The 63,336-nt window shown below is 47.3% G+C and overlaps 1 protein-coding gene and 1 long non-coding RNA gene across 6 annotated transcripts; one reads left to right on the plus strand and one right to left on the minus strand.

Annotated features, from left to right (window-relative positions):
* Positions 1 to 1,562: 1,562 nt before the first annotated feature.
* Positions 1,563 to 32,277, minus strand: LOC309636188. 5 transcript variants are annotated; one of them, XR_014249274.1, is made up of 4 exons: positions 32,070 to 32,208; positions 24,061 to 25,401; positions 4,068 to 4,123; positions 1,563 to 3,745 (listed from the first exon to the last, which is right to left on the minus strand). It is a non-coding gene; the product is annotated as an uncharacterized lncRNA (long non-coding RNA). The 5 variants fall into 5 exon arrangements; XR_014249275.1 differs by lacking the exon at positions 32,070 to 32,208 and adding an exon at positions 26,547 to 32,062 and having other exon boundaries at positions 25,260 to 25,401; XR_014249276.1 differs by lacking the exon at positions 1,563 to 3,745 and having other exon boundaries at positions 3,761 to 4,123; positions 25,260 to 25,401.
* A 76-nt stretch (positions 32,278 to 32,353) lies between these two features.
* DUSP5 (dual specificity phosphatase 5) lies at positions 32,354 to 48,140 on the plus strand. The gene is made up of 4 exons (XM_082408422.1): positions 32,354 to 32,922; positions 37,898 to 38,046; positions 41,077 to 41,296; positions 44,075 to 48,140. Exons 1-4 carry the CDS (start codon positions 32,544 to 32,546, stop codon positions 44,479 to 44,481), a joined length of 1,155 nt encoding a protein of 384 aa, XP_082264548.1. The 5' UTR covers positions 32,354 to 32,543; the 3' UTR covers positions 44,482 to 48,140.
* The last annotated feature ends 15,196 nt before the right edge of the window (positions 48,141 to 63,336 follow it).

Consider the following 63,336-nt stretch of genomic DNA (forward strand, 5'->3'; position numbering starts at 1 on the left):
GAAGCTGTGACTAGTTCTAGCCAATGAAATATGAGTGGAATGGACGTCTGTCACTTCCAAACTTAGGCAGTGAACAGGCCAAGCATGATTCTCCAGTCTGTCCTTTTCCCTGACATGAAAGGGTGGAGATGTACAGATGGCACCTCCAACCACCTAGATCCCTAAGTCACTGTGTGGAGCAGGGTCCCCCACTGCCCCACATGGGACATGCAGCATGGGAAGAAATAAACTTGTATTGTGTTAACGGCAGAAATTTGGGGGATTGTCTATCACCATGCATCTCCTAGTCAATCAGTAGTGGAATCAAGGCTCAACCCAGCTCTGTCTTTACCATGAATTCTAAGGCTCAAATTATCTGGGTATGAATCTTACCTAGTAATGGCCACCAAAATCCTCAGAACAAATCGAGCCACTTCTCTCCTTCCCCTGCATGCTGCAAATCTGGAGGGGACATCTCATGGAGCCCCTGGGTATCTTAAAGCCCTCATTAGTAACACTACTCTGTCCATTTGGTTCTGGTGGAACCCAGGACACAGCCTGGGCAGTGAGAACGCTGAATTTTCCTAGCCCCAGTGACTGTGCACATGACTCTGGTTGGCGCAGACAGGGCAAATCCCAGGGCTTGTGTAGGATTTACCAGGGCAAGGAGCACTCTCTCTCCTGTTCATCCTTAGGGGGTGTAGGCCTGAGCCGATGGCCATTTTGCCACCCCGTGGGACCTAAGAGTGAAACCAAGCCCCATGGTGAGTGCTGAGCTGAAAGACAAGACCCGATGGTGCCATCTGAACCACTGGATTCAGCTGGGTCTGATTCCAGCTCTACTCAAAAACGTCTGTTGTTGACCAAAGCAGTTCAAATGGAAATTTTCTGTCACTTGCAACCAAAAGGTTCTGAGTGGGATGTCACTGCCCCATCTGCTTCTGCCATGCTGCAGAGCACTGTGTGATCTCGATGGAGGAGAAGAGAAGCCTGGGGACCCAGGAGCAGGGGTCAAGGAGACATCTGGAAGAGACGGTGGGCTTGGGCAGAGCAGGGCTGAGGCGCTGGCAGGATGCCTGGATAGAGGTGCCTGGCAGGTACGGAAGAAAGTGTGGACAACAGTCTGAAGGGTGCTAGAGCCTCTGATCCAGATACGGAAGGTCACGGCTGAGGGTGCGGGAGGATGTGAGACCATGGGACGGGGGAAGGGAGGGGACTGGGGGTCAGAAAGGGACCAGAGAAGAGAATGGAGTCCAGACCTTAGGGAGTGGGAACCTCAGTTCAATGAGAGAAAGAGTTAAGTAGAAGGTGTTTGTGGCCTGGGGAAAGCTCCTGAGCTACTCTCTCCCTCAGTCTCTTTCTCTGTTAAATGGGTTCACAGTCTTCCTGTGTTGTGCTGTGATGAGGCTGGAGGATGCAGGGCAAGCCCATCTCTGAGCGCCAGAGCTCAGCCAAGCTGAGCTGGTATTAATTAAATGGGAGAAGAGAGGTAGAGGACCCAGCGTGGATGTGAAAGGAGAGGTGTTTCCAGAAGTGGTGGCTTCCTTCCTGGTGTTCCCCGAACACGGCTCTCACAGCCCAGAGCCCCTCAGGTGGAGGCAGGACCTGTTCTCTTTGTATCCCAGAGACCAGCTGGCACGGGGTTGGCACAGAGCAGGCGCTGGGGGAGTGCTGGTAGAGGAATGGAAGAAGGACTATCTGCCCTGCTGACTTCTACAGAGGAGGAGGAGAGGCCCAAGAAGAGGCCGTGCAATTTGTCTCCTAAGAAGTCACTGGTGGCTGTTGGGCATCACATGGTTGACTGAGGATCTGCAGCTGTTCCCTGTGTCCCTGTCCCTCCAAAAGTCACTGCCCACCACCAGCAAGTGAAAGGAACTGGGGGACAGGGGGGTATCGGGCTGCACCTCTCACTGAGTTTCCCAAGGGCAGACCAGGCTCCCTTTCTCAGGCCCAGACTTGTCACCAGCTGGCAGGTAGCCAAGGCTGCCGCCCCCTCAATTTGGTAGGGGCTCTTATCTCAGACTGCTGGAGGAATTTGACACCTTTGACCCCCTTTCATCCTTCCTGGGGCAGTCTGGCAGGCAGAGATGTTCCAAACAGCAGCTGGGCTCATCCCCAGAAGGGCCACCCATATATAGGTGATGGTGGCACCAAGGGCACTTCCCCAAGGCAAGCCCCCAGGGAACCTGCATCTTGATGATATCTGCTGAGGCCCGAGGAGTGATGCGGGAGGGTTAATCTGATGTGGGCTGGGGCAGAGACCCTAGAAGAACCCTCTGCTCCTGAATCCCTACTTTGCACAACTTCACTGGCCCTTCGGCCCTGCATTCCACCCTTGGGGTTGTTGTGAGTCCTCCTTTAAGATGAAAATACCCGCAGGCTGGGACACAATCACTGTAGGGAATAAAAACAAACCCCTCCGCTGTGGCCCTGTGGACACAGGGAGAACACGGACTTGCCGGAAGGGATGATGAAGAAAGGGAAGGAGTGGAAAAGGACCTCAGCAAACCTTTCCCTCCTTCACAACGTTGCCTCCTCGCAGAGGGGTGGGGCTGAGCTCCCTCTCGCCTTTCTTCCCTTCCAGACTCTTTGCCAGCTGCTGGGTCCAGTGACAGGGACACCCGGTTTGTTCAATCAAGTCCCTTGAGGTGAGCGTGAGGTGAGACCCGCAGAGCCTGGAAGAGAGTAAGGGTCCCTCCCCTACCTTTCACCCCTCCCACCCTCTCCCTTGTAGCCCACCCTGTCTCAGTGAAGAGGAGAGGCACATCTGAGGGACAGGGCTCAGAGGACAGCGGGGGACTTGGGAAAAGCCGCCCTCGCCTCGCCTCTGGATCCTCAGTCCCTGGGTGGGGCGGGATGATCCTCGGGGTCTCTTCCAGCTGAGACCATCACAGTCTTCAGTGATGGTCCCACCTCATCCTCCTGACCCATAAGAGGAGAAGATTTTCCCCTTCTCCCTGCTCCCAAGTGATTCCCAGGGGTACTGGAGGGGGGACAAGCCTTTGTTCCAGATTGGGGCCCCTCTCTGGATCCAGGTGAAGCCTGAAAGGCACAATTAATGCCCTTTACCTAGAGCAGTGGCTCAAAGTATAGCAGGAGGTGATTCTGATGCCACTAGTTTGAGAACCACTGACCCAGGGAAGACTTAGGCTAGAGTTTGTGGGGGGACTGGGTGTGGAGTGGAGACAAGGGAGAGGACATCCCAGTGGCCTGGCTGGCAGCAGCAGGTGGGCTTCTCCACGGGAAGGAGCTGGGCCAGCTCCAGGGTCAGGGGTCTGGCCCTCCCTCTGGGCTGGGGATGCTTATGGTGGGCAGGCCAGGGGGAGAGCTGGCCCATCGTTTTCATAAGCTGTTCAGAGGAACGTGAAACCCCACGATACTGGAGTCTTTCTCTGAAAAGCTTTTAATTTATTTAATACACAATTAATATTTGAATACATTCTCACCAGAAAAAGTCAGACCATGCCAAAACACAGGGCACAACCAAGAAAGGTCCTCCCCTGACGCCCCACAGTGCTAGACCCCTCCCCAGAAGCAGCCACTGTGATCTGTTTGGGGTTTGTCCTTCGAGAACTCTCTGTACACGTGTGTGTACCCACAGAAGTACACAGCTGGGGAGTTTTTACATAAACGGGATAACGATGGGTATATTACACTTCACTTCCCACCCCTCACCTCCCCCACCGCGCCCCCATTTAACAGCTCAGCTCAGCAGTCCATCACAGGCTCTGGGACTCTTCTCAGCAGCGTCTCTGGTGTGGTGGCTCTTGGGGCAAGAGAAAGAAACATGTTCACATCACATAAGAGCATCTTCCTTTTCCTGGGCTCTCCACATGCCCCAGCCCAGTCATGCCCACCCTACCCTGACACACACACTCTGACAGGGGTCTGAATTGAGGAAACCTTCCCCAGCTCTTGACCTGTGTGGCAACCCCTGAACTCCCAAGCACTAGGGTGCCGAGGATCTGGGGTCTCCTTTGGCTCCAGGGCAGGCATTCCTTGGCCCCCAGAAGGCCCTCCCTGGAACGAGAGCGGGGACGGGCACTGGAAGGCGGTGTCACCACTGGAAGAGTTGTGTGCGTTTGTACCTTTATCCTGAGTGGGAGTCCAAAGTCTTCCCTCAGTCCCAAAGGCTGCCAAAACCCTAAAAGATTAAAACCACAGTTGTAAATTGATTACTTCTTAATGGGAAAGAGCATAGTAGTCAAAATAATTCAGTTCTTTCTAGAGCACTTTCTAATGTACAGTCGCAGGCTCCAGAGTCCTGCTTGGGAATATGGTGGCCTCACCCTCTCCCCAAGCTTAGGGCTGGGGACAGGGAAGAGGGAGGAAAGGAGGGAGAGAGAGGAAAAGTTAAAGACAAGATGAGGACTGAAGCAAGTGAGCAACCCAAGTGTCCCCCCAAAATCCATGTCCTCAGAATGTAACCTTATTAGATAGGGTTTTTGTAGCTATTTACTCTTCATGACTGTAGTTTTGTAGTAATTAAGTTAAGATGAGGTCATACTGGAGTGTGTGGGCCCTTAATTCAACATGACTGGTGTCCTCATACAAAGAGAACAGACACAGAGGTCCCAGAGGGGACAAACGCCACGTGACAATGGAGGCAGGGGTTGGAGTGATGCATCTGCAAGCTAGGGACCCACAGGACTGCTGGCAAGCACCGGAAGCTAGGAAAGAGGCAGGAGACAGCCTCAGGAACCAACCCTGCCAACACCTTGATTTGGGAATTCTAGCCTCCAGAACTGTGAGAGAATGCATTTCTGTTGTTTAAGGCACCCAGTTTGCGGTACTTTATTATGGCAGTCCTAGGACCCGAACACACCAAGATAAGATGACAAAAAGCGCAGCTCAACAACGGGTTCTGGGGAGACCCTGAAGCCCGCCCCCCCCCCCACCAGAGTCCCCGGCTGTCAGTAACTGAAAGGGCCAGACCGCTCCGGGTCAAAGAGTCTGCACCATGTCCTACCCTAGCTGGGGCTGTGCTCTCTCAGGTGTGCAGGCAGCTCTCAGCCTGGAGAGATTTCCCCTAGTAAACAGCAAAACCAAACACATGTTCCCCTCCAGGCCCCGCGTCACCTGCCACTTGGCAGTAAGAGACGTCAGCCCAGCCCCTGGCTGGCAGCGCTGACAGGCGCCCATCTGCTCCGGAAGTGCCCGGCCTGGGTAAACACAGCCGGGCTCTGCCTCTCACTGCCGGACCAGCCGGGCCAGGCGGGCCGTGCAGGAGCCCTGGGCCTCAGGCCCCCTCAGGGTTGCTTTCTACCTCAGGCTGGCCACGGCCAGCTGCCCCTACTGGAATGGCATCCCTGGAAACTGGGAGGGAAGACACAAGAAAGGAAGAATGGCGGCTCAGCGCAGGACGTAGCCCCCTCCCAGGTCACTTCCTTGAACCCCTCCCTGCTGGGCCCAGGGTCACTGCCCCCGCCCACTTGCCCTCCCCTCCTCGCTCACGCCCACGTAAAGCCATCTGCCACCCTCGCCCCCCGGCAGGCACCACAGCCTGTGACTCAGCGCCCAGCCCTGAGGCTGCTCTGTGGGTGGCCGTGCCGGAACCTTGGTGGGGAGGGAGGTGCTGGGAAGGGGGCCCGGGGTTGGTGGGGAGGGGGGAAAGACACGTGCAAACCCCAGGTGGCCTTTCCCTGAGCACCAAACCCTGACCACACTGCCTTCATCCGGTTCTTAAAGCAGATGACTCTCCAGCAGAGGTGTTGCCTAAAATGTAATAGTCTCGTTAAAATGCACCTAATTCAGTTCCTTTTTTTCCTCCCAGTTCCACCAGCTGTTCTTCAGGTCCTGACCCTGGGCCCAACTGGGACCTATTTCTCTAGTGTATTCCACCCTCACCTCCTGCGCCACCCCCAGCCCCTTGCAGCTCTTGGAACAGCATATTCACCCCATGCGCCCTTGGGTGGATACATTCCCGCGAAGGGATTAGAGATTTCCTGTTACCTCCCTGCAGACTTGAGCAAGGAGCTTGACCCCAGTGCTCATCCCAAAGGAAGAGCGGTAATGGTGAGACTGTAGGTGTCATTCTGAGGAAGGAGTAAGTGAGGGTGGAGAATGTCACCCCTACCAGCGGCAGGACAAGGGGCTGGTCCTCGCCCTGCGCACCTTGGGAAGGTGGCTCCAGGTCTGCTTCTGAGTCAGGAGCTCTTTACGTGTGTGTTCTTTTCCCTCAAAGGGGCTTGGCTCCGGAGGAAAAACCTGGAGGCTGGGCCTGCCCCACAGCTGGAAGATTGGGATTTGCGGCCCAGCCCCAGTCCGGGGTTGAGGATAGGGGTGGAGGATCCAGCTCCGGAAGACCTGAGTTCCCAGCCCGCAAGAGCCTGCTTGGGGCATCTGTCTCCACTCACTCCTGCTGAGCCTCCTTCCAGAGGGTCCAGCCTCCTCCAAGGCTCTCGTAAGCTGCGTGGAGATTTAGCCACCTCGCCCCAAAGCTGAACGGAGCCCTCGGGATTTGGCCCTCGTTCCCTCCCTTACCTGGCGGCCCCCTGGAGTCTGTCTGGGGATTCTCTTACAGAACCAAGCAATGGTGCCCTGTCTTCTTTTCCCAGCCCTGTTCCCTCCCAAACAAGCTACAGCCTCCTTTCATTTCGTAGTGGTTGTTTTACTGCTGGTAACCACAAGGAAACGGATCGGGCCTAGCAAAAGTAAAGAATCCTGGAAAGCTCCAAGAAACCTCAAACTTGTAGCAGGAAGAGTATGAATGTGTTTAAATTCTAGCTCTGCAGCCACGTGTAAACTTGAGCAAGATACCTACCCTCTCTGTGCCTCGGTTGCTTCAACTCCAAGTGGGGGATAACATGAGTATCTGCCCCAAAGGGCAGCTGTGAAGGTTTAATGAGGCAGAGAATTTTGAAAATACACAATCTGAGATAGTTAGTCTGGTTCCTTCCAAAGTGTACACAGTCTGCTAATAGTAAAAATTAATCATAGTCACATTCATTATTCATTTAGCACTTTTCTGTGTCGACGCAATGAGTGTCAGACACTGTCTGAGGATTTGCCTCCCATAAGTCTGTGTTCTTTCACCCCAGTCTTTCTTCCCACACTTTTTCAAGAGGCAGTTCAATGCCTCCAGAGGTGCACCTCCCTCTCCCTGGGCACTGGGATATTTTCCAGGCTAATCATCTCTAGAGGAGAGTCTCCCAGGCACATATGCTGCTTCCCAGAGCAGGAAGGTGGGCAGAAAACGGCCCCAGCTGGAAAATCAGAGTTTGCATTTCCACACAACTTCTTCAGAATAATAGACTTGTAGAAAAAAACCAAAAAGGTCCACTTAGAGAGCAGCAAGCTATTTTGCCCGGGGTTCTCCCAACCTGCCCCATTTCACAGCTGCAGAAGTTGTGATATTTCCCAAGGCCACACAGCAAGTAAGCAGCAGAGATTCCACCAACACTGAGCACCTACAACATGGTAGGTACTGTATTCCCCACGGTAGGTTCTGTATCCGTCCACATCGTAAACACCCATGGCATCCACGCCGTGCTCCCAGCTCTGGTCAGAGCGCTGGAGAGGTAGGAACCAGGAATGGCATAGACATTCTATGGAGAGGAATCAGACCCCACACAAGTCCAAAAAGTCACTGCTGAGACTGATAAATGCTATGAAGAAAATAAATCTGGGTACCAGATGGAGTGGTGGGTGGATTTAGGGGAGGGGGAGAGCCCTCTTTACCTACTGTAGTCAGGAAGACCTCTGAAAAGTGACATTGAGCAGAGACTGAAAGATGAGACACAGGTATGTGAAGAGCTGGAGGAAGAGGTCTCCAGCTAGAAAGATGGCAAATGCAAAGGCCCTGGGGCAGGAGTATGTTTGGGCTCTTCCAGGAACAGGAAGGAGGCCAGTGTGGCTGGAGCAGCAAGAGTGATGGGCAGTGGAGGAGGCCAGGAGGAGAGGGAGGCAAGGGGCCTCATTGCCATTGGAAATGAGCCTGAATTATTCTAATGGCAACGGGAAGCCATAGGAGGTTTTCTAAGCAGGGCAATGACCGTTATGATGTGTCGTGTACAAAGATCACTCAGGTGGCTGTGTGAAGAATGGATGGAAGGGGGGCAAGGAGCTGTGAGGAAGCTTTGGTGGCCTGGACCACCGGGCCAGCTGTGGGGATGGAGGGAAGAGGAAGGCAGATAAACACCTGATACTAACACATGTGAAGCACTGAGCACTGGCCTGGCATGCATCAGGGATACTCAACATAGAGTTGGGGGCCCAAGAAGAAGGGGTGCTGGTGGCTAGATGTGTGGCCAGGGTTAGGAGACGGGGGTGGGGGCAATGACAAGGAGTTGAGGGCCTGCCTTTCCTGGGCTTAAGGCCACAGGAGGCCAGCAGCCCTGGGTGGGACCCTGAAGGGACAAACTCTGGGGATCCCACATCCTCCTTTCAGTTCCCTAATGTGTATGATGCCTTTCTCTTCTTAAAAGGCCATTGTCAGAGGCACTATTTGTGACATATCAGTGTTCCAGAAATAAAAACCTGGAAGCAATTAGAATAAAAAACAGCTTACTATATTCATTTTTGTATTTCAAAATTTTGTTTAACTTGTATATACACGTGATAAAAATTTCAGAGTACAAGAGCATATAGCAAGAGATAACTCTCCCTCCACCCCATCCTCATCCCTAGAACATATTCTGTTATCTATTCTTTTTAATTTTTCCAGAAATATTCTCAGCATATACACACATATATATTACACATTAAACATGGAAATAGCATAGTATAGTGTTTTGTATCTTTTTTTCACCAAGCCATATTTCTTAAAGATCATTTCATATTAGTCCATGAATCACTATTTCATTCTTTTTAGTGGCTGCATGTTACACCATTACAGAGCTGTATCATATAGGAAAGTAGGTATTTAGATGATTTCCAGGTTTGGCTAATATAAGCAGTGTAGCAACAAACATCTTCATATGGAGGTCTTCGGCATTTCCATTGGATAAATTCCTAGAAACGGAATTTCTAGCTCAAAGGACAATTACATATTTTTCTGTTTGGATAAGTATTGACAAATTGCTGTTTAGAGCAGTTGGACTAACTCACTCCCCACTCTCACCCCCAGCTGACCCTGACAGCATCCCTTTCACAATGTCAATACAAGTCATTGTCCAAATGTTTCATTTTTGCTGATCTCACCACACCTGACAACTTGCATGTGTTAAGTGTAAGCCCACCTTCATTGGTGTGGTGGGTGTTATCACCCTCATTCTGCAGTTCGGAGAGCTTAGTTCACTCACCCCAGGACAAAGCCAGTGTCCCAGCACTGCTGTGAACCACAGAGATGACAGAAAGCACGGCTGGGAACAGAATAGGCAAGGCCAGGAGTGGGGAAGCTGAGGCCAGGCAAGGGTGTGGTTGCCTAAGCAGACACTCAGGCTCCGGCAATCAAGATGGGGAAAGGGGACATACAGGTCAGAAGCCAAGAGAACAGTCAATGGTCAGGTCTATAAACCCGCTCCACCAGGACCAGGGACACAGTGCTGCCTCTTCTGCGCTCATGCCTGGGCCAGCCTGAGCCCCGGATGTGGGCGTCAATGAGCCATATTAGGGCTAAGGGAAATAGGTCAGTCACTTGCTGGAGGAGTAGCAAATTTAGGAGCAGAGATGAGAGTGGATGTTGACATCTGGGACTAAAGCCCCAAGTTTCCTTTCTTCCTACCATAAACAGCTTGGCAGTCGCAAAGCAGGAAGATGCAGTCTCCATTAAAATTGAGAGAGAAAAGTCCCTGTCAATAAACCACAGTTGCCAAATGAACCTAAGTTTAGCATCACACTCTAAGCCTGTTTGGGAGCCTCTTGACTTTTCTAATGGGCTCCACTTCCGTGAACTCAAGGTAATGGAATCAGCTTCAGAGAAAACAATGTTCTAAATAAAGAAATGCAATCAGAGCTGCTGACCTCCAACAGAAGACTCTTCTCATAGGCCTTGGACTTGAAGTAAGGAATGTGTGCTTTGAGAGGGCGTATGTGTATGTGTGTGTAAAGATTATGAATTTCAGGCGTGACTGAAACCACAAAGTCCTAACATGTTACTAAGGCTGGCCTATTAAACAAACAAACAAAAACTTAAAAAAAATATTTAGAGTAAGGAGGGCAGGGAAACCTGACTGTTTTGAAACTGACATTAGGTCCCATCCAGGTATAGGGAGTATTATTCAGAGACAGGATGCCCAAAGGAGTGGGTTTCCAAAGACCCCCTCCCAGACTCATGGCACAAGCCTGGGCAGCAATTTGAAAACATGGAATGTTCCAAGGTGGGCAAGGCAAGACTCCCAAAGCAGGCTTATCCTAGAAGCTTGCGTCCATAAGGAGAGCGCTTGCTGAGCTATGAAGGTCAGAATCAGGCAACCATGAAGGCCTTCAAGGGGGTCCTAGGGTGTCAGCCCAGAGAAGCCCAGAGTGTGGTCTGTGGCTGGCAATGACTGTCTGAGATACTGGAGTTTCCAGTTGTTCATCCTTCTGAGTGAAGATGGTCTCTACTCCTACTCCAATTTTCTGGAAATTTCCATGGTCTTCCATACTGCCTATCCATCCATCCCATCCATTCCACTGTCTCAAGCAGTCCGTAAAAAAACCATTTTTTGAGGCTATGACAAATCAAAGACCATGCTAGGCACCACGTGGGATACAGAGTAGGGCACAAATTGTGGTGGAATGTTGGCAGTGGGGACTCTTACACAAGGTCATGGGGAGTGTAGGTAGGTGTAATCACTTTGGAAAACAATTTGGCACAATTTGCAAAGTTGAACTTGCACACCAATAACCTAGCAATTAATTCCTCTCCTAGCTATATACCCCTCAAACTCTTGCAGCTGTGTGAAAGACATGTATAAGGATGTTCAAAGAAGCATTGTTCAAAATAGTAAAATTATGAAAAACCCAGATGTCTATTACCAGGAGAAGGAACACTTTGTGAATTATGGTCTGTTCCACAATGTACTATTATGCAGCAGTGAAAATGAATGAACTATAGTTATATGCAATAAGATGAATGCATCTTAGAGACAAATGATGAGTTTCTATTTTTTTTGTTGTTGTTGTTGTGGGGCTTTTTTTATTATTTTATCACTAACAATTTTTCCAGCTTTATTGAAATATAATTGACATATAACATTTTGTAAGTTTAAGGCGTACAACATGGTGATTTAATACACATATATTTTGCAAAATGATTATCAAGATAAAGTTAGTTAACACATACATCACCTCACATAACTACAATTGTGTATTGGCGGGTAAGAAAATTTAAGATCTACTCTCTTAGCAACTTTCAAGTGTATAACACAGTATTGTAACTGTAGCCTCTACACTATATATTAGATTCCCCAGTGTACCACCGTTTATCCATTTACCTACTGGAAAATATCTTGGTCGCTTGTAAGTTTTGGCAGTTATAGAGTATCTGTAAACCTTCATGTGCAGATTTTTGTGTGGACATAAATTTTCAATTCATTTGAGTAAATACCAGTTAGTAGGACTGGTGAGTTACTCAGTATGCCTAGTTTTCTAAGAAACTGCTGAATTGTCTCTCAAAGTGGCAGTACCATTTTTGCATTTCCTCTCTTTGAATGAGAGTTCCTGGGGCTCCACACTCTCCCCAAGACTTTGTGTCGTCTGTGTTTTGGATTTTGGCTATTCTAATAGGTGTGTAGTTGTAGCTCATTGTTTTAATTTGCAGTTCCCTAATGACATATAATGAGGTATCTGTTCAGATCTTTTGCTCATTTTTAATTTTTCAGGTTACTTTCTTATTGTTGAGTTTTAACTGTTCTTTGTGTATTTTTAAAAACAGTCCTTTATTGGGTATTTCTTTGCAAATATTTTCTCTCAGTCTGTGGCTTGTCTTCTCTCTCTTTTGTAGAGCAATTTTAATTTTTAATGAAGATCAGCTTATCAATTATTTCTTTCATGCATCGTGCCTTTGTTGTTGTAAAATGATGAGTTTTTTTTTAATGATGAGTTTTTAAAAAGCGAGTTTCAAATTAACACAACTTTGTAAATCAACTATACTTCAATAAAATAAATTTTTTTTAAAAAGAATTTTAAAAGCAAGTTTCAGAAGACTACATATACTGTATCATTTTATTCTAAAGCTTAAAAACAAGCAAAGCTACATAACATTTTCTAAGAAAATCAAACAAATGTATCTTAAAATTTTTTTAGAGCCAGGAATACTGACCATAAAATTTCAGATAGTTGTTACTCCTGGGGGCAGACAGGTTATGGGACAGGGGAGGACCCCACCTGTAGGGTCAATGATCTAGTTCTTGGGCCACATAGGAGGTATCAAGTGTTTGTTTTGCTATTATATTTTATTCATTGCATATGTTCTTTGATCAGAAATACATAGTAAACATTTTCACGGCAATAACTCCTGGTCTGAAGGAAACTGCCATTTATACGAGAAAATAGAAACACAGACCCCAAAAAAGGCATTTCGTATGTCATAGTACAAGAAAGAACCTTATGAATTACCATACTTGTTTGGACTCTTATTGCAAGTGACTGAAACCAAATTCAAACTATTTCAAGCAAAAGTAAGTCGTAAGTAAATAATAAGTAAGTAAGCAAGTCTGGCTTGTTAACTGAGGTGAGGCCAGGACCAGGAACCCTAAAAACTCGAATAACAAGCGACTCACTTCCTCACTCTCTCTGCTTCTCTCTGTGTGTTGGCCTCATTTTCTCCCACTTTGGATGGGTAGCTTGAGGACCTTCCTTCTGGTGAGGGAAGGAGAATAAGGGATGCAGATACTGCCAGCCTGGCTTGCATCATGCACCAAGTCAGTTTGGCAAACCCAAAGGAAGGAGGGATGGGTTTTTCTCCCTATGTTCCATTCACAAAATCCCAGGCAAGGATTCCAATTGGCCTGGTTTGGGTCACAGGTCCATCCCTGGGCCAATCACAGTGGCCAGAAGAAAGGGTATTATGTGATTGGAGGCCTCATCAAATCTCAAGGAGCAGAGGAGGGGCGGGCTACTCAGAGAAAAGGAAGTCCTATCGTCAGAGGGAGCAACGGAAAGGATGACAGGACAGACAAACATGACAGATGTCCACTCCCAAGGCTCAGGCAGCAAAGGGAATAAGAGTCGGGGAGTGGGGAACACAGTGAGGCGCTTTGGAAGAGAAGGTCCTAACGTGCAGGCTGAAGAAAGGGCAGAACTTGAGGCCTTAGGGAGGAAGGGAGGCTCCTGCCAGACCCTGGAGGCTGGAGGCTGACTGTGTAAGGCAGGAATGGCTCTGGGTGATCCTGGGGGAGCCATTTTAATTGTTCTGTGGACTGGTCGGCTCCAGGGTGTAAAAACAAACCTTGATGGGAGGGATTCCCTGGGAATGGAAAAAAGGTAAGCAAAAGGCAGAACACAGGATGTTGCGGAAGCCCAGAGGACGCCCACACACAGGGGTCGGGCTGAGTCAAGCGGACGGACGTCTGGGGCCGTGGAGGGGGCAGGTTGGAGGCAGCTGGGAACAGAGCACCGCTCAGGGCCAGGAGCTCTTCCCTCTAGAAGGAGTTGCCTAGAAGGATGGTTTCCAGCCCGGCCGATCTGGTTCACCACCCCTAGACCGCAGCCCTCAGGAATCCCACGCCAATTGCACCAGAGGGGCGGCCCTCGGTGTGGGGACCAGGGCCCAGCAGGCCGGGGCGGCCACGTTACTGGCCTCAGGAGAGGCGGGGCCTCCAGGCCCAAGAGTCCCAGCTTCAGAGAGAAGCGGGGCTGGGGGGCGGGTGCGAAAGCACGTCAACCCAACAATGCCATGCTTGCCGCGGATCTCTTACGAGTCCCGGGCTCTAGCGTTCGCCCTGGATTCGAATCCGTTTCCACACTTGACGAATATGTGACCTGGGCCACATGCTTCACTCTCTGAGTCTCAGCTTTCCAATCAGGAAAATGCCCAGAACACAGTGTCGTACCTACCTGAAGGGCCGACTGTGAGGCTCAGGTGAGAAAAGGTTATCCTTGGCATGAGGCTTTGCATCAATGTTTGCCATGGTTATAACATGACTTCCTAATTTAGTCCCTGAGATGAGAGTTGTGAGCGCCCAACAGTGCAGACAGCCACACAGAGGCTAAATGACCCCGTCCTGAGGACACTTTAGAAGGCGCCGTACAGTCCATTTGAAGCACCTTCCCACCCCTGGGCCTTTGCTTATGCCATGCCCCGACACTTGGAAGATGCTTCCCTTGGATCCTACATAGCTGGCTCCTTCTCATCCAGGTTTAGGATAAATGTCATCTCCTCAAAGAAACCTTCTCTGATCACTCTAACTAAAAAAAGTAAACTCCCTGCCCTCCATCCAATTACTCTCATTTATGATCTTCCTTTCATGATTACCCTCTTATATTAACTTATATATTTTATTTGCTTATAATCTGATTCCCCTCTGGAATATAAGGTCACTGAGTACAGACACCTATTTCACCACTGTATCCCTAGCCTAGCATGGCACATTGACTGGTGCTTACATATTTGTGGAGTGAATAAATGAAGAATACCCTGGTAACACTCAGGCCATGCATTTCAACTAAGGCTCAGAGAGGTTCCCTTACGTCTCTCATGGCCTTATTTACATCTGGCTTCTCAGAGTTCCTGGCTGTGAGGCCCTGGTTCAAGTCAAGCCATGGAGACACCAGAGCCAGGCACCAACTCCTGAACCCCCATAGCAACCTCATCTTCCCTGGGGTTCATGTGGTTCACCCAGAACCTCTGTGTGGGGCTGGGGCTGGCCAGTTGGAGCTTAGCTAGAACATCCATCAGTCTATCAATAAACATTTGCAGAGTCCCTCGCTACCTGCCTTTGGGAAGTGTCCTGGGTTGACCTGGGGAGACAAGGCCTGTTGGATATCCTCCTTGGCCGCTATCCTAAAGCCTTCTCCATGGCACCTACTGGGTAGTAGCATGCCTAAATGTTTAACCCTGAATGACAATTTATGATTTCATGCTGAAAAATGTCACTGAGCTACAAGCCTGACACTCCAGTTTGCTGATCAGCATGAGCTTCTCTCCCTGCAAGTCAGTGTTTTTCAAGGCATGGTCTATGGCCCATCTATAACAAATCATGAGCTGCTTGTTGGGGTGGGGGGAACTACACAGGCTCCTAGCCAGCCTGGACCTGCTAGATCGGAATCTCTCTGCAGCAGGTTTTGGAGTTGGCACTTTTCTTTAGAGTAAATAACTGGGGCAAGATCGCATAACTAGTGAGTGGTGGAGGAGGACCAGACCCAGGCATTCGGGCTCCAGAGCCTGTGCTCCTAACTTTTGTCCAATGGTACCTCTCCATTCCCACAGGCCCACCGCCGCCTGCCCCAGCAGAGACTCGGCAACAATTGTCTAAGTTCCATTTGCACCCTTCCAACGAGCAGGTCCAGTCCCCCTGATGATGGCCACCTCCATCCTTTGGCAAAGTCTGTTGTGAGCACGCAGGTCGGTCTGTCTCCCCCACAAGCTCAGAGGGTGAACAGTTACTTGGATCATTTCTGCACCCCTGGAAGCCCAGACAGGGGCTGGCCCAGATTGACTCCAGTCTCTGTGAGTTGCAAAAAAGGATATATTCACCCGCCCAATACTTCTGTGCCTACCATGTGCCAGGCCCTTTGTGGGCACTCAGGATGCAGCAGTGTAAAACCAAACAAAAATTCCTTTCCCCCAAGGAGCTTATATTTTGTGGGTGAAATGTACAGGTGAAGTGATAATGGCCCCTGCAAGGTCTGCTGGGAAGTAAATGAAATAAACTGTAAGTGTGGAGAGAAAGGTAAGAGCTCTGGGGACTGAAGCAATCAGGGAGGGCTTCCTGTAAGAGGCTTCATTGACATCACCCTCCTTATTGTTGAAATCACCTAAGATAAGTCTGTTGAAGACTTGGATTTTCTCTGTAGAGCCTCACTCCCAGTGGCCAATGCTAAGGACGTGGTGTATCAGGCACAGTTCCCACAGTTCAAAGCACCTTGACCAGGGTCTGCAGGGAAAGTGTGGGGGTAGGAGGAATGAGGGTGGAGAGTCAGAGGGACACTTATGAGTAGTAACGTTATTTTGAGTGAAATCTTTGTTCTGGAATCCAATCCCAACTGTTTCTCTTGGGTTGCTGTGAGGATTAAATGCTTAACTCAGACAAAGGAGGAGAGGTCAATTAATGGACGGCATTGTTGCTGTTTTGGGTAGAAAACACTCTCAGTAGTCCCAGCTCATCTACCTTAGTGGGCAAGAGGGAAAGGTAAGAGATGGTCTGGGAGCCTCAGATTATGTGGGGCCTTGCAGACCATGGTGAGGAGAATGGATTTAATTCTGAGATGGGAAGCCATTGGAGGCTTTTAAGCAGAGTGATGATGAAAGATCACTGGCTGCTTGAAAAATGAACTGTTGGGAGGATAGGGTAGAAACAGAGACCAGTTAGGAGGCTACTGCCAAGGTCCAGGTGAGGGACAGTGGAGGCTTGGATGAGGGTAGTAAAAGAGGAAATGTCTTGGTGAACACACATGAATTTTGGATGTGTAAAATGCCGCAGGGGTGGGGCACAAGGGAAAGACGAATCAAGGAGGACCTCAGGTTTTGGGTAGGTAAATGGGGGTGCCATATTCTTAGATGGGAAAGGTAGAGGAAGAGCAGGTTTGGGAGACAAAATCAAGAGTTCTGGCCTGCTTGTGTTGGTGGTGGTGGCTGAGTAATGCCCCCCTAATGATGGAACCTGTGAATGTGTCACCTTACATGGCAGAGGGACTTTGCAGATATGATTAAGTCAAGAGTTTCGAGATGGGGAGATAAACTTGAATTATTTTGGTGGGCCCAGTGTCAACACAAGGGGCCTTATAAGCGGAAGAGGGAGGCAGGAGAGTCAGAGCTATCCAGTGTGAGAAGGACTCAACCCACCTTTGCTGGCTTTGAAGATGGAGGAAGGGAACCTTAAGTCAAGAAATGAGACAGCCTCCAGCAGCTGAAAAAGGTAAGGAAATGGCTTCTCCCCTAGGGCCTCTAGAAGGAACATGTTCCTGCTGACACCTTGCTTTTAGCCCAGTAAGACCCATTTTGGACTTCTGACCAAGTTCTCTCCTACCTCTCTCTCTCACCCACTAAGTTCCAGTCCCAGTAGCATTCATGAATCCTCAAACAGGCCACACCGGTCCTAGCCTCAGGACCTGGAACATTCTTTCCATGATTCATACATGTCTGACTCTTTTTGATCATTCCACCATTACTTCAAATGATGCCGCCTCAGCAAGGCCTTTCTGGCCTCCAGCTATAATTGCTCTCCCTTCTCCCCAGCTCCTACCACACAGGCTGGCTTTGCTGAGTTTGTGTATTACCTGTCTTCCCCACTAGAAAGAAGATCCATGACGGCAGGGAGCTCATTTACCTTGTTTACCGCTGAATTCCTAGTACCTGAGCCAGTGCCTGGCATGTAGTAGGTACTCAATAAATTAAATAAAAATGAATGTTAAAAAAACAACAAACAATAAATGTTGGCGAGAATGTGGAGAAAAGGGAAACCTCATACACTTTTGGTGGGCATGTAAATTGGTGCAGACACTATGGAAAACAGTATGGAGGTTCCTCAAAAAAATAAAAATAGAACTACCATATGATTCAGCAATCCCACTCCTGGGTATATACCCGATGAAAATGAAAATGCTAATTTGGAAAGATACATGCACGCCAGTGTCCACAGCAGTATTATTTACAATGGCCAAATATGGAAGCAACCCAAGTGTTCGTCAACAGATGAATGGATAAAGAAGATGTGGCATATATATTTAAAACTCAGCCATTAAAAAAAAGTGAAATTTTGCCATTTGCTACGACATGGATGGACCTGGAGGGTATTATGCTTAGTGAAATCAGACAAAGACAAATATGGTATGTTATTACTTATATGTAGAATCTAAAATATAAAACAAACAAATGAAGATAACAAAACAGAAACAGACTCACAGATATAGAGAACAAACTAGTGGTTGCTATGGGGAGAGGAATGGGAGGGAGGCAAGATAAGGGTAGGGGGTTAAGAGACACAAACTACTATGTATAAAATGAATAAGCAACAAGGATATATTGTATAGCACAGGGAATATAGACCATATTTTATAATAACTTTAAATGGAGTATAATCTACAAAAACATTGAATCACTATGTTGTCTACCTGCAACTAATATCATACTGTAAGTCAACTGTACTTTAATTTTAAAATAAATAAATAAAAATGAATGTGATTTAGAGAAGAAAAAAAAGATAGTCCTTGGTTTATGGCCACAGAAATCTAGAGTCTGAATGCTATCAACCAGCTCCCCTTGAATTCACTGAGCCTATTATGTATTATTTCCTGGGAGGCAGATGGGGAGAAGCCAGCCAGGAGCTCACAGCCCAGAAGGAACTCATGGAAGGGAAGGGAAAGGAAGGGAAGGGGAGGGGAGGGGAGGGGAGGGGAAGGAAGGGCAGGGAAGGCTGAGAACTCAAATACAAGGCCGTCTGGTAAATGTCCAAGCAGAGTGAGTAGAGTCCCAGGAGCTCAGCGAGGACTGGCTCCGTCCACTTAGGAAGAAGGAGGAGGAGGAGGAGATGCGATTTCAGGGGCTGGGGGTCCGAGGGCTGGGGAGAAAGAGAAAGCTCTCTTAGCTCTTTCTGAGAAGGCAAGTGTGGTTAATTCAAGAAAATTCTGTCTGAGGAATATAAACAGCCTAAGAGCCAACTTTTGCACCAAGCGGTTTGCAATCCAGCTGTGGAGAGGAGCACCAGAAGTGCCCAGCAGAGCCCTGGAGGGATGCAGTGCGGGGAACAGCTTCGGAACTTAGTTTGGGGTCAGGCAAGCCTAGGTCTGCGTCCCACTCCTGCCACTGACCGCTGTGCCTCAGCTTCCTTATGAGAATTTTACCTCCTTCACCAGGTTGTTGTGAGGCTTAAAGGAAGATAATAAATCTGAAGTGCTCAGCAGAGAGCCCTGCGCACAGTTTAAGTGCTCAGTAAAAGGCAGCCATTATTATTAAAATAAGTAGGTTGTTCACTGGGCGGGAATCTCTTAGTGTTTTTGAGATTCCAGGGGTGAGAGGGCAGGTTAGTGTACCTGGAGATGAATGTCTGGGTCATATATAATCCACCAACCTGTGTTTCTCCCGGTGGGGTGCCTGACAGGCCACCCCAAGAGACCGTGAGGCAAAGGGTCTGTGGCAGGATCCAGAAATCGGAAGTTTAACAACCCCGCCTCCCCACCCAGTGACGTCAGGCCACTCAAGGCCAAGAACCATTGCTTCAGCGGGGCCACGCTCAGGACAGACTGCCCTGGTTTTTGCCTTTCAAAGCAGTGTTTGGATGACTTTCTCATGGAGGCTGAGTGCCTTAACCCTGCCTTCAGTTTCCCAGAGCTGGGGCCTTCCATGTGCAGTCAGAGACACACCTGGTTTGTGGATCTCTGAGGGCTGGGACTCAAGGAGACCTTCTGAATAAGGATGCGGTTCAGAAATCTACAGAGACTTGAGCTGCGGGGAAAACCAGCTCACTCTGCCTTCTGCTTGGGGCCCCCCATAATTCTACCTCCTGAGCTCCTTTGCAACCTAACCCTGTAACCCCTAAACTGTTCCTTGTTTAATTTTTCTTCGTGGCATTTATGACTATTCCACAGGCCGCTAGTCTTACTCATTGTGTTTAGTGTCTATCTACCTCCATTAGAATGTAAGCTCTCTGATTATAAGCTTTTGTTTGTTTATTTGCTGTTTTGTTCTGTTTTGGTCTTCTTTGTCCACGCTGTATCCTTGGGCTTAGAACTGCTGGCTGGCATACCACAGGCCCTCAATAAATATTCATTGAATGAGCGAATGAGTTGGACAGCTCTAATTCCTTCCTGCCCCAGAAGCTCCCAGTTCAAGAGACAGTACAAACCTGTGTCCCTTCTCCAGCCTTGTCACCAGCTAATCCTTGGGGCAGTGTTGGGGGTCGGGTGGCCTCTATTCTGGGCCTTTACAAGTTTTCCCCTCTCCCACGCCAGTGTTTTCTTTAATTGCCCCTCTTGTGAGAATAGAGAACATCGCATGGGGCAGGGGCTTTCAGAGCCGGCTAATTAACAGGCAGTCATTCCCTTTTCTGTCTTCCTCTCTCACATTCCTTTTTATGGGGCTGAGTGTATCACAGGAAGGCATGTGCAGCCTCAAGATACCCCTGTCCTTTGTTTACATATATAGACAAATATTTACATACATGTTATTTTTAGTTATACAAGTAATAATAGCAGCTGAACTTCACTGAGTGTTTACTGAGTGCCAGGCATCGTGCTAAGCGTATGCATCTCCGTGTTTAACCCTCTAAACAACCCCATGAGGTCAGTTGTGTTATTACTGTCGTCCCACTTTACAGATGAGCTGCAAGAGCTTCAGTGTCTGATCCAGAGACACATATCTGAGTTTGAAGCCAAACAAGATGGTCTGACTCCAACATACCCCTCATTCCTAACTGCTACAATGACTGCCTCTCTCAAAAGGTGTGCTCATTATCAGAAAGTCAAACAATAAAGAAAGTAAACAGGGGGACTTCCCTGGTGGTCCAGTGGTTAAGACTCTGTGCTTCCACTGCAGGGGGCACGGGTTCAATCCCTGGTCGGGGAACTAAGATCCCATGTGGCATAGCCAAAAATCTTTTTAAAATAAATTTTTTAAAAAAGAAAGTAAACGGGGAGCTCCCCTCACTCCCCCAAAGAGGCTGCTGTAAGCTGATAATGCTTTTATACTAGGGAATTTCTTATACCAGCAGAATATAGGTAAGAATAAAAAGGTCTATATGTCTATAAAAACACACACCCATCTAGTTAAGTGGGTTTTTTCTTTTCCTACAATAGTAGTTCCAGACCTTTTGTTTCACTTAGTTTTTTCACTCTCTAATAATACATTTTGGATCAGATCTTTAAACTTCAGTAAGTGATGCCTCCCCTCTTAGAAGCTGTAGGTTGATGTTCTGGCTGCTGAGGCTAAGGATGAAGTGATGTGATGAAGACAAATCTATGGATGAGGCGAGAGGAGGTACATAACATGCTGGCCAGATTGCAGCTGGGCGAGTTTGGACTCTTACAGGCTTAGGAGCTGACTTTAGAAAGGGGTGCTTGTTTGTTGTTGTTCTTGCTTTTTAGCTTAGGTAGTTCAGGGTACCATCCTGTTGGCTGAGAAATGAATAGGCTTCCCTGCCTGTATCAGAGGATCTCAAAGCCAAGCTCTCCTAGGCAGCCCCAGGTAACCTCTTGGAGACTGGGCTCAAGGGAGCCGAGGGGCTTCCATTCTAAGGATCCTTAAGTATTACGCCCATAACTCATCGCTCAGCTTCCAGGCATATAGCTACTGTGCTAGCCACCAAACTCCTGGCAGTAGTTCATTTAATCTGCAAAACCCTACCAGGTATTTCACTGCCCCCACCTTACAAATGAGAAACTGATACTCAGAGAAGTTAATGACCTACCCAGGATCGCACAGCTAGTAAGAGGCAGCACTGTGTCTTTCTCACTAAGGCCTCAAAGAATCGCAGCAGAAGGTTGGAGCTGATTGAAATCTTCTAACTCTGGCCCCTTCTTCCATATAAATGAAGCACACAGCCCAGGGCCCTAACAAAGTTGGCTGCAGGCCACACAGCAGGTGTAAGGAACTGACTGAGGTTCCGGTTTTTCAGACTCTATTTGTTATAAAAGACCTCCAGGGAAGTTGGTAGAACTGAATGGAGTAGAGTCAGTTCTGCATCCTGGTAGCCCAGAGGCATTGGAGTAACTGACTTCCTGAAGAGGATTTGCCCACAGCAAAACAAAATTAAGCCGTGTGTCAATAAGAAGCCAGGGCAGGAGGGATCCTAATCTATAACTTCCTCCAAAGAAAAAAGTCCTACACCTGCCAAGGGGGGGTCAGCTGATAGAGCTGCCCCGAGGGGGAGTGTGGGGTGAGGGGATATTATTACTGGAAACCTAAGACACCAGAAACTCATCCTTCAAATAGAACCACTCACTCCAGCTGGCCATTTTTACCAACAGGGACCATCCTTGAATCTGGAGCCCCTAATTAAATCCCTCCACCCCAATCTGCCAAAGCCACACGTATAGCCACCTAGAAGTACTTCTCCCCCCAGTTTATTCTTTTCTGTTAAAAGCAAACAAAACCCTCTGCCCAAAGAGGTGTAGACTAGGATGTCCTTCAATAGGAGATCCAGATAAATAAATTATGCCAAATCCGTACCATGGAATGTTCTGAGGCCCCACCAAAAGAATAAAGGGCATCTGGAAGATAAGAGCACTGAGACTTACTAGTAAATGGAAGAAACGAAGTTGCAGAATGATAAGCAGAATACATAACTGAAAATATGGAAAAGATACAAAAAGAGTATCACAGCTTCATAAGGAAAAATTTGGAAAACACAGAAAAGTAGGGGGGATCAAACCCCCGCACAGACCCCCCACCCTGAAAAAAAGAACCCTTGTTAATATTTCATATATTTCTCTCAGGTCTCTTGGCTAGAAGCGGTCGTGTTACATCAGGTGGTGGTCAGCACACACTGGAGTGTGACCAGAGCTCAAATCCCAGCTCTTCCACCCCTACCTGGGAGAGCCTCACTCTGTGTGCCAATCTGTTCTGTGGAAGTCATTCCACCTTCCTGGGATGGTTGTATTGATTAAATGAGGCCAAATATGTAAAGCACTGAGTGCCTAGCAAACAGCACTCAATAAATGCAGCTGTCATTGTTATTTGTAACCTGCCATTTCCCTCAATATTTTAACATAATTGATTTTGAACATTATTCAGAATCTTTGAAAACGTCACACGTGATGGCTGCTGAATGTACCGATTTCTTCACCATTCTCTTAGGAGAAATGTTTTGGCTGCTTCCATTTTTACCTTCGTATAAATAGCTCTGTGATGAACACTACTGTGAGTAGAGCTTTTACGTCCCCCATGTTTTGAAGATTTTCCTTAAGATCATTTCCCAGAAGTGGAATTACTAGGCCAAAGGGTAATCACCATTTTCAGGCTTCATCTGCACAAGGCCTGATTGCACAAAGCGGGCCTTATTTCCTAGACCTAACCTCCCCCACCTCCTGACCATCCCCAGAGCCTCCCTGCCCCCCACCAGGATGGCCTTCTGCTCCCCGGAGAGGACACCTGGCTGCCGCCACCTCCCTTGCCTCCTTCAGTGGCCGAGCTTCTCCCCTCTGCCCATGTAAATCCTCCCTGCTTTCAGTTCTTATACCTCTCCCTGGCCCACCCTGACTGCTGGGCCCTCGACCATCTCCCCTTCCTCTGGGTTTCCCAGCTCCTTGAATCTATAACCAAGTCCAGCCTGACTCACGGACCCTCTTTCCCTTTCAAGATTTCAAGATTTGGGTCCATAACACCCAGACAGTAAGCTCCTGAGGTCAGGAATGAAGCCCTGGGCTCTTCTTCCTTCCCCTCTCAGCCCTGGAGTGAGCAGTACAGTGCTGGGATCTGAGTTCCCATTGGGCAAGATGTCTTCCCAGGGTCAGCTGTGGTCCAGGCTGGGCACTATGGCTGCAGGGACCTTCGGAGCTGGCTCCTCGCTCGGGGCGGGGAGAGGGAAACATAAATAATCGAGTGTAACCATGAAGGACAGGGGTTTTGATACAAGTTCATAATAGAGGAGAGAGAAGGGAGGGTGTCAGCTCAACCTGGTGGGCCCTGCTCAGGCTGTGAACCTTGTTGGATGTCTTGCCGTGTGACCCTGAAGAAGTCATTTAACCTCTCTGAACCTGGATGCTCCCTTCTGTACCAGGCTCTCTTCACTGGGATGTAGTGAGCTTAAATCAGTTATTCAGGTGAACTTGCTTAGCCAGAGGTATGCAGCAGGTGCTCAATAAATGTTTGCTCCTGGTGAGGGCTCAATACAAACTTGTGGATTAATAAAGGGACTGCACTGGCAGGGTGCTTGCAGCCATGGGACTCAAGCATCTCAGCAGGCCTGTTCTTCTCGCTTGGGGACTAGGTTGCTGGATGCCCATTTCTTCCACTGACGGGCGAGTTTCTTGCAGGTTCTGGCCAACTGGGTCTCCACACCAGAGTCTGGAGGGGTATGTGGAAGGGTTGGAATCATGCTTACAAGGAGTTTACTCGTGAATCACCTTTGCCTCCGGTGCAGTGCAGCAGTGGAATGGAATGTTGAAATGCCTCCTTTTACATCCATTTTCTGAACTCGTGGCAAGCCTGCTCCCATCCGGGCTGCAAATCCTCCCCGCCTAGCAGGCAGAACCTTGCATGAGGCCCAAGGAACAGAGGCTTCCGGGGGTGATGTCACTCAGAGCTCAAGGAACACCAAGGGCACCAAGTTGGGCTCTCCAGTTATTCATCCTCCCTGCAGTCAAGGCGGGCTCTGAGCAGGCCCATCCCTGCAACAGATGTGGCTCAAGGTTATGGCCAAGGTCAGGACTGTTATGTGTCCTTTAGTGGTGGGGTGGTGCAGAGATCACTGGCCTCAAGTTTGGATTTAAAGCTGAGAGAATCCTTAGACACCATCTAATTCAACCACCCTCCCCTTTGTAGAGGGGGAAACTGAGGCTCAGAAAGATCAAGAGATCTGGCCAAACTCACACAGCTATGGCATGGGTTATAAAGCTAGGACTTGCTTTTTCCAAACCCCACAGTTACAAGAATTCTCATCAACCTCTGCTCTATCTGGGGTTACCTCTCAACCCACCCCTACCCCCATATACACCAATCACTATAATACTGATAATAGTGGTACCATCTATTGGATAAGCTCCTGAAGGAAGCACGGGGCTAAATGTTTAGGATGTATTGTCTAATTTAAGCCTTTCAACACCTCTAGGAGTTAAGTAAAATAACTCCTTGCTAGTCCAAGTGTGGTCTGTGGCCAGCAGCAACAGTATCACCTGGAAGTTGGTTGGAAATGCAGACTCTCCAGCCCCAGGAGGAGAATTTGCATTTCAGCAGGCTTCCAGATGATCTTAGGGACAATCAAGTTTGAGAAGCACCGACAAAACTCATCGCACTTTAAAGACAGGAAATGAAGCATGGAGCAGGGGAGTGACTCCCACAATGTCCCACAGCAGGTCAGGGGCGGAGCCCTGGCTGGTGGAACCTTGGGCAGTGCCCTGGCTCTGAAGTCTTGAGGTTTAGGAATGTTTTCCCACTAGTTCTAGGCCAGAGGAGGTAGGATTCCAGACCCCACCTTCCCCAGGAGCAAGGAAGTTACTGATAAAAGGAATATCCCAAGCATTTTACAAGGTACTTTCAAGTATATTATTTTGTTTTTACTTTATAACTTGTTAATTATCCCAACTTTACTAAGAAGAAACTGTACCTTGGAAGAGTCTAAGCCATTTGTACAAGACTGCATTGCTGGCCACTTCCAGAGTCGGGGCCCGACGCTTGTCTCCTTTACTCCGGAACCCAATCACTGTTTCTCCAAGCACAGAGTGGCATCCCAGTGGCAGGAGAAGTGACTGTAGGTGGAATACAGACGAAAGTCTCCTATTCGAATTGTCATATATTTTAATTTCTACTACAAAAAAACACAATTAGATTATTAAACCTCAGAGACTACTGTTTTAAGACAAAATATGGGTTGGTTTTTTGTTTGTTTGTTTGTTTGTTAAATGAGTCTCTGAAAAATCAATTTCAGGAATGATAGAGGAGGTGGTACTCAGATATTGCCAAGTACATGAAGGTGGTAAAAGACTGGAGTGTGGGTAACAGCTCCAGGCACCACACAGTGTGGTGGGGGGGAAGGGGGGAGAGAAAACCAGCAGCCAGAGAGATCTCTACTCAGAGGCTGTAGATTTTTCACATAAAAAAATCTCCCCATGGCCTTCCCATCCTCATTGCCCCCAGAGTCTTAGTATGGAGCAAATACGATGCTCACTTAAGGGCACACACTCCCCATTTAAAAAAAAAGACCAAGTTTTACCAGCCATTTATCTTTCTAGCCAGAATCTCTATGGTGAAGCTGGAGGGACCACAAACTTGCTCCTTCTAACATCCTCCCACACCCAGCCCACTTCCTGTAGCTTTCAAGGATGCCCCATGCCCATCCAGGCCAGACTTGAAATGCTGCAGGGGGTAGGCTAGGAGTGGGGGGTAAAAATCCCCCTCCCATCCTTCAGAAATAGTCTGTGGCTCCCCAGTGGAGGGGAAGAACTGCATCTTTGCTTTCAAGTGTTTGCTCTCTTCCATCTCTTCCTTTCTCTAACCATGTCCAGGGTCCTTAACAGCCACTCTTTTTTGGTCAGACCTTTGAACTTTGAGTAAATGGACATTCTCTGCTGCACCTCCGTTTCATTCAGGGATCAAAAGTAAAGAGTTCTGGCAAATAAACAAAAATCTTCTAGGAATTCAGAAAACAGTTATGGTAAGGAACAAGGACTGTTGTCTTAGAAAAGATAAGGTGGGAAAGGGACAAGATGACCATCTTCAAATATTTCAAAGAGGGTCTAGGTTTAGACAGTATTTCACCAGACCTGGAAGCAAAGAGTGGAAAATACAGGGAAGCCAGCTTCAGCTCTTTGTCCTTGGTCAACTGTAAAATGGGGGCAATAGTGCTTACATCATAGGGAGGTTGTGAGGATTAAGTGAAGGGCTCAGGACATACCTGGCATCTCATAAAAATCCCAGGATATGCTTGTTTCCTTTTTTGGCCTCATTCAAAAATGCCTCATGAGGCAGTAAGCTCCCTCCCTGGAAAATTTCAAAATAGAATTACAATTCCTTACTGCCAAGATTCTGTGCTTCCGTGCTGCCTGTGACTTTTCATAAAGAAAAATACTGGCTCACACGGAGCCCTCACCATGCTCCAGGCAGGCAGAGAAGGTCTTTTTGTAGGTACTTCATTTAATCTTCTCATCAGCCCTATGAGGTAGGTACTATTATTATCTCTCCCCGCCCCTGCCCCTTTTTTTTTTTCAGATGAGACAACTGTGGCTTCGAGAGGTGAAGTAACTTGTCCAAGGTCACACAATCAGTAAGCGGCAAACCAGGGACTTAAACGTCACACTCCAAAGTCCTTGCTCTTACAATTGGAGGGGTTATTTATCAAAGCTAAACCCCTCTCCCAGACTCGCCTGCTCTAATGCTCCAGGCTTTATTGATCTGTCTTCTGTAAAGTTTCTTCAGGTCTCAACATCAAAACCACCTAACTTAGCACTTATTATTGTGTGAATGGCTTCTTGTCCTTCCTAGTTTACTGTAAGTGGGTCTGGGGATTTTTACTCTTTAAATATCCTTTTGTACTCAGTAAGCCTTCAGAACAAGTTCACAGGCTTCTAGTAATTCTTTCTTTCACTGACAGCTGAATTAGACAGCAAGTAACTCCTTCTTCCCTGTCATGCCTACCCCCATCTTTTTTTCCTGTGCCATTAGAAAAGTCTTTTCTTGGCTGGAAAAAATACTACAGTCTGTTCAACTAGTTAACGTTTATTGAGTTCTTAATATGCACCAGGCACTGTTCTAAGTACCTTTCATGGATTAACCCACTGAATCCTGATAGTAACCTATGAGCTAAGTCCTATTTTCACTCCCATTTTACAGAAGAGGAAACTGAATGTACCAGTGCATCAGGATTTGACTGAGTAAATGAGTAAATGCTTTGCTGATGGATATTATTAATAGCAGCAACAACCACACAAATACCTTATGCTTGAGTCAGGCTATAGCTTTATGTTTATTATGTCGTTGTCACTCACCATTAGCAGATAGGCGCTAATGTCCCTATTTTATAGAAGAGGAAACCATGACAGGAAAACAAAAGGGTGAGTGATTCTCAACAGTCACACAGCAAGTGCTGCCTGTACCCTTGAGTGAACATTGTATTCACTCCAGTCTAAGATCCTGGGGGCAAGGGAGATGGGAGGGTCATGAGGAGAAAAACACCTACACACACAAAAAGCATTCTACAAATATTAGGGAGACAACAGAAGCCGGTTATAGCAGAGGCTGGACAGGAATCCAGGTCTTTGACTCCTAGTTCAGGGCTCTTTCCTTTGACCAAGATGGTGGGAAGCAAGTCTTGGGTCCAGACCCAACAGCAGTCTTGATTGGGGATGTTAACACCAAAGAAAGTAGTGCTCTTAAAAAAACCCCCATCATTTTTACGTCTCTGCTTTTTCCACATTTTCAACAACGAGCATGCGCGCTACTTTCATAACGAGAGACAAGCAAATGAAGAGAGCTGGCAAGATGCACCCGTCTGAGGGCTGGAGCAGCTAGAGGACCCTTGGCTTGGCTTCGGGGTGGCTCTGGGCCCCTGCCCTGGCATTCTGGGGCACCCTCTGATCCATCCCCACAGGCCACCTGGCCCCACTTTATGGGCAGATGAAGGAAGCAGGGACGATCATAGGAGTTCCCAGGTCCATGAAACTCCCTGACATTGGAAGCTGAAAGCTGTGTGTGCACTTTTCCAAGGAACAGGCCCACACTTTTGAAGAAGGGGCACTATGACCCTTCAAAGGGTAAGAGCACCAGATCGCAATGATGAACCGGGACCTGAGGATTAGGATGACCAGTCAAGGAGGGTCAAGAAACATAAAAATCTTCTTGCCCGACTCTGAGTAGAACTGGCAGGGGAGAGCGAATGACAAATAGAACAAGGCCTTGCCTCATATGCTCATGTTAATTTAAATTCTGCTTTCTTCCCTGAACCCCCCTCACTCCCATTCCAAAGCAGTGGGCAGGGGGTGGGGGGTGGAGAAAGGCGTGATTATTTAAACAGTTCCATCTCAGACACACTCCTCCTCCTCCTAGGCCTGTGGCCTATGAATTCCAGCTCCTGATCCTAGGGCCTGTGCATCCACAGCTTCCTATCCTGCCTCCTGACCCAGGGTCTAAGGCCCTGATTTATGCTGTGGCCAACTTTTCCCCTGGGTGCCTCCTAAAAAGCCTGCTGCTTTCAAGCCTCAGCAAGCACTGGATTCCATTCCACCAACATTGCCTGAGCTCCTACCATGTGCTGGGTGTTATGACTGGGTCACAGATGGTGGGATAAGTCCTGAGTATGGCCTGGGAGCCTTCAAACTAATGGCAGGACAGATAACACTCTGTTGGGGGAGGGGGAAACTGCACAATGTGAGAACACCCAGGAGGGCGACTGATTAACAGGCTGGGGGATTAAGGGGGGGCTTCTTGGAGGTGCAACGGTAGCTCTGGAGCTGGTGTGTGAAGGCAGGGAAGGATTCCTAACAAAGGAATGGGGGAGGCGCTCAAGTCCTGTAGAAAAGTGTGGAGGCAGCAAAATACTGCGCAAGTTTAGGAAATAGGCAGTTTTGTGTGACTGGAGCCTGGGGATGGGGGAAGGGGGAAGGGGAAAGGAAGGAGACAAACGAGGCTGGAGGTGGGTTACGGCCAATTGGCTAGAAAAAGGACCTTGATGTTCCACTCATGAATTTGGATTTTATCAGACAGTGCGTAGGTGTCACTGAGGGTTTTTGAGCGGAGCAGGTGGGCTCTGTGCTCTGATCTAAGCTTAAAAAGATCACATCGCAGAAGACAAGAGAGAAAGGAGAGGGCTTGGCGATTGGGAGGCAGGATGCTACCGTAGGGTCCAGTGCAGGGGATAATGGGGCCCTTTAACTACAGCTATGGCTAGCAACAGCTACAGAATTTGCGGGGCCCAGTGCAACAGGAAAATTCAGGGTCCCTTGTCCAAAAATTATCAAGAATTTCAAGAGAGTGACAGCAGAGCATCAAACCAAGCATCATGCCCTTCTAAGGATGGCCTTGTGCAGCTACACAGGTCACACACCCAGGAAGCTGGCCCTGGCCATGGGACTAGAAAGGGCAGGTTAGGAAAGAGATCTGGAAGGCAGAGTCTTTGGAAGCTAGGGATCTGGTAATCTGTTGGGGTGGGAAGTGCCAGAGCAATCCACTGATGGATGACTTTCCTGCACTGTTTGCCAGGCCACCTTCCCACTGCCCCCTTGGGTGGCCCAGGATCAACTCCTACTTATTAATAAGTCTAAACTTCACCCCCGCCTCCTTCTGCTACACACTCAGACCTGTTCCTGTAGGGTCCCTATCTAAAGGTGTCACCATTTACTCAGTCACCCTCTACTCCTCTCTCCGCCATCCCATCCCTTCCGGCAATTTACTTCCTAAATGTCTCTCCCATCTGTGTGGCCTCTTCGATTGCTGCTATCACTGCCAAGTTCCGGCAGGCCCTTATCAGCTCAGGCCTGGATTACCCACAAAAGCTGCCTATCTGTCTCCCTGACGACGGTCTGGACCCCACCCCCACTTGCAAATAAAACATCCATCCTGCACAGTGCCACCTCAGTGAGGTCCCCAAATGCTCACCTGACCAAGTCACTGAGTAACACCCTCATCTGGGGCTGCTCCAGCCAAACAATAAGGTCCAAATGCCTTAAATGGCACACAAGTCTCTCTGTCACCTGAGCCTGCTTAATTTTCTAATAAATGCCAGAAATGCCTTAGTCTCCCACGTACCTCCAGCACATACCTTGCTGGGTTCTTGGTTTTTTTCCCTTTACCGCAAGCAGTTTTCTCTGCCTGGAATGTCCTCCACTCTCCCACTCCATGGCCTGGCTCACCTTGATTCACTCTCGTTACGCTCACCTCACCTCTCCTCTGCTCTGGGTGGCCTTCTCCAGGGCCACATCCCTACCCCACCTCGCACACCGTGGATGCTCTTCCGCACTGACTACAGGACCTTAGGCCTGTGGCGACTTCCCTGGTGGTCAAGTGGTTAAGACTCCACGCTTCCACTGCAGGGGTTCGATCCCTGGTCCCCTGGTCGGGGAACTAAGATCCCACACGCCGCGGTGCAGCAAATAAATTAATTAATTAAAAAAAAAAAAAAAAAAAGAGGCCTGTGGGCTGGACCAAGCCTCCTCTCCGAGCTGGGGGCAGCTGGAGCAGAGTGAGTCCTGCTCACTTTGGGGTCCAGCAACCATATAGAGCCTGGCCATGTGGGTGTTCCGTACATGTGTGGTTGTAGGTTGAAATGTCTGGGGCTGGGTGGTTCCGGTGACACTAGAGGAGGAGCAGATTGCAGGGAAGGCTGGCACGGAGAATCCCAAAGAGAAAGAAACCCGCCCCCCCCCCCCCCCCCCGGCATCACATCTTCGTTGGGATTCCACTGGCAGGGTGAGGACAGCGCCTCTGACTGAAGGCCTCTGACACCCAGAGGCAATGGCCAGCTAGCTGTTGTCTGGTTTGACTGCATTTGATTTCAGAATTGGATTTCTGCTTCCTTCTAAAAACCTTACTCCCCTCTGTCGGTAGTAAACAAGCCCCTCCCTAGTGGAGGCAGGCTGTTTTCCATCAGGCAGTCCCCTCCCTCCTCAGGCTCACAATAAAATGGTTAGTCCTGAGTTTGGGGGTAGAAGCATGCTTCCCTCGAGCATGTCCCTGCAGCTACCAGGGCACAAAGCTGACCCTCAGTAAATACTTGCTGAATGGGTGAATCGTGTCCAGTTCCCCAAGATAGGGGATGGGAAGCCTGAAGCTGCTGGGGACTGATGGGGGCAGACAGCCTGGGATTATACTTGAGCCACAGATAATCCCCCAAATCCAGAAGCCACCTGGACAGTTGGCTGGGCTGAGCTCCATCAACGGTGCATGTTGATGCTACAGCTGATTTCAGGACAGATTTTTCTGGGGCCAGGAAAACGGTTCCTCAAAAAACAATTCTAATTTTTACTGGGAGTGTGACAAAGAAAAGGACCATCAATCCTTTGAGGGCAGAATCCATTTGGGGAAATTAGTTGCTGGCTCTTCTCTCTCCACTTTTACTTTGAGGTACTTTTATTATGGAAAATTTCAAAATATAAAGAAAAGTAGAGAAAACAGGATAATGAACCCCCAGGTAACCATCACCAAACTTCAACCATTACCAACACAAGCCCAATCTTGAGTCGATAACCCAGCCTTCGAAGCAAATTCCAGCTATCATCTCATTTCCCGCGTAAAGACGGGTAAGGATCGAAATCTACGTCAGATCCATCTGGGGGCACTGGCCGAGGGCGCCCCTAGCTCTGCCTACCGCGGTGCCTGGCCCGGCCCCCAGCGGGTTCGGAACCTACGTCTATGAAACTCTAAACCCATGGCGCGACGCCAGCTCAGCCTCCCCCGCTTCCTCCTCTTCCCGCACAGCGTGGGTCACCTCGGCCTCATGGCGTTCCTGACACCCCACCGCCAGTCCCCGGTGATGCGCGAGTGACTGTCTCCGCGCAGCGCCGCAGAGAGCACGGCGAGCTGCTTTCCACTTCCTCTTTCTCAGGCTGACTAACGCTCCGCGCCCGCCCAGCGCGTCCGGCTCCCCGGGGGCGTGGCCACAGCCCGAAGGGGCGGGGAAATACCCTTATTCGGCCTTATATGGGCAGCCACGTCACAGGCTGTACACCCATTCACATAAAACGCTGAGCTGCCGGCGGAATCCCCGGCTTCTGGGGCGGCGAGTGGCCGGGCCGGGTGCTGAGCGTGCAGGGCGGGAAAGAAGAGTTGAGCGGTCGCTCCGGCGCCGGGCTCGGTCGGCCGGCCGCAGCCCCGCGGGTCGCCCTCCCGGGCCTCGCCGGCGGGCACCCTGGCTGTGGGCACCTGCGGGGCGCACGGCGCGGGGCCGCTGGGCGGCGGCGGCATGAAGGTCACGTCGCTCGACGGGCGCCAGCTGCGCAAGATGCTCCGCAAGGAGGCTGCGGCGCGCTGTGTGGTGCTCGACTGCCGGCCCTACCTGGCCTTCGCCTCCTCGAGCGTGCGCGGCTCGCTCAACGTCAACCTCAACTCGGTGGTGTTGCGGCGGGCCCGCGGAGGCGCGGTGTCGGCGCGCTACGTGCTGCCGGACGAGGCGGCGCGCGCGCGGCTGCTGCAGGAGGGCGGCGGCGGCGTGGCGGCGGTAGTCGTGCTGGACCAGGGCAGCCGCCACTGGCAGAAACTGCGCGAGGAGAGCTCCGCGCGCGTCGTGCTCACCTCGCTTCTCGCCTGCCTGCCCGCCGGCCCGCGGGTCTACTTCCTCAAAGGTGAGCGCGTCGGGGACGCCGGTCCCCTGTTACCGTCCGCGCCGGGAAGGCCCCGGGCTCTGGGGTCCCCTGCTGGCGCCGGGCGCCTTCCTCGACGCTAGAACCCGAGCAGTTCTCCGCTGGCGGGAGTCTGCACCTTGGGGCTCGACGTGCGCTAGGGAGGGCACTGCCAGTGTCAGCGCTCACGGCTTCCCCACTCGCGTTCCTCGAAAGCGCTTGACGATCGGCCTTTCGGCCTCGGTGGGTGGGGTGGGGTTGCTTACGCAGCCGGGGGCGCTGCTTCTCAGTTGGGGGTCGGTCGGCTAGTGCTGGGCGCGGGCCGGCTTTCCTGGCGCCGACTTCACCGCTCTCGCTGGGGCCTGCGCTCTGGAGCCGTCCTGATGGACAGATCTGGAGGGATCAGCAGGTCGCAACACCCTCACCCCCGAAGCGTGGCGCCGCGGTGTCCCCTTTCCTCTCTCCTGCACGATTAACGTATGTTAGGCTGTGTCTTCTTCGACCCTCTTGCCTTTTTGACCCTGGCGAGTCCCTCTCCTCCCCTCCCCTTCCTTTCCATTTCATTTTATTGCTTTTTATTGTTCCTTGGCTTCCCCTTCTCCCCTCCCAGGCCTTTCTCTAGCTCCGTTTGGAGCTGACACCCTTTTCACCTCCTCTCCCCCACCCCGGGATCATCTCCTGTACTGGTCTTGGGCCAAACCCGGCGGGCCTAATGCTGTCTGCCAGGGGTGGGAGGCAGGCTGGCCAGCGAGCCAGGACACATGAGAGGTGCCACAGGATGGTTGTGAAGGGGATTGCGTCACATTTGGTTTGAGATCTCCAGAAGCTGCTTCACCAGTCTGCCCATTCCACCTGCTGGGGGAGATGACGTTGGTGGTGGGTGGGTGATTTACTCTCAGACTCCAGAGTATTGATTTCTGGGTCACTTCCTATGACTGCTGCCACCTTGTATTTGAGTCCTTTGTAACCTCAGATGTATGGAAGGTGTAGCCTGTAGGGCAGATGTGAGGACTCAGCCTAGGCTGCGCGGGCCGACTCTGACGGGGACACCTTGAGGTGTAACACTGACGTGATTCAGAGCTCAGGTGCAGTGAGCTGAGAGAGTGAGAGCGCTGTTTTAAAACCGTGCAACTTGTGGAGTTTTACACATTCCAGGCCAGGAGATTCCAGAGGCACACGGGCAGCTCCCACCTCTATTAGCACCTCTTGCAGACTGTCCCCTGTTGATTCCTGTTAGGGAAACAACAGAGGCAGAAGATGATGATCTTCCTCTTTTACCCAGCCTCAGCCCCCAGGAGATGGAGAGTGCCCTCCAAGCTCTGCAGAGGTTTCATACACAGTCCCTGATTTCTTTTTGATATGCTTTTTGTCTCCTCTTCTTAGCAGTGAGTACAGAAAAAGCTTCTGCCTCTCCAGTAGCATGAAAGATACATTCCAGGGAACCTTTCCGGGTCCTGTCTGTGCTCCCCACCCCTCTCCAGGGGACCATGCTAGCAGTTTGGAAGTTATTGCCACAGGAAGTAGGCAGCTCTGTAGACTCACATCTCAGGAAAATTAATGTTTAAAAAAAATTTTTTAACGTAAGTAACATACAGCACAAAGGCTGTACAATGAAAAGTGGATCTTCTGCACGCCCTAGAACCCAGTTCTACTCCCTAGAGACAACAGTCAACTATTTCTTGTTCATCTTTAGATAAATTAATTTTCCATGAGTAAAAATAGAATGATTTTGTATATTTCCTGTTCCTGCCTCTTTCATCTAACTAGATCTTGAGAGATTTGTCCATATCAGAGCATACATGTCCTATTCACTTTTTAAACCCATCCCCTGGTGATAGCCAGTAAGTAGGTTGCTTCCAGCCTTAGTATTTGAAGCAGTGTGGGAGAGTATAACTTTGTCCAAATGCTTTTGCATGTGCACTATCTTTCAGTAAAATTATGAGAATTGCCAGGTCGAAAGTTATGTCCGTTTTAAATTTCAGTAGAAATTGCTTAATACTTACCCTTATAACAGTACTAAGTTGTTGCCAAAGAAAATTATTTCTTTACCTAACTCACATCCAGATAAGAGTTCAGGTTTTTAATCTAGTGGCATCTCAGATCGTGGGGCAAACCTTTTTTTTTTTTGGCCACGCAGCATGTGGAATCTAAGTTCCCCAACCAGGGATCGAACCCAAGCCCCCTGCATTGGAAGCACGGTCTTAACCACAGGACCGCCAGGGAAGTCCTGCAATGCCTTTTACACTTCCCTCAATGCCCACCCCTCCCAAAAAAACCCACTACAATGAGATGACCGAACAGCATTGTCAGTGCGTATTTATATATAGCGTCCGTGTGCTTTCTCTGCTCAGCTCCCTTGGTAATGCGGTGGTTTTCAAAAACAGAATCACTCTGAAGAGGATTGAAGCTGCCGAAAGAATTGCCACGGCTCTTGCAGCTCAAGTGAGGCACCAGAGAGGAATGTTCTGTCTCTCCACGCCTCTGATGGGAGTGGGTGAAAGACAGACCATCTAATCTATAGGACTCCTGACCCCAGCTGGAAGAGGCAGGACCCCGTTTATCTGTCCCTCAACTACACTGAGACTCTTTGTCTGCCTGCCTTATTTTGTCAACAGGCAGGCAGGACCCAGCCCACACCCGCACCTCCTGTCTGTCCTCCTAACAGCCAACTCTTTTTATTATTATTATTATTTTAATTTATTTTATTTTTGGCTGTGTTGGGTCTTCATGGCTGCCCGCGGGCTTTCTAGTTGCGGCGAGCGAGGGCTACTCTTCGTTGCAGTGCACGGGCTTCTCATTGTGGTGGCTTCTCTTGTTGCAGAGCACGGGCTCTAGGCGCGTGGGCTTCAGTAGTTGTGGCGCGATGACTCTAGAGCACAGGCTCAGTAGTTGTGGCGCACGGGCTTAGTTGCTCCAGGGCATGTGGGATCTTCCCAGACCAGGGCTCGAACCCGTGTGCCCTGCATTGGCAGGAGGATTCTTAACCACTGTGCCACCAGGGAAGCCCAACAGCCAACTGTTAGGTGCTCTATTTAAAGCCAAGAGATGGGGTGGCCTGAAGGCTTCTCTTTCCCAAGCTTCATTCTGAAGTTTGAGAGGGCCTGGGCCGCTCTTACTTCAGATTCCCATCCCCTATCACTCAGTTTGTCTCCTGGGACCCAAAATGTTGAGGCCCAGGCACAGGAAGTGATTTGCTAACTAGGGACACCTCTTCGGAGGAAGCTGAGGGTCAGTGTAAGTGTGGTTTCTTTCTGCCTTCTGGGAGGGAAGGGGTGGGGGCAGTGGTGGGGAGGGAGGGGAAACTAAGCCACAGACACCTTCAAACTTTCCACCTCCGCCTCCCTCAGGCATGGCCTGTCATCATGACGGGGAACGTGGTCATTGTGGAGGTCCAGAAGCGCATTTGGGGAGGCCCAATTGGCTATTTGTTGAAGTGACCGCAGGGGAGATTTGGGTGTGCTAAATGGGGTTGGGGGCAGTTCCAGCAAGCTGAGAGGAAGCAGTAATGGCTAGATGACTCATTCTAGGAATTGGCTGCAGCTTCTGGGAGAGAGCTGGAGACTGCCGTGTAATCCATTAACCATTTGCCTACTGCAGGGGTTTAAAAAGCCACCATGTCCTCCACTGTGGGGCTATTACAACACCAAAAGACAGAAGAAAAAAAGGGGGTCTTTTTGGAAAAATACATGGTCTCAGAATGCTTATTTAATTGATGATTTAGGGAATTCCCTGGCGGTCCAGTGGTTAGGACTCAGCACTTTCACTGCCAGGGCCCAGGTTCAATCCCTGGTCAGGGAACTGAGATCCCATAAGCTGGGAACTAGGATCTCACAAGCTGCGCAGCATGGCCAAAAAAAAAAATTGATGATTTGACCCCAAGTGAATTCTCTGGGCCAGAAAAAGAAGCAGGTTTTCTGGAGGCTCTTGGAAGTGTCTTTAGGTCCCTTTGGATTGGAAGCAAAGTGTTTCCCCACACAAGTCTGGCCTGTGCACCCAGCAGCATTTGGCATTCTGAGGCTTCGAGGCCAGTGCTTCACTTGGTTCTTCCCTACCTCATGTATGGGCCTGAGAACTTACCTGCTCAAGTTTCTATGACTTGGTCAGAGAGTAGTTTTTACCTTAAGTGATCTGATCCATTTGGAGAAGTTTAAATATAGTTAGGATTTTTATAGAATCATACCTGCCAGGTATGAGGGTGTGTGTGTGTGTGTGTAGCTGGGGAGAAAGTTCAGGAGGGGAGGGTAATAAGGAGATAAAGGGAAAGTAGGTGGTCATCAAGGAGAAAGAAAGAGTTTTTACTTAAAGGGGTAAGAATTAAGTTCAGAAGGCCTCATTGCTCTGGTTTGGAAGGTAATTAACTAGATTGATTACACTGGACCTGTGGAGAGGATTGTCAGCAGTGTTCTTAGCACCTTGGCAAAGAGAAAGGGCAGGGCTGTTTTATTGCCCTGAGTTTAAACCTCGTGTTAGCCCCCATTCCCTTATGAATAGAGGAGGTTTCATCTATAATCCAGTTTAGAGCTAAGGGACTAGGGATGAAACAGACCAGTTTAGGAGTCTCGTTCACAAATTAATGAAATTCTGCATAATCACACCTGCATTTTAGATAAATGAGAGAAAATAGCTTTTGTTTTCTGGAGGGATTTGGTTAATATTTGCCAGATGTCAGATATTTTACCTTTCACAGTTTAAGCTTCTTCTGATAGGCATAGAAAGTTAATCATTGCCTCTCTGAACTATAGCTTTTTAGGAGAGAGAGAGAGAGTGTGTGCGTATGTGTGTGTGTGTCTGTGGAGCCCGTTTCTATTCTAAAACTATTACTTGTTTTGGCTCAATTTTTTAGTATGACCAAAATGTATGGTAGCTGAATATTTTTTTACTATTCCACACTGAGGGTATTGATCAATTCTGGGCATTTTCTGACAGCCTGAGAAAAATCGATGCTTATATCTTTCTTGCTTTTTTTTTTGTCTTTTAGGGGGATATGAGACTTTCCACTCGGAATATCCTGAGTGTTGCGTGGACGTAAAACCCATTTCACCAGAGAAGGTTGAAACCGAGACAGCCCTCATCAGTCAGTGTGGGAAATCAGTGCTCAACATCAGCTACAGGCCGGCTTACGACCAGGTACACTGTGTGGAAGTACCATCCCGGCTCCTGGCTCTGTTCCTTGCACAGCACCCTGGCTCTTCCACTCCCTGCTCAGCAACCTTGGTTGGTTCGTTTGCGGATCAGGGAGTTGGCAGAGGCCTCTAGCTTTAGAGAGCCTCTGTTGCTTGCCAACTTGAGTTTCCATCTAAGAGTAAATGAGCTTCCTTCCAGCAAATAAGCTGACAAGAGCAAATGCGCTTCAGGATGCTTGGTGGCTTCTGGCAAAAAGTGGAAGCGAAAGATACATTATTATTAGCTGGCCTGGGAGGTGCAGAGAAGCTTTGAAATATCGATTTAGGTTTCCCTGAAGACGTTTCAGAGCTGACTTTCAGGCTTCCTGTGTTGATCTTCTTCATAACTGTTCATGCTCTGCAGTTTCTGCAAACCAACCCAGTACCTGTAAAGGCGTGTCTTGGTATTTTTAACTGAAGGAGGAAGATTGGGGAAGGGTTGTAGAGAAATTACTATTTGGATGGCTAAGCAGCCTCGCCTAGGGGTTTCTGATGCTTATAATTCCATAAATTCTGAAACCAGAGATCAAGACACACTAGAGGATTTCATGTGTCTACAAACATGTGGGGTTTTTCCCTTCAAAGAACTGTACTTTCTGGCAACTCATTAAAGGAAGAAAAAGTGGACGGCTCAGGCAGGGGTTACCTATACCTTGCAGGAGGATGTGGAAAAAGCCAGCAAGGACCCAAATCTGCAGAAAACAGAGATCAAAACCTACCTTCCCATTTTACAGAGGAAAAAACTGTCACAGCTGGTGGGATGATTGATTTTGCCAAGAATCCTGCAGCTGGGTTCATGGCTGCACTAGGCCCAGAACTCCCTTCTCTTACCTCCTTGTTCTGGTTCTTTTCAGGACCCTGTTCTGTTTTCCACATGCCTTCTCTTGGAAGAGGGCCAGTCTAGGCATCTGACTTGGTAGGAGGAGCTTTTCAGGTTCTTTGCACAAAATAAGAACATACCCAAATCATAAGAAGGAAGATTTCTAGATACTGCCTAAGATGCCAGCTGCCTGCCAAGAGCAGAGCTCTGCCCCTGGGGATAAACTTCCAAATACAGCCAGGTGGCTTTTCCTTGAATGGAAACCTATTAGCTTGGCGAGGTGCCAGGGTTATTATTTTGTTTGTTTTCTTTTATTAAAATTACAGTGTATGATGAACCCTGGGCTTTCAAGCCATGGGCATCCGACTTAGCTGGATTTCTATTTTTATTTGTTTGTTTGGGTGGTGTTTTCCCCCTCCTTTCTCAGAAAGTGAAAGAGAAACGAGACTTTGCAGGATGTTGTGAAAGCACAGCAGACCTTTGGCCAAGCAAGGACCAGGGAGGCCCTGGTGTGTTTCCACGGTTCATCTGGGGAACCCCCTAGTGCTACTCTTAGTAGCGCTTCTGCCTTGAGAGAAGCCAGGTGAGGTCATGTTAACCTTTGGGGTTTCTGAAGGCCTTTGGTTTCTTTCTCTTGAGTCTAAAAAGAAGATTCAAAAAAGGAAAGAAACATGGTTTCAGGGGTGTTGGGCTAAGCTCCAGGAGAAATTGAGTAGGATCCCAGGCCTTGTGTGTCAGCATTTTCCAGGCTCTAAAGAGAGGGAGAGATCTATGTAGGTACACCTAAAGTGTTAAGCTCAGGGGCCAGCTAATAAAAATACTGGTTACTATTACTACCTTTTGTAAAATCTCTGTAACTTTCTTTCAAGTGGCCAAACTGGCCTTTGCCTTAAGCACATGACTTCTCAGGAAAGAGAAGGCAAACACCCATGCGGGGTAATTTGAGAATTGCCTTCTCCTGGCCCTCATCCCGTGCCCCTTTCCCTATTGTGGGTCTGGCAGAGAGTTTCCATTCTACTCTTATTCCAGGACAGGAAATGGAAACACAGGAAGCGGATGGATGATATGGGAAAGGCTGGCAAAGACACAGCTACTGTCACCCCAGCTCAGTGTTTTCCCTCTAAATCTCCAGGGGCTCCCATTGTTCCAAGTATGGAACAATGGCTTTTCTTGCCACCCTGGAAATGCTGAGACTGCCAGACTCCGACTAGCTAGCTGTTCTTTTTAGCTTTGCTCCAGGGTAGATGGTCTCTGGTTCTTTGGGCATCCTTCTTAACTAGAAACCTCAGGTATAGGTGGTCTCCAAAAGGGTGAAGCTGTCTGCGTCTCTCACCAAAACTCAGCCCCACAAGAAGAAGATCAGGCCTGGGACTTCCCTGGCAGTCCAGTGGTTAAGACTCCATGCTTCCATTGCAGGGGGCATGGGTTCGATCCCTGGTTGGGGAAGTAAGATCCTGCAGCCTTCATGCCACGCAGCACAGCACAGCCAAAAAAAAAAAAAAAAAAGATCAGGCCCTGCTCATGGCCTAACAGCTTTTCATTATCTGAGGATTTTGGATAGATAGTGGTCATTTTCACTTCTGAGAAGTATACTTTTTTGGGGGGCGGGGGGAAGTATATTTTAACATCTCTGAGCTCCAAATGCATCTTAGGATCAACAGTGTCCTAGGTTTGATGAAACACATTATATACAACGTCAGGATTGTAAAGGAGGGGGCTTACCTTGTTGAACCGTTTTCCATTTTATCTAGAAGGAAGCCGAGGCTGCCCGCAAGGTTAAAGGGCTCACCCTGGCACTCTCAGGGCAGCTAGAACTACAACACGGGCCTCTCAAGCCTTCCATCACACCACCCTCTTCTCATCCTTGTCAGCATAGGAAGGCTGCCGGCATTTCCTACCACCTCAATATATATAAGAAAATGAAAATCTTAGCTGTGTGAGATTTGCTGTCACTGAGTCACAAGGCAGTAATGTAGGGTAGAGAGTTTACCAGGACGGAGGCTCCACCCACACACTCTTGGGTGAACTATGCTGACTCTGAACTCTCTACCTGGAAACCAGAAAGGGAACCTCCCACCTGAAAACAAATAGGTCAGGGTTGTTTTTTGTTTCTTCTCCCCAAAGAGCAAGCTAATCCAACGTTTCCTGGTTGTCCTCCTTTGCCCCTGCTTCCAGGGCGGCCCAGTCGAAATCCTTCCGTTCCTCTACCTTGGAAGTGCCTACCATGCATCCAAGTGCGAGTTCCTCGCCAACCTGCACATCACGGCTCTGCTGAATGTCTCACGACGGACCTCTGAGGCCTGCACGACCCACCTACACTACAAATGGATCCCCGTGGAAGACAGCCATGCGGCTAACATCAGCTCCCACTTTCAAGAAGCAATAGATTTCATTGGTAGGTGCAGCCATTCCCCCTCAGTTGTTTTGGGGGCCCCCGAGGGGAACTGTATTCTTGGATTTTGATGTACTGATGGGGGTTCCCTTCACTGAGAAGAAAAGCATCTCGTTGTAGAGCCAACTTGGCTGGTTGGATGCACCGACCAAAACGACAGAGGGGAGGATTTGAGTTGCTATTAATAGGAGCTTTAATTTGCAAGATAAATGAATTACTACAATTTTATGGCAATACTCTGTCGCTCTTGTTAGTGTTTCTGGCTGGGTGGGAAGCAGGGTGCATCCGTGTGTGATGCTCCGTGCCAGGGAAGCAGGGGAGGGAAAGAACCACCCAAACTGTGCTTCTACGTAGGTTGGGATATTTTTAAAAGCAAACAGAAGGACTGAGAGAGCACTCCTTACGCACTGAGCCCCCAGGGCCCCGGCAGCTTCCCGTGGTTTTTGGCAAACTGCTTTGGGGGCAATTGTTTTGCATTTTCAGCTGATTTTGAACTAAAGAGAGCGCTCGTCTCAAGCTCTGTGTTTTATGCACAGAGAAGTTGGCATCTTTTTGCATCCTTTGTACGTTCCATGAGGCAGTTATCATTTACTCCACTGTGTAGGCCTGGAAACCTCTGGTCCCTCTGCCTAGAAAGGGCTTTGGGCCTTGGGATTCCAACTCCTCGAGCAGGCTGGATTGTTCTTTCATTTGACATCTCTGTTTCCCCCAACCATCTCCCCTGGGGGCTGGACTGACTTTTTTGTGTCTCAGATTTGCAAGCACCCACCACTCCCCATCCTTGTGGGCTTGCCTCCCTTTCCAGAGTCCTTCTTTCCCTTTAACATGCGTAGCTGTTGAAGCTGAGCGGTGATCTTCCTGCCTCGTGCTCTGAGGGATGTTGGAGAGAGAAAGGCCGGTGCTGGGTGCAGCAATGATTACTTAGCGCAGGGAGCCGTTAAAGGCCCCCCTTCCACCACATGGTGGGCCGTCCGCTCAGCACACACAATCTCTACTCCACAGAAGCCTGCTGAGAAACTCACCAGAGGCAAGAGGCCGAGGCTGCCTCCCTGTTCCCGGAGGCTCTGGGCTGCGATGGTTCCTTTGGAGTCTCTGAGAGACGGTCAAGATGATGGGTTCAGGGTGGGAAACCCTTGACTTGTTCTCTCTGTCCCTGGGAATGCCTTGCCCTTGTCAGCCTGTTATTTAATTACCTAGATAGCTTCTCAGTGAGGTCATGAAACCCGCCCCCATCACTTCTCAGAAGCCTCCCTCCCCATCCTGTGTGTGCATTGTGTCTGTGTACACAAGCGCACAAACCCACAGCATTCTGAAGGCACACGAGATGCTTTTCCCCAGACTCCTTGCCCTGCTGGAGGAAGGAGGGACTGAGGCCGAACCATGCATTGACCCCTTCCGAGGGCCACATAGAAGGCAAGCCCCCAGGGGTGAAGTGGGATCCAGAAGCAACACACTGTAGGCCTTTTGCTTTCTGGGATTTGGCTCTGGGCCAATTAAAAGCTAGACTACCAGCTTTTTGCTGGTGGAGGAGCAAAAGATGGTTGGAGTCACGACCCTATAATCCTAGGAACTTGGAGTCCCTGTTGAACTAATTTACAGGAACTCTTTTTTTTTTTCTTTTGAATCAGAGACTGTATTGGGGCACTTCTAATGAGGAACCCTGGGGTGTCCTTTGGGATTTTCATTCTGTTGGGGAAACTCCAGGTTCCTCCCTGACTCCTCAGAAACTGGATCTTTCAGATCTTAGAGATGCACTTGCAAATTTCTTGGACTTGAGGAGGGAGGTGGGTAAGGGGGCTGACTTTTTATTTGCCCTTCAAAATCTTAAATGTTTTTGCATATGGTGGCCTTACATAGTGCCATGGACATCTAACTTCCTGTGATGTAATTGTTTCCTCACTAGCAAGAGAGGGAATTGGAAAGACTCTTTTTTGTGGTTTTTATTTGATGTGTATATATGTTTAACCTTTTACCCCTGCTCATTTTTAACAGTTGGAGCTCTTTTGGGGGGAGGAGTAGAACAGAAAAGGAGGGCACCCCACTTTTGTCATATTGAGCTAACGAATGCTAACTGAAGGTGGTAGCTTTATAGCAGTGACTCCCATTGTTGTGCAAGATGGAGTTTGCCAAAGCCATTTATATCCTCCGTCTAGTAAGCGTTACTTAGCCAAGGCTATAATTAGTGGCTGTGCACTATTTATTGTATGTTTGGTTGGTTGGGAACCCTCGGTGCTGAGCCAAGCATCCCGCCCTGGCACAGCCAAACAGGAATCCCAGGGAGGCTGGAAGGCCTCAACCAGGATGAGGGCTAGGTCATCACCATTAGAATCAGACCCCAAGAGACAGGAATTGCTTCTCCAAGTCAGTCTTTGAGCCTGGGACCCTCTCAGGGAAATGTGAATGTGCAATAAAAACTTGCATGCAGCTTCAAAGATTTTCCCAAAGTCTTCTTGAAACGCATCCGTGGAACCCGAGTTAAGATGGCATCCCCAGGAAGGAGTTACTCCAGGTCTAGCACCTCCAGTGGCAGAACCTGTGAAAGTATCCTGGAGAACTAAGGATTGTGAAGGTCCTACACAGAGATAGACATCATGGTGGGACCCCAAAGTCTATCCTCAGCAGTGGAGGTTAAAGACTGGCAAAAGCTTGGTGTGGGACCACAGACGTTGAGCAGGGATGATGATTTGATAACTAGGTCACTTTTTTTTTTAATTCTTTAATTAAATCCAATTGCCTTTGAGTTCCAATCCCAACTCATTTCCACTGTCTTCTTTCTTCCAGACTGTGTCAGGGAAAAGGGAGGCAAGGTCCTGGTTCACTGTGAGGCTGGGATCTCCCGCTCACCCACCATCTGCATGGCTTACCTTATGAAGACCAAGCAGTTCCACCTAAAGGACGCCTTTGATTACATCAAGCAGAGGAGGAGTGTGGTCTCGCCCAACTTCAGCTTCATGGGCCAGCTCCTACAGTATGAGTCCGAGATCCTGCCTTCCGCGCCTAGCCCCCAGGCTCCCTCCTCCCAAGGGGAGGCAGCCGGCCCTTCGTTCATAGCCCATTTGCAGACACTGAGCCCTGAAGTGCAGGGTTCCTACTGCACGTTCCCTACCTCGGTGCTGGCACCATTGCCCACCCACTCAACAGTCTCAGAGCTCAGCCAGAGTCCCATGGCCACAGCCACATCCTGCTAAGACCAGGGTGGGAGAACCAGCCCAGCTCCAAGAACAACTGTGATTTTGTATTTTAACTCGTGGACATTTCATACCTGTGCAATACTGAAGACCTCACTCTGTCCCTCTGTCCTGGTGGGACAGTGAAGGGTCACCAGGTTTGCAAACAAACTTCAGACTGACCTCGGGGATAGGTTCTTGGGACTGAAGGAAGGCCAAGCCATTATGAGAGCACAGTGTGTGCTGACTACTGTATTTCCAGACCCCCTGCCCTCAGGACTGCCCAGTCTTTGCACCTCAAAGTTTGCCCTTTCATTTCAAGCATAAGGCAATAAATACCTGCAGCAACGTGAGAGAAAGCAGTTGCTGGACCAGGAGAAAAGGCAGTAACGAAGCCAATTCATTTTGAAGGAAGCACAATTTCCACCTTATTTTTTTAACTTTGGCAGTCTCCGTATCGGTCTCTGTTGCTTCAGGGCATAAGCTGATCACCACCCAGTCAGGAAAGTAACCCTACAGGGTTTTAGGGACATGATGTATATGCCGATTTGAACCCTCAGATGATTTTGAGACTCTGTCTTGGGTCAGGTGGAATCATTTGGGTGAAGTAGTGAGACAGGAACACTTCTGGTTTCCTCTTCACTGTGGGTTTTTCCCTGACTTTGGACTTTGGCATGATTCTTACTCATACTTGAACCTTTCTCGTTGCACCTCTCCTCAAAGCAACTCTGGCATCATTTGAAAAGAGTTCTTTAGACCACAGACCAACAATCATCCCTTTGAGGTGGTGGCACTGGGTGCCAGGAGAGAAAGGGTACCCACTGTCTGGGTCAGTGGCATCGAAACGGTTGTCACCCCAGCTTGCTGTCCTTATATGTGCTTGTCTCGTCTCTGGTGACACTTGTTTTCTTCCCTGCCCCTCGGGGTTGTCTTCAAGCTGTTGACTTCTGGGATTTGCAGATTTCTCAATGTGGTACTACTTCCTTTTTGTCTGTAGGTTATTTCTCCAGGGGAAAAGGCAATAATTTCCTAAAATCCATATGAATGTGAAGAAAAGCAGTATGTTACTGGTTGTTGATGTTGTTGTTTTTATAGTGCAAAATAAAAATAGTAAGAAGAACAAAAACGCTTCTTCATGTTGGTGAGTTGGGGTAAGGCAGGGATACACTGAGGCGGGGCCCAGCCTGCCTCACTGGGTTTTATTTCCGAACGAACGCTAAGGTGATGGTGTTGGGTGTGCAGTTGGAGGCATGAGGCTGTACGTCTGCTCGCGAGCTGGTGATCATAGCAATACAGAATAATGCTTTCCAGTTGGGAGGCTTCCCTTGGCTCACTTGCAAGAGAACTCCTTAGGCTCAGGCCACATGGAGAGGTGGTCAGAGCATCCACCCACCCTGGGCTCTTTGTGAGCCCCGGACAGAGTTCAACTTGAACCTCCACTTCCTCATCCATGAAATGAGTGAACTAAGCTAGATGATCCCAAAAGCCCCTTAGAGCTCAAGACCCTTGATTCCAGCAAACCTGAGTGGCAAGCTTGTGGTCAGGCCCCTCCCTCCAGTGCCTGGCATGTGGCAGACTCTCAGAAAAGTTTGGAAAAATGACCAAGGGACAGATAAGTGAACTAGGTAAAGGTTAACCTTAAATGCCTGTTCTCCCTCTTTTACCCTTGGAATTAATTCTTCCAGATAATTCCCTCAGGAGTTCCTAAGTAAATCCCTCAATGAGTTGATTTAAATCCAAGGCTGAATCAACTTGCCTTCTGAGTAATTTCCTCTGTGTGGTGGAGGAAGGAAGGGGCAATATTTGCGTATTCCCATGGCTTATGTCTCTGTTCCAGCCTAACTCTTGGGGCCTGTTTCCTAATCAAGGGTAACGGGAAATTGGCTGGGAATGATACCATATGTGCCTGACACAGGGATTCCAATCCATACCCCGTGATTACGGGGGGGTCCAGAGAGGCCTTCAGCACCCCCCCCCGCAGCAAACACCATGTCAACAAATAGCAAGATGGCGGCCAAGCCCAGGGTAGCCCAGCTCTTTCTAAACATCTCACCTCAAAGACTTTGCTTGAGACTTTGCTCCCCACGCACCTTTCCTTCCCCACTGGTTCCTTGGAGAGTCCTCAGATAAGAATGTCACCCAGACTGGGGAAGCTGCATTTCCTTCAGCCTGCACCCCTCATCTGCATAATCCAAGCAAGGTTTCCAGGGGAAGAAAGTGGAGTGAAGGGCACTGTATAGGAAGAAGAAATCCTGGGTTCTAGCCCTCACCCTGCCCCAACTAGTGCTTTAGAGCTAATCTCTAATCTTGCTGGACCAAACTTCAGGGCTTGGTCTACCTGAGGTCCCTCCCTGGTTTCATATCTCTGAGCCTCCGCTCTGCCTTGGAATGTGTCCCATTTTGTGTGGGCCTGTCCAGGCGCTGAGTGGCTGGAGGGGCCGCAAGCCGGGAGAGCCAGGGAGGGGGAAGCTGGATGCAGGCTGGGGTGATGTGCTAAGCCGCATCCCACTTGCTGACATTTGCTTTATTGCATTAAAGTCTTTCTCTGAAGGGTGAGTAAGTCGTCTAAATCAGGCATATGAGGATTGCTCATAAGCCAGTGAGTCACTGGAGGGTAAGCCAAGTGAAGCCCCACAGCTGGGGATGGCTCTGTAACTCTCACTCCCTTAATAGTCTTCTCATTAATTACACCTCCATTTTTGCCAAGACCAACTTTACATTGGCTTCCAGTGCCAGGTGGAGAATTAAAGCTGGTGTTATCCAGTTCCTTCATCCCCAGGTTTTGAAGGAACACCTCCCTTGGTCTCCAGCAATGCTTCAGGCAGAGATGTGTCTGGGAGAATAGAAATGTTAATTCTCTATTCTGGTCCCCAGCAGAGTCTGTGGGTGAGCTCCTCAGGTCTACCCTAGCTCCTGAGCTAGGCCTGACCTAGGGGCAGGAAATGTAAAAGCAGCTCACACCAGTGTGCTCGCAGGAGCCCTGTGTACCCATGGTTCTCCTTTGTGTGAGGACCCAGGGAAAAAGCACCCCAGATCTCAATACCCTGAAAGGCTGCATCTCACTGAGGTGCTGGTGGTTTCTCTTCTGAACACCATAAAGTTGGTGACCACCCCTGTTTCCCTCTTTGCTCAGGCAAGGAGACAGCTCAGAACCAAATTTTTAGCCTACCTCTGGCAATTTTCTAGGACCTTATGGCATATATTTTGGGTATCAACTCTACCTGGTTTCCATTAAAATTTCCCAACTTTATTTTTCTTTACTTCCATTTCCACAGTGACTTTTAAAAAAGAACAACACTTGGGTAATAAATATTAAACATACCACAATGCATTTATGGAATGAGGTGATATGAACGTAGAGAGAAGCCAGTACATCCTCGGTGTTGCTACTCTCCATCTCACTCTGAAGGATTTATCCATGGGACTGTATAAATCTTCACCTTCTCAGTAAATCTGCCAAGTTTTGTATTCTTTCTGGAATAAACCCTGTCCAGAACCTGAACCCCATGACTAAGGCCTGGCTCTATGTCTTAGAATCTCTGGCACTGAGACCCTATATTCTGCTGCTGGTGACTTTCTATGGGGGGAGCCCTGGACCAGATGGACAGATTGCTCAAAGCCACAGCACAGATGCTCCCAACCTTCACACGCTGCATGTGATGGATGTGACTCTGTGCCTAGATAACAGTATTGGTTGAGTGAAGGAGTGAATGGATCATCCGTCCATCCGTTTAACACTGAGCACCTGCTAGAACCTGGGATTCAGTGGGGAATGAGAGCTTCATAAGTACTGATGACTGTTCACTGGACTTTCTGTCCCAGAGTGGAGCTGGCCTCTCAAGGTGGACCCATGTCCCCAGCCCCACACAATCCCCTTCCCCAGCTCCCCTCTTCTTGGCTCCAGCTCCATCCTCTCCCCTCTGGCCCCAGGATGCTTCATGCCCAAGCTCCCAGATATGCCAGCCCGTGGACATGGCTGTGTTTCCCTGTGCTAACCATCTGACCCTTGCCATGGCTCATCCCTCAGGTTATCTTGCATTGTTTACTACCTTGTCTTGAATACTGTATTAGTCTTGCCCCACCTCCAACCCCCCCACCAGTGTGCAAAAAGAAGTGAGTTCTTATTGAGCCCTGGTCCTTTCTCAGTCATTTGGCTAATATCAAAAGTGTGCATTAAGCACCTACTATGCGCCACAAGTCAAACTAGGCACGCACACAGGCATCATCTCTTTAATCCTCATCACAACTCAGTACAAATGATTTTATTGTCTCCATTTCCAGATGCATAAACTGAGCCTCAGAGATATTAGGTAACTTGCCCAAGGTCACACAGCTGGTAAATGGTGGAGCCTGGGAGGAAACTATTTCATTGATCTTGTACCCCTCTGAGCACCTGGGGTATACAGTAGGTGCTTTTGTCCACTGGGCTTTTGTTTTCAAGGAAGAGAGTCTCCTCAGGCCACATTAAAAAAAAAAAAACAACCTTTTGTGTGTAGACATGAATGGCATTTAATGCCCAGCTACACTCCACTCCAGCTACAGTGGATTTATGACAAGCTCCTTTCAACAAGCCACGCTCCCTCCTGCCTCTTTGCACATTCTGGCTTCTCTGCCTGGAACACATTTCTCCCCTAAATTCACCCTTCAACTAAATAACTCCTATTTGTCCTTCACTTCTCAGCTCAAACTTCACCTCTCCGGGGAAGCCTTCTCAGGCTCTCAGACTAGGTCAGACGTCCCTGTTCAATCTCTCATAGCTCCCTATCTATATCTTTTCTTCATATTTCACCAAAGTTTAAGAATTATTCATTTACCTGTGATTATTTTATTAATGTTTGTCATCAGACTAGAAGCACCAGGAGAGCAAAGATTATATTGAATTTCAAGAGGGATCTAGCACAGGGCCTGATTTATAGTAGGTGTTCAATAAGTATTGGTTGAGTGAAGGAGTGAATGAATGACAAGTTAGGAATGAAAAGCTGTCAGAACCAGAAGCTGCTCTCTCCATCTCTCTCAAAGCCCATGCTGTCCTCTGCGCATAAGCTCATAAGCCTGTTAACCCCAGGTCCCACTTTTGAATCCCTCCCCGGTCCTAAAGGAAACAGGTTTCCTAGATTTAATTACTGCTACCATATTGATCCGAGTCCATGTCACCACATCACCTCATTGGTCACTGGTCAGCCTATGGACACCCTTGGGTCAGGTGTCCACCCTGGCACCAATCAGTTTCCTCTAAGTTCAGAGAGCTGCCTAGCTCAGAATCCCTGAGCAAGGACTGTAGATGGAGCAGTTTCAGCTAGAAGGGGTGGAGATCCTGCCACACACTGGACTAACTTGCCACTAAAGAATTTAATTAATGCCCAAAGACCGAGTATTCAATAAGAAGGCCCTGGAGATGACCAGATAGCCTGGGCACAGGAAAACTCAACCCTACCCTTCTTGTCCCACCTCCGGTGAGCACCCTCATATTATCAATTAGGGTACCTAAATTTAAAATCATGGTAGTATTTATTTATAGTAGCAGGTCAGATCCCTTCCTGCCACACACATCCACCCCCATTCACTTATAAAGTTTATAGAAACCTAGAAGCCACTAGGTGGTGGTTTAAAATAGACCCTTGAAGCATCCCTACGCTTTTCATCCTGGGCTTCTCCAGCAGCCAGGAGAAAATGTGCTGCTTGAGAGGAATAAACCTCCCAGAGGATGAAGCCTCAAATATATCTCTAAGGTAGGAAGGCGAAAACAGTTTATCTCCAGCCCACGAGGAAAAGAATAGTAGACTTAGAATCAGGAAGCATAGCTGCCAGACCATTGGGAATCTAACTGCTTAGGACCTTTATTTATTTTTTTATTTATTTATCTTTGGCTGCGTTGGGTCTTCCTTGCTGTGCGCGGACTCTCTCTAGTTGCGGCGAGTGCTTTTCATTGCACTCGTTGTCGTGCGGTGCGTGGGCTTCTCATTGCAGTGGCTTCTCTTATTGCAGAGCACGGGCTCTAGGCGTGCAGGCTTCAGTAGTTGTGGCACGTGGGCTCAGCAGTTGTGGCTCGCGGGCTCTAGAGCACAGGCTCAGTAGTAGTGGCGCACGGGCTTAGCTGCTCTGCGGCATGTGGGATCTTCCTGGACCAGGGATCAAACCCGTGTCCCCTGCATTGGCAGGAGGATTCTTAACCATTGCGCCACCAGGGAAGCCTGCTTAGGGCCTTTAAAAAAGCACTTACTATGGGCAGGTTGTATGCCGGCTGTTTTCCATTATGTTCTCTCATTTAAGATCCACAAAAACCCTGCAAGAATAATATTGTTAGCCCTATTTTACAGATGAGAAAACTGAGAGGTTACAAACCCAGCCCAAGGTTACACACTTAGAGCCTGTGAATGTCAAAGCCAGGATACCCAACTTGCATTGGACTCCCAAGGCTGTACTCTCTCCCTTACACAACACTGTTTTCCAGAAAGGAAATTCAAAAGATTCTCAGTTATGTCTCCATGTCTGTATCCCTTAAATAAGGCTATGAAATCTACTTGTTCTTTGGAACGGGGTTTCAAGGGATCTCATTGTAATAGTTCATTAACTGTACAAAGCCTTCTCTTCCAACATTATTGAGTTTAGATTTGGGAGCTGAATTTCAAGTGGGACATGGACAGTGCTTACAGTTAATGGTCAATGAAGGGATTGGAGACTCTGTTATATGAGAAGAGTTTGGAAAGGTAGTGATGTTTGGCCTGGAGAGGGGAGCCAATGAATTGTCTAACTGAAGTTGTGTAAAGCACTTTCTAGGAACTCAAGGGCTGGAGTTTCAAAAACCTGAGTTTGAATTCTGGCTCTGCCACTTGCTAGCTGTGTGGACGTGGACAAATCACTTCTTCTCTCTAAGCCTCAAAGTTCTTATCCATAAAAAGAGTATACTAATTGAATCTACCTTGTGGGTACAATTTTGAAGAGTAAATCTGATGAGGAATAATTGCCTTGTATGAGGTCAAAGACATAGTAAGTCCTCAATGAATAGTGGTTATGACTATTAATTACAATAATTACAACAGTGAACTACCCACTGGTGTGAGGGTTGGGCAAGCAGAAGTGGAATTTCTATTGGAAAGTCTGCTGCAGGAAGGATTCACGCCTCAGGGCCTTTGCACACATGCCTCCCTCGGCCTCATCCCTTCCCTTCCTCACCTGGTCATTTATGGGCCTCCTTACACCTCATTCGTGACTTCACTTCCTCAGGGAAGCCTTCTCAGATTTCAGGATTCCATATTAAATGCTCTCTTGGTACCTATACCTTCCCTTCAGAGCACTATCACACGGGAATTAAATAATGATGCTCATAATTTTCAAAAATCAACTTTATAAAAAAAAAATGGTTCTGAAGAACCTAAGGGCAGGACAGGAATAAAGACGCAGACGTGGAGAGTGGACTTGAGGACACGGGAAGGGGAAAGGGTGGGCTGGGACGAGGTGAGAGAGTGGCATGGACATATATATACTACCAAATGTAGAATGGATGGCTGATAGGAAGCAGCTGCATAGCACAGGGAGATCAGCTCGGTGCTTTGTGACCACCTAGAAGGGTGGGATAGAGAGGGTGGGAGGGAGGCGCAAGAGGGAGGGGATATGGGGATATGTGTATACATATGGCTGATCCATTTTGTTATACAGCAGAAGCTAACGCCCCATTGTAGAGCAATTATACGCCAATAAAGATGTTGAAAAAAAAATTAACTTTATAGAGGTATAATTTACACAGCATAAAATTCACCCATTTTAAGTTAAATTAGTTTTGACAAATGTATGTATACAGTCATGTAACACTTCCACAATCAAGATATGGACTATTTTATTCACCCCCCAAATTTCCTTGTGTTCCTTTGCATTTACTCTTCTTTCCCCACCCCAGACTTTGGCAATCACTTGTCTGTTTTCCTTCATTATAATCGTGCCTTTTCTAGAATTTCATGTAAATGGGATCATAGAGTATGTAGGTTTTTGAGTCTAGCTTATTTTACTAAGCATAATGCATTTGAGATTCATCCATGTGTTCATGAGTACTAATTTTTTCTTTTTTTTTTTTTTGGCTGTGCTGCACAGCATGTGGGATTTTAGTTCCCTGACCAGGGATCGAACCTGTGCCCCTTGCATTGGAACGCAGAGTCTTAACCACTGGACCGCCAGGGAAGTCCCCATGAGTACTAATAATTCCTTTTTTTTGCTGTAATAGTACTGCATGTATGGATATGCCAATGTTCATTTATCAATTCACCCACTGATGGACATTTGAGTTGCTTCCAGCTTTTGGCTATTATGGATAAAGCTGCTATAAACATTCACGGACGTCTTTATTGTCAAATGGTAAGTATATTTCTAATTTTATAAGAAACTGCCAAATATTTTTCAAATTGGTTATACCATTTTGCATTCTGACCATTAATAAATGAGAGTTCCAGTTGCTCTATATCCTAGCTCATACTCGTATTGTCAGTTTTGTTTAGCCATTCTAGTAGTATGTAATGGTACCTCACTGGATTTTTTAAATTTGTATTTTTGTAATTACTAATGACGGGGATTATTTCATGCGCTTATTGTCCATTCATATATCTTCTTTGATAACGTATCTTTTGAAAATTTTCTTCAAATAAGCTATTTGTTTTATCATTGAGTTTTAAGAGTTTTTTTTTTATATATTCCACTGATCTATATATCTATCTTTATAGCCGTAACACACTATCTTGATTACAGTAGCTTTGTAGTAAGTTTTAAAATCAGGAAGTGTGAGTCCTTCAACTCTTTATTCTTCTTTTTCAGTATTGTTTTGGCTGTTCTGGGTTCCTCGAATTTTCACATGAATTTTAGTATTGGCCTGTCAATTTCTGCCAAGAAGTCATCTGGGATTTTGGTAGGGCTTGTGTTGAATCTATAGATTTATTTGGCAAGGGTCTTAACAATGTTAAGTCTTTTGATCCATGAACATGGATGTCTTTCCATTTTATTTATGTTTTATTTAATTTATTTCAACAATGTTTTGTAGTTTTCAGGGTACAAGTCTTGCACTCCTGTTGTTAAATGTATTCCTAAGTAATTTTTTAAACCATTGCATATCGAGTTTTTTTCTTAATTTCATTACATGGATTGATTTTTGAGGGTTAATCAAACCTTGCATTCCTGGGATAAACCCCACTTTACCATGATGTATTATCTTTCTTATATATTGCTGGGTTTGATTTCCTAGTATTTAGTTAAATTTTTTTGTATCTTTATGGGAGATATCTCTAGTCTTTTCTTATTATGTATTTGTCTGGTTTTGATATAATGAAAATTCTGCCCACATATAAAAGATTGGGGAAGAGTTCCTTCCTCTTCCAATTTCTGCAAGAGATTGTACAGAATTGGTATTATTTCTTTCTTAAATATTTGGTAGAACTTACCAGTGAAGTCACTGGGGCCTGAGGTTTTCTTTTTGTGAAGCTTTTTAGCTATAAATTCCATTTCTTTTGTAGATACAGAGCTATTCCACTTATTTCTTCTTGAGTGAACTTTGGTGGTTTACGTCTTTCAAATAATTTGTTTATTTCATCAAAGCTGCTGAATTGCATTGCACAAAGTTGTTAATACTATTTCCTTATTATCATTTTAAGATTTTAGGATCTATAATAGTGTTCTTTCTCTCATTCCTGATATTAGTAATTTTTGTCTTTTCTTGCTTTTTTCCTGATCAGCCTCGTTAGAAATTTAACAATTTTATTTATATTTTCAAACAGCTAGGCTTTCAGTTTCATTGATTTTTCTGTACTATTTGTCCATTTTCCACTTCATTGATTTCCACTCTACTTTGTGTTCAATTTACTCTACTTTTTCTAGTTTCTTAAGGTGAAGATCGATCACTGGTTTTATACTTTCTTCTTTTTCTAAAATAAACCTTTAAAGGTATGAATTTCCCTCTAAGCATCCTATACATTTTGATACGTTGTGTTTTCATTTTCATTCAGTTCAAAATGTGTTGTAATTTCCCTTGTAATTTTTTTTGATATATTTATTTCCAGAATCTGGGAGATTTTCTAGATATCATTCAGTTATTGATGCCTAGTTTAATTCTGTGGTCAGGGAACATACTTTGTGTGATTTCAATTCCTTAAATTTATTGACACTAATTTTATGGCCCAGAAATATAGTCTGTCTTGGTGAACATTTCATGTGCAATTGGAAAAACAAATGTGTATTTCTCTGTTTTGGGGTGGAGTGTTATGAAATGTCAATTAGGTCGAAGTTGATTGATAATTGTTGTTCAAGTCTTCTATATCCGTACTGATTTTCCGTCTACTCTTCTATCAGTTACTGAGAAAGGAGTGTTAACGTCTTCAACTAAAATTGGAATTTGCTTTCAGTACCACCAGTTTTTGCTTCATGTATTCTGAAGTTCTGTACGTTGCAGCAATGTTTAGATTGGTGTGTCCTCTTGATGAACTGACCCCTTTATTGTTGTGAAATGTCCCTCTTTGTCTCTTGCTCTGGTCCTTGTTCTGTTGTCTATATTGCCTCATAGTAATACTGCTACTCTACCTTTTGAACCTATCTGTGTATTTATATTTAGAGTTGTTTTCTTTCTTTTCTTTTTATTTTTTCCCCCCCGGCCACACCACTCAGCATGCGGGATCTTAGTTCCCTAACCAGGGATCGAACCTACACCCCCTGCAGTGGAAGCATGGAGTCTTAATCACTGGACTGCCAGGGAAGTCCCTAGAGTTGTTTTCTTGTACACGGTATATAGTAAGATCTTGCTTTTCTTATCCAGTCTGACCATCTCTGTCTTTTAAATTACCTTTAATGTAATTATTGATATGGTTAAGGTTAAATTTAGTATTTTGCTATTTGTGCTCTATTTGTCCCCTCTGCTTTTGTACCTTTTTTTTCTCTTTTCCTGCCTTCTTTCGGACAAATTGAGTATTTTCCATAATTCTGTATTTCCTGCACTGTTGGCTTATTGGTTATACTTATTTTGTTGCCGTCGTTGTCGTTAACGGTTGTACTGAGGTTTAAAATATACATTTTTAACTTACCACTATGTTCAAATAGTACTATTACTATTATGTGTAGCAGAAAGAACTTCTAATAGTATATTTACATGTCCCTCTTCCCAGTCTTTGTGCTACTGTTGTAATGAATTTAGTTCGATGTTTGTTATAAACCTCATAATAACTTGTTGTTCTTTTTGCTTTAAACGTTTGATTATTTTTTAAATAGATTGAAAAATGAGGAATAAATTTTTCTGGACCCTTGATTTTGCAATAATTGGCTAGCTCAGGGAGTGTGAGGATGGCCTCACTGTTACATCTTGAGGTAACTTCCACTGAGAACACGGGACAGTCCCTGAGTCCCCCGCTGCCTACAGCTCCACTCCAAGCCATGTGTCCTCTTTTGCAAAATTGTCTTTCTTAGTTACAGTCCTCACAGTGGGGGGCTCACAGAGCTCCATAGCTGGGCTTCTTTCAAAGTCCTCTGTCCCTGCAGATGCCTGCAGCCCAGGACAGGTTGTGATGTGCCCTTAAGGTCTTTTTAAAATTTACAAGAACATTGACCTTCATGCCAGAGCATTAATAATCATGATGGCTCACATTTTTTTTTTTTGCTTTTTTTTTAATTTTAATTTTTTATTTATTTATTTATTTTTAATCAGTCATCAATTTTATACACATCACTTTATACATGTCAATCCCAATCGCCCAATTCATGATGGCTCACATTTATTGAGCTCTTTCTATGTGCCGAACACCTTGCTAAGCCTTTTGTGTCCATTGTCTCTTAATTCTTACTGCAATCTGATGAGGTATATACTACTACCAGTTTTACAGATGAAGAAATGGAAGCAAGAAGGTTTAAGTAAATTGCCCAAAGTCATACAGCAAGCTCAATAAGGGAAACACGATTTGGTTCTCAGTGGCCTGATATCAGAGCCAAACACTCTCAGTTACTGTGCTCTACATCTCCCCAGTGACCTGCCTGGGGACACTTTGCTGCCCTCTTAACACACACACACACACACACACACACACACACACACCCCTCCATTGGTGTTATACACCTGGAGAACCACTGGGTTTGGGACCTCATCTCCCCTGTCCCATTCTGCACGTCAGTGTCTGTGATTAAGAGCATGCACACTGTTGACCTGTGTGGTTTAATGGCCAGAGCACTGGACTGGGGGTCAGGGCACTCTGTCCTCACTCCTGCTCTGTCGCTCACCAGTCACGTCTCTTTAGGCACATTAGTTAATGTCCCAGGGCTTGGAGTTTCTCAATACCTAAGGGAAGGGGGTTGAATTAGATCAACTCAAAGGCTCCTTCAAGTACCAACATCCTATGAGTCTATGACTTAGTGGCCTTGCTGATAGAGAGCTAATAATTTACTTAACCTGGCAAGACATCTAAGATTTATTTACTTTAATAATATTTATCAAAACCCAGAGCTTAACTGCTCACTTCATGCACTTATATCTTCTCTGGCTTCCTGTTTATCCCAAAGGTTATCTTTTCAAACTGCCCTTTGGGCTTATAAAATCTCTTTTGTGTTCACTACATATTATTAAGTGAACAAAAATCAGGTTACACAACTGTATGTATCCTATTTTCTTTTTTTAAAAGTGTGTGTATACTTGTATGTATAAAATATATATACAATATATATAATAAAATATATAAGTATATATAATAGATTTATATAAATGTAATATATATACTTATATTGATATTGGTATTTACATTTATATAGTCTGAACAGATGTGTGTCAAAATTTAGGATGACTTTTTCTGGATGGTGAAATAACTGGTGATTTTCAGTTTATTTTTTCTTTATATATTTTTGTCCTTTGCAATTTTTGTCCAATGGAATTGCTTATATTTTTAATACTTATTACTTACAAACACAGTAGCTCACAAACCAATAAGTTATATCTCCTTTGGACTCAGAATCCCCTGCTCCTTTAACTTCTTCTCTGGTGTCTTCTCCCAGGTTGGCTACATGTCTTTCCGTTTTAAAAAACAAGACAATGGAGGAGGGGGTTCTTGACACATGGGACCAAGTCATCTAACCTCTGGGGAGTCAGCTCTTTCCAGCTCCAGCTTTTGGCTATCCCCCTTATCCCCAACCCCCAGTCACTCTTTCTCCTTTCATGTCAGTATGTTGGGGACCAACATTTTCCTCAACAAGTCTTCCCAATTTTAGTTTCTCCCTCTACAACTGATCTTGAGCACTTCCAACTTTCATTCACTCATTTGTTCATTCATTCATTCACTCATCATAAATTATGCATAAATCAGAATAACTGAATAAGTGTGTGGTTTAGAGTTGAGGGCTGAGGTTTGAGTCTGAACCTGCCCGAGGTATACCAGGATCATGTGAAAAGCCCTTGGAAAACTGTAAAGACTGGACCAGTGGGAACTGTCATTGCCCAGGCCCTGTGCTTACCCCCATGAAGGAAATGAGGGGGAGGAGCCTCTGTCCTCAAGAAGCTTAGGGTTGTCTGAGAGGGTCCAGGCGTAAATGCAAAGGAGGAGGGGGAGGGCAGGGAGGGATGCAGAGATAATATTCACAGACATGGGAATGGATGACTGGATTCTGCAGAGGATGAAGAAGGGTGAGTCAAGAATCACCATGGGGTGTGGGGATGGGGTGACTGAGAAAATAGTGTGCCATTAATGCATTTATCAATCCATCTACTCATTCATTCCACAAATACACATTGAGCAACTGACACCAGCCTGGTACTGTCATAGTTGATAGAAATGAAGCAGCAAACAAAACAGATAACAATCCCCCATCTACCCCATTTTGTACATTCCATGAACAACAGAGAAAAAGGAAGTAAACAAGTATATAAACAAGATCATTTCCAAAGGTGATAAGTGCTATGAAGAAAATAACACTGGGTAGTGTGTCAGAGAGCAACCAGGGGAGGTGACATTTGTGCTTGTGTGTCATTAGCTGGAATAGAATTCAGGAGCTGGACTGAGGAGAGAGATGGTGAATTTCATGGTAGGGCTGCTGACTCAGAGATGCTAAGACTCCCCTCCTGGTGAAAATGTTTAACCTTTTATTAAACTCTGCCTTGTATCATTCTCTGGCTCAGAAACATTCAGTGGGTTCCCACTGCCCTCTGAACAGAATCCTAATTCTTTAGCTTGGCATTCAAGGGCCTTCACAATCTCCCCCAGCCTGCCCATCTGCCTGCCCACATCCTCACATGAACCTTCCATTCTGGCCTCAGTGGGCTCTTCATTGTCTCCACTTAGGCTGTGTCCCTTTGCACCTCCATACTTGGGTCCTGGGAAAGTCTCCTGAGTTCTCTTGTCCACAACTATCCTGCTCTTCTCAGGGCTCAGGCCTTTTCTCTGCCTGCCTGCTCTCTTAGATTGTTTAAATGTCTCATAAGCAAAGGACTGACTCTCCTATAAGAATGTTGTCTCCTTGAGGGAGGGGCTGGCCCCTTCATGATCCTCTCTCCATTGGATTTGCTCTGTACACCTGCCCAGAAACACATTAAGTAGCTTTACAGATCAATTATCTTCTTGTATAAAATAAAGAAGGAAAGACAGAATGAGAAGAGTCCAGAAAACCAAAGAGTTTCCCACCCAAATTCACGGAGCCAGAAGATGACAGGATTAAGCTGTGGTCAAGGGTTCAGAAGCAATCAACAAAGAAGTGAATCACTTTACTAGAGGAATTAGAAGTTGGAATAAACTCCATCTACTTTGTGCATCTAGGGATGAACCTGCTTGGCGTGGCATGCTCTGAGACAGAGAATTCTGGGATTCCTCCCATTCCTCAATCCACAAGAGGGGCAGAATCCTGGCCTCTGGTCCAGAGGAATCCATAGCCCCTCTCTCCAAGGCTTCCTTCCTCAGTTTCATAGGCTTCATCATAATTTCTTCCTTTTAACCTGTGGGGAAATGGAGCACCTCAGTTTACCCATCTGAAATGCAGGATCGTGGGGGATCAGCTGCCCCTGCCCTTCCCTCCTCCCCTTCAGCATCATTTGATACTGATGCTCGACTTCTGTGCTTTGAGGCTATGATGTCAGGGCAGTGGGAGGTTAGGAGAGAGACACATGACTGTCATGATGGATGTTTGGGATGAAAGTCAATACCGTAAATACATATTCATCGTGACACTCCTTCTGCTGCGTCTTTCATCTGGGGAATCTAAAAGCCCTGGACAAATAGTAATTAATATTCACAGGAGCTTCCACAGGAGGATGCAGTCCGCCTGCCAAAGGCCAGAGGACCATAGTCCGAGCACCCCTCCCTCAACCCTCCCTGCTCGCTCCCAGCTGCTGCCTACCCCAAGGTGGCAATTGTGAGGTGGATAGGATGCCTAGGTCGTAGACGTCTTTGGGGGATTTCTCTGCCTAGAAGGCTCCCAGAGCAGATGGAGACTCCCAACTAACCTCCTGCTCCCACCCCTACCCTGCTTTCCCAGAGGATGACTAAGTGTAAACCAGGGCAGGAGTGGGAGGATTTCCTGCCTCCACCGGCAAGCTGGGGCCAAACAACTAGTTAGCCGACTCAGCAGGAACCACGTGGCTCCAAAAATGCAACTACCTCTGCCCAGATACACCTCACGCTCCCTTGGCCCTTTGGACACAGTCACCTGCTCGTCCTCCCTCTTCCCCCTACCCCAGGGGAGCTACTCCAATTGATGTTTGCCTTAACTCTGATTATAGAGGAACTATATGCTCATCAAAGAACACTTGGAAAATATAGAAAAATATAAAAGGGAGAATTATTTTAGTAATCCCATAATTCCACAACTCCCCAAATAACCACTGTTGAAATCTTGTTACACTTCCTTTCTATTCTTCCTAGGTTTTTTGGATTTTATCTAAAAATTAATATATAATCATGGCAAATATATATACATAAAATTATATATTGTATATATATTATTTTATATATATAAAATAGGACAGAAGGTTATAAAGTGAAAAGTTGAAGTCTATCCTAACTTTCTATTCCTACCCAAGAGGAAACTACTGTTAAGAGTTTCTTGTGTATCCTTCCAGAAATTGCCTATTGCACGTCCCAACGTGTATATGCACACTCATTTTACATGGCTGAGGTCATACGGTATTGAATAATTTAGCCTTATCTTCACTTCACATGAATACATGAGCATTTTTTATTCCGTTAAAAATTATTGGTTAAACAACTTTTTTATCGACTGCCTAACATTTTATATTTTTGGTATGCCATGGTTTATTTAACCTTTTTCCTATCGTTGGGCATTTACTCAAGTGAGGGGCAGGGAGAAGGAAGCAAGTCAGAATGAAGTGTTGGGAGGAGGAAGCGAGCTAGCTGAGACTGAGGACCTAATGTGTGCCAACCACTTTTCCTATCTGCCCAATCATTCAATGTGAGAATTTAGGCACTGTTCCCATCCTGCAGATGAGGCAACTGAGGTCCAGAAAGGCTAAGGAAGAATCTACTTATAGGCAAGAGAGTCAGGTTTTAAAACAAGATTTGTCAACTCCAAAGCCCATGGCTGTTCTATTTCATCAAGATGACTTGGAAAAGTCCCAGGGTTTAAGATTTCCCATTGCTTAGCATAGGGGTGGGGAGAGCCCTTCATTCACTTATTCTCTCATTCATTCCAATAACATTGATGTGCCAGGCAAGAGGAATTCAGGGTGGGAAAGACCCTGTCCTTGTTCTCTAGAAGGTCACAGTTGCATGGGGGTAGACATGTAAACAAGTCATCAACCTGGTGTGGGAGAGGAAGATGCAAGGTGCCATAAGGGTCAAACTAGGGGTTCCTCTCCCATTCTCCAAAGGTCAAAGAAGGCCTCCAGGATGAGGACACTGTACGCTGAGTCAGTCCTCTGGCACCAGCCAGGAAGTGCCAGTGAGGCCTGAGACGCCTCTGCTTCCTCTCCTCCCCAATCCCATGCGCCCCAGTCACTGGAGGCAGGAGTTGGCTCCACCCTGACCTGGCTTTTGTTTCTGGCTTCCTGCCCTTCACAGATTGGCTTGCCAGGCTCCCACGGCAGTCGAGTGGGTGGTGGGCCGCCAATTTCTGAGAAAAATTTCAAGCTGATGTTTCCGGTTTGTTTTCTAGGAGTTCAGGAAATGTTTATCATACTCTGGGGAAGAGTGGGCAACACAAAAGGATTAGTTAAATGCTTGGGCTCTGGATGGACAGATCTGGATTACGGTCCTGTTTCCACCATTTGCTCTGAGACTGCTGGAAAATCACCAGTATCAGTCAGAACTCTTAGTAACAAGCCACAGAGATGGACCTGGACGATCTTAAAAAAAAAAGGGAATCCAATGCAGTAGAACCGGCAGGGATTCAACAGGGGTAGTCTTGGGAAAGGAATAGAAATTCAGGCAGTGCTCAAGGCCCAGAGCAGCAGAAGGCACAAAACCACCCTTTGGCCGGGAAGCATCTACTGAAGACGCTGATGCCACTGCAGCCAGATATCACAGCAAACAGAGTTCTAACTCTCCAGCACTCCGGGGTTCAGGGCCCAAGCCTCAGGTCATGTGCCCACACACATTGCCAAGAAGCTGGAAGGGGGAGGATTTGCCCTTGGACCTCAGTGGTAGGAGGCAGGGTGCTTCCTTCCTCCAAGCCGACACACAAGGGCAAGTCCTGCATACGTCAGGGGGCTTTGGAGCCTGGATAGCCAAAAACTCAATGTCCCGGACATGCCTAACATCTCAGAGCTTTTGTAAAATACAGACATTAAGGGAATTCCCTAGTGGTCCAGTGGTTGGGACTCGACGTTTCCATTGTGGATGAGGCACGGATTCAATCACTGGTCGGGGAGCTAGGGTCCCACAAGTCACGTGGCCAAAAAAATAAAAATAAAAAATAAGATAGAGACATTTATAATGTCCACCTCACAGGATTGCCATGAGGATTTTTTTTCTTTTAAAGAAGCAAAGTGCTTAGCACAGTGCCAGATACCCAGTAAATGCTCAGTAGATGTTAGTTTACTATTATTGTTGTTGTTGTTGCAATTATTAGTATTATTATTATTACTATTATAATCCACTTTCTCTCTTTTAAAGTAAAACATGGATAGTTTTCACTATAAAGTAATATATGCCATAGATAGAAAAGTTAAAAAATACTGAAAAGTTGAAAGAAGAAAATGAAATCTCCTACCACCCACAGAAAACCACTGTCAACATTTTGGTGTTTCCTGCCAACCTGTTTTCTATATATTGGTTTGGGTTCTTTCGTTCTTTTTTTCTTTCAAACAGCTGTGATCATCCTGTGTGTACAGTTGTGTATCCTACCTTACAGCCTCTGCATTTCCTCATGTTATTAAAGACTCTTTGTAATCATCATTCTTAGGAGCTGCAAAATATCCTGTGGAGTGGATAGACTCATTCCCCGAGTATTGTTTCCACTGTTTGGAGGAATGGCGGCAAAGAGGGGTGGTATGCATTTACAAATTATGAGTGTTTCTGATTCTGGAATGCTTCTTTGGAATACCAGCTGATGCTTAATTGACATCAATTAAGCAATTTGTTCCAAGAAACTTTCAAGAGACTGTTTCCTAAAATTCCCACAAATCTGATGCAGGTCAAGGGACAGGACCCTACTGGATGCGTACCACATCACTGAATTTTTTTTTTTTTTCTTTTTGGCTGTGTTGGGTCTTCATTGCTGTGCACGGGCTTTCTCTAGTTGCGGTGAGGGGGCGCTACTCTTCGTTGTGGTGCGTGGGCTTCTCATTGCGGTGGCTTCTCTTGTTGCGGAGCACGGGCTCTAGGCGCACGGGCTTCACTAGTTGTGGCACGTGGGCTCAGTAGTTGTGGCTCACAGGCTCCATAGTTGTGGCTCACAAGCTTAATTGCTCCATGGCATGTGGGATCTTCCTGG

Source organism: Balaenoptera borealis, assembly GCF_965194805.1.
Source record: "Balaenoptera borealis genome assembly, chromosome: 10".
Lineage (NCBI taxonomy): Eukaryota > Metazoa > Chordata > Mammalia > Artiodactyla > Balaenopteridae > Balaenoptera > Balaenoptera borealis.

What these genes read in the sequence shown, in the direction of transcription:
- DUSP5 (XM_082408422.1), top strand. Translation starts at nt 32,544, where the DNA reads ATGAAGGTCACGTCGCTCGACGGGCGCCAGCTGCGCAAGATGCTCCGC. An exon ending in ACAGGCCGGCTTACGACCAG is followed by an intron (nt 38,047 to 41,076) that starts GTACACTGTGTG and finishes CCCTGCTTCCAG; the next exon opens with GGCGGCCCAGTCGAAATCCT. An exon ending in AGAAGCAATAGATTTCATTG is followed by an intron (nt 41,297 to 44,074) that starts GTAGGTGCAGCC and finishes TCTTTCTTCCAG; the next exon opens with ACTGTGTCAGGGAAAAGGGA.